Below are 60,948 nucleotides of genomic sequence, written 5' to 3' on the forward strand. Positions count from 1 at the left end.
TATTTATACGTTTACTGTAGTCAGACCATTTTATTTATAGTCAAATATATGTACCTGTCGAAATGCGTTCAATTGAATATATATATTTATACCAAACAACATTACAACCAAATGGATATAACCGAGCATATATGTATGTTATGTACATATCATATCCGACTGTGTATGTATACTCATAATAAACTTATAACCAAATAAAAATCTAATATATGTGATCGGATGCATTCATCTCCAACAAATAATTATAAACAGAGGTATATACATTTCAAATGCATATGTAGATACTTATCAAATACATATACCAAATATTTATACGTGTACATTTATCAACTGCATAAATCGAAAGCATGTATGTATATTTTACAAATGCATAGACCGAATATGTACATATTCATTAAACACACTTAGTCGAAGGTATATATGCTCCTCAATTAAAGATAACCAAAATCATATAACTGTACACTTAATCACATACTTTAAACAAATTCACTGGCACTTAGCCTGCTAGGCTTAAAGCCTGATTCAGTACACCAGCACTTAGCCTGCTAGACATATAGTCTGAAATATTTCACCAGCATTAAGCCTGCTAGACGTAAAGTCTGATATTGTTTAACCGGCATTAAGCCTGCTAGACATGAAGTCTGAAATTATTTTGCCGGCATTAAGCCTACTAGACGTAAAGTCTGATATTGTTTCACTGGAAATAAGCCTTCTAGGCTTAAAGTCTTAAATCTCAATTTCACATACACAAAATAATTCCTCGAAAAATTCTTAATAGCAAACACATGTTTGTTGTAGTCCATGTTCAATCATAAAAGAGTTTACAAATCATACTTTCAATTCAATTCAAGTATTTATAAATTTATAAACATATATATAATCGAACCTCACATATAAAAATATAAGATTTTATATCTTTAATTCAATCCAAGAACCTATATACGAATATACATATAGATATATTCGAACTCCCATGTACGTATTTAACATTTATACCTTTAGCTAAAATCATAAACTCATACATGTATATACATTTATATTTGAATCTATATGTATATATATACACATTCTTGTCTTTATCTAAGTTCATAATTTATTCATGTATATATATACATATATAATTACTTAACTAAATTCAATACAAGAAATTTACATGTATATTCATACATATTCAAAAATCCACATGTATACTTAACATTCATACCTTAAAATATATTCAAGATTTATTCAAGTATTTTCATATACATTCCAACCGATATATACATACTTATTCGAAATTACCTATACAATTACAATATACATACCTTTAATTAAACCAAGAATTTATACATGTATATACATATATGTATTCAAACCTTGTGTATACATATATAACCCTCACACAATCAACTAAATTCAAGAACATATACATATAGATACATATATAAATATTCGAACAATATATATATCTATATACCATTCATATTCGAACATTGTATATACATATATACCATTTATACTTCAATTTATTCAATCAAATTACTTTTATTTATAGCTCAACAAAAGCATAATAGATATACATACATACATATTGATTTAATAACATTAAATAGCTAATAGACTTAACTCGGACAGTGTAAAATCGAAACCGGACGATTAGTCGACGACTTTAGCTTTTCCCCGATCCAACTCCAATTTCTTTGGTCCTTGATCTAAATATATTCAAAATGAACTAGTTTAATTATTATTTCATTCAATTTAGTCCAAAATCACATAAATGGGTAAATTACCATTTTACCCCTGACATTTACACTTTTTACAATTTAGACCCTATTGCATAAAACACCAAATACACAAAATTTGTCCACACTATACAAGGGCCGAATGTTCCTAGTACTCATACAAGTCCACACATTTCATTTATTTCACACTTTAGTCCCTCAAAAATTAAATTTCACAATTTAGCCCTAATTACTCAATTTCACCAACAATTCAAAGACAAAACATGTTAATCTTTCACATATCTTTCATATTTCATCATTAACTAACAAAAAGCTCAAGAATTCATCAATGGCATAACACAAAATCAACACCAAATTCTAAAATTAAAGCATGGGTCTTGTAGTACACAAAGCAACAATCTGAAAAACGTAAAAATTTTCAAAAACCGAACAAAAATGAACCTTAAATCAAGCTTCCTAATGGCCGAACCCTAGCTTGGATGTTTCTTTCTTTTCTTTTCTTTTCTCAATTTCAGCTTGGAGAAGATGATAGCTAGCTTAATTTTATGTATTTTAATTAACATATAATATAATAAAATATAAGGTTATTTACTTAATTAACCTTACTTAATATATAATATATAAACATTAAGGTTAGTCTTGTCCATAACCATCCACTATCTATATAGTGGTTTAATTTCACTTTTAAGCCTCCTAATTAAAAATACAACAACAAATAGATGCATTTAAATTAAATCCCTAACTTTTCATTTTACGCGATTAAACCCTTTTTATCAAATTGAGCACTCAAACGATCAAATTTTTATACGAAATTTTCACACATAGTAATTCACATACTGCAAATATCATAAATAATTTTAAAATATTATTCTGACTCAGATTTGTGGTCCCAAAACTACTTTGTCCAATTAGGGTCAAAATCAGGTTGTTACATTCACATTTGGACATTAAAATACATAATATAGAATATGAAAATAGTAGCCATTATTCACATTTTGGCAACATAAATATGCGCATTAAGGGACATTATGATAGCAGTTGTAAATTACATTTGGATAGCATAAATATTCACATTAAAAGATATTTTGGCAGCAATTGTAAATTACAAGTGCAAATTGTTAACACATTGTGGCAAAATTGGGAAACTTCAATCCTTACTTAGACAATTAGAGTGAATTTAACATTATATACATCTTCAAATCAATTATTTGTTATACATTTGCATCAAACTACACCCGAGTTAAAATGAAAAGCTGAACATAGACATAAGCATAAAAGACTGACAAAGAATAATGTTTGTTTTGCTAGGAAGGCGAAAAAAATTGAGCAATCTCAATTCTTAATATCAATCTGCAAGCCTTAGAAGATTGCAGATTTCAAAAACCTAACTGTCAGCTTAAAGATCTAAAGTCAAATGTTGAGTTGGTTATAATATGTAATTAAGTAATGAAACCTGCATTTATAATTTATTGAAGGAATCAAGCTCCCACAATATATATAAATGATTAAGTTCAAGCTATACAAATTACATTAAAAAATAAGATGATAATTACAAAAGAATAAAAAGGAAGGCCCTTTTCACCAATAGTAACATGCAGAGCAAAGAAATAAAACAGTTTTAGATCCAAATTTAAGTAAAACCAAGTTCTTAGCGGAAATTATGCAAAACCCACATCAAAAATACAATTAATAATGTAGAGTCTCCAAGTACCAAGCAGATAAAACTAATAACATAGAAATATAGTTTAAAGAAAACAAAAGCTACTACCAATTAGCTTTGAACCAAAACTTACCCATGACTAGCAAAAAAAAAAGTTTGCAAAGTAATTCGACACAAAATCAACAGTACATAAGAATAATATGGAATACCCACAAAGGGATTGTGAACATACAATCCGATTCAGATCAGAAAAAATTAGATTGAGAAATCAATTATTCAAGAACCGTGAAAGAACTAGAAAATATAATGATTAGGAACAAGAACCTTGAAAGTGGCAGCCCTTTTCTGAAAAATTTACAATTAGCTTGAATGAAACACATTCATGAAAACATGTTTCTGGTTGCATTTTATGGGATGTCTACTGACACAAAATAAGATACATGTTCACAAACAATTTCAAAAAGTTGAAGAAAATATCAAGAATTTTAATTTAGGGTTTTCATTAAACAAAAAAAGTCCAATCTTTTGTTTTTCCATGTTGAATAAAAGAGATAGATGGATGCAAAGAAGACATACCTAGACCCTCCATTGAATCTATCTTTTGTTTTTCTATGTTAATTAAAAAATCCAATCGATTGATGAAGCCCTTAATTTGATTTCAACTATTTTGATTCAGTAAAGATGATAATAGTTTTTTTTAGTCAAATGAAAAAGAAAACTAAAAAAAGAAGAGACAAAAAAGAAAATTTAAAAAAGAGAGGAGGTGAACTATTTTTTTAGCTAAGATTTAGGGTTTAAAAATTTTAATTAATTAAATTTATTTAATTAAAAATATATTCTCATCCTATTTGGAAATCCAAGTTGGCATTTAAAATCTAGTTGGACTGTCACGTAGGATTACCGTTAAGGAGATAACGATACTTAACTACAGAGTGATCACTTTGTAACAAAATAATAACATAAGTGACTAAAACGTAACATGTCAAATATAAGCGACTAAAATGTAACCTGAAGCAAGCAAAAGTGATTATTTATATATATATATATTACCTATATGTTTTAGCGGGTCTCTGTTATTCACTGCAATAATTGATGGGTTATTGAGAAAATCAGGGAAAGTTGGACCTTTATAAGATTTGTTTATGTATGCCGATAACTGAGTTTGTTTTAGTTTTGTATACTGGGAATGATTCAATGTTGCTTTTAGTCATATATTTTTAATAATTTATTTTTATTTTTTAATATTTTTAATTTTTTAAAGAATTATTGTTAAGAATAATTTTAGAAAGGTAAAAATGATATTGTAGCTATACCTAGGATCAAATTAATAATTAACTATTTAAATTAACGCATTTAACAGATAAAATTTAATGGAAGAATTAATTTTTATGTTTTAAAATGTATAAGACTAATTTACCTATTCTTTTAATAAAATGATTAAAATGCGATCCACCTTTAAATATAGAGACTTTTATGATATTTTGAACCTAAAATATGTAATATATCATTTGAGTTAGGACCATAACCCTAATTAAATCAAAACTTCAATTATGGCCACATCAATTACAATTAAAATGTTATTGGGTTTTTACACATAAAATCATAGCAATCCGATTGATATTTCTACAAGTCATTTAATTTAGTTTAATATACAAGTACAATTATATTAATAAGGAAAAATTGTTTCATATCCTTTCGGTGCATGATAGAATGCAACCTATGTTATGTTGTCATGAGCACTAAAGTTTATGAAAGTCTTTCCGCAGTATGTTCAATGGAATTCAAGTTACAAAAACTTGTCAATTGATGAAGACTGGGAGAGGGTTGAAGAAGTTTGTTCATTCTTAACACTTTTTAATGAAGTTACTAACATTAACTCAAGTAATAGTTCAAATATATTAGGTTTTCTGTAAACTTTTATAGCTTTTATTTATATTATTTAATTTATTAGGGTTTGAATATTCAATGTAAAATTTGTTTTTTTCTTGAACTTTGGAGTATCAAAGAATTGTTGAATGAGAAGTATACGAGTGAGGAATCTTGGATGAGACAAATGGTGGATAAAATTTAAAAAAAAAAAGAAATTGACAAATATTGGGGTGAATGCAATTTGTTGATCCCTATTGTTACTATACTAGATCCCAGAAATAAGAGTAATTATAAATTGCTTCGAAACCACAATGAGTACTAGAAATAATATTATCAAAATACATAATTAGTAGTACACCACATAGTATCAACATTGTTCAAGTGCATAGGACTTCACAATATTTTTAAAAGGCAGCTCAAAGTATATATGCATAGGACTTCATAATAAACAGTATAAACAAATTTCTACGCAAGATGCATATTTGACACTTACAGCAAGACCAACAGTCCCAAGGCCAAAAATAGCAACAATGGCCCCTGGTTCAACTTTGGCTGTGTTCCAAACTGCTCCAAGTCCTATCCAACACCAAAGTATGTATGAAATGAAAGTTTTGTACAAAGGCATCACAAAACCAATAATATATATACAGTCAAATAAAAAAAAATCCAATTGCTATATGATTGTATATGCAATTACAGATTCATAAAATGAAGAGAAAGCTAAACAAGCACTTACCAGTTGGAACACCACAACCAAGAAGGCAGACTTTGTCTAAAGGAGCCTGTGGATCAATCTTTGCAACACTAACATCATGTACAACCGTGTACTGGCTAAATGTTGAGGTGCCCATGAAGTGATAGATAGGTTTCCCATTAATTGAGAAGCGGCTCTTGCGATCATTCATCATGACTCCAGCTCCAGTGGCTGTCCTAACTTTACCGCATAGGTTAGTCTTACCTGATTTGCAGAACTTGCATTCTCTGCACTCTGCCTGGTAACAAGGGATGACATAGTCACCTGGTTGAACTTCAGTTACACCTTCACCAACACTTTCTACAATTCTGCACTCAAAGATTCAAACATTTCTCACTCTTTACCGACCAAGAGGCTCATAAACTGTAAGAACTAAAAGGAAAAAACATACCCAGCAGCTTCATGTCCAAGAAAGCACAGGAATAGACCCTCAGGATCCTTAAAAAGGTAAATCAAGCATGACATCATAATTAAACAGCTAATTAGAAAAATATCAAAGAAGAAAAGAAAAACTAGAACCAGATCAAACTAGGTGTTAGCACTGTCACTGCAAGAGGATACACAAAGAACATCAAATTATATTCTTATCAATAGTATCTCACTCCAATTCGAAGTTAACATCATAAAAGTAATGAAATCAAAAACATTATATACATATATTTCATATTTTAAATCAATAATACAAAATCAGCAAAATACTCCCATTTAGCATGGAATTTCCACTTTTTATTTGTTCCTAGCAATCAAGTTTATATGGCATTTTTTGAACCAAAAAAAAAATCATTATCCTACTGAAAAAGTAGTGTTCGTTAGGATGGAAAAACAAATAAAGCTAAAATAATCCCTTTTTTTCATTCATCTTAAACAGCTCCTTGTTCAAGATAAGCAATTGGCACTGATATATTTTGCAAACCAAAAAAGGAAACATGTAGATATAGAAAATGGAAATGAAAAGAAAACGGAAAAACCTTTCCGCTGCAAGTGTAGGCATCAGTGTGGCAGAGAGCAGTGAAGAGAATCTTGATCCGAACCTCACCGGCTTGTGGAAATGGAAGGAAATGAAGGAATGAAGGTATTAGAAGGCAGGAGAGAAAACAGAAAATGTCTTACCGAAATTAAGGGCCTAAGACATTTTCCCCAAATTTGTAATTGGTTTTCCCGTTTTGCGGAATTGGTTTTACAAAAAGAAAATATTTTCCTCCTATCAAACACTGGAAAATGTGTAAAACTAATTCCGGAAAATATTTTCCCTCTATCAAACACAACCTAAGTATGAAATAGATACATACTTGGAAGGAGTACTGTTCATTTCCAAGAAAAAATACGGTGATTTTGATGCTTTACAGTGGTGGAAGGTGAATAATCTCAAATTCTAGATTTTATCAAAAAATGACTTGTGAAATATTGTCATTTCTTATCACCATAATGGTTTCAAAATCTACTTTTAGTGCTAGTGGTAGAGTCATTGATGCATATAATTCATTTTTAGGAACTAATACAGTGCAAATGCTATTTTATGATAATAATTGATATCAGAATTTTTCAGGATAAAAAATATATATAATGACTTATTTAGCCCTCCAATTTTACAAAAAAAAAAGGTCTTGTTAGCTCATTATTTATTTTTTCACCTCTTTTAGGTTCTAAACTTGCATAGTTTGTTAAATCAACTCAAAATGGATAGAAAAATTAATGTTTGTTAACTTTATTGATGTGACATTCATGTGGCAATCACGTGTATACTATGTTATTAATTATTTTTTAAAAAAATAAAAAGATATGTTTTTATAATTTTTATACTTTTACAAATTATTTTAATAATTTTTTTACTAATTTTTATATATTTTTTGAACTTTTTAAATTTTTAAAAATATTAATTGTTGTTGTAACATTCACGTGGCAATCCACATGTATGACATGACAATAAAGGTAACAGAAGTTAACTTTTTCATTCATTTTTAAGTGATTTGGCAAACGATGCAAGTTTAAGGGCTAAAAGAGACAAAAACTTAAATAGATGGCTAAAATGATTTTTTTTATAAAATTAGAAGGTCAAATAAGTCATTATGCCAAAAGACCCGAAGCGAGTAATTTTCATGTATTTATTTTATTTAGTTTATATTTGAAATATATTTAATTACCATCTTATATTAATTTTATGAATAGAATAAAGAAGAAGTTAAAGATATTTCCCTACTTTGAAGTTAGAACGATTGAAAGGTATGGTTGATATTGCCCATAAAAAAAACGTCAATAAATGTAGGGATAATGATTTATTTGGTCCTTCAACTTTACAAAAAAAAATGATTTTAGATCTTTATTTATTTTTTTTCACCTTTTTTAGTCCTTAAATTTGTAATTTTTTGCCAAATCACCTTAAAATGGATAGAAAAGTTAACATTTTTTAACTTTACTGACATGACATATGTGACACCCCTAAAGTGACCCTAGTCGGAAAGCGGTCTCGGGACCGCTAGACCGAGTCACCAAATTATTTGAATGTGATAATTATTGCCTAAAATATGTGAATATAAATGTGTGAAAGTTTTAAGCTTCGATTTAGTTAATTGCATGTGAATTTAGTTGATAGGACTTATGTGAGAAAATTTAGAAATGTGCTAGGCAAATGCAAGTGGCCTAATAGTGCATGTAATCAAAGGGGTGGACTTGCATGTCAATTTCCCCCCATTTAAGTACTAGTGGCCGGCCATGACAAGGGATGATGGGCAAAACATGTTGTGTTAATGGAAAAATAAAATAAGAAGCATGGGCAAAACATGTCATGAAACATGTTGTGTTAATGGAAGAATAAAATAAGAAGCATGGGCAATAAACTAATAAGAAATTGAAGGAAGAAAACAAAGAGAAAAAAATGTGTTCATCATTCTCATGCATGACAAAAAAAAAGAAGAGAAAGGCTCTCATGTTGTTCTTGGCCGAATAGGAGAAAGAAAAAGAAGGAAAAAGAGCTTTGAGGAAATCGGCTATGGTGGTTTGATAGACTAAGGTATGTTTGATGATGTTCCATGAGATGCATGTATGTTTTAGTAGTTAGCTTGAGTTCTAAATAGCCCATGGTTCAAATCTTTACTATGTCATGGAGATGATATTCGGCCAAGGTGGATTGGTGTTGATATCATTTGCATGCTAAAAGTGAAGCTTTGTAATGGTGCATGTGATGGTGGATTGATGATACTTGAATCTTCTTTTTAGCATTTTTGAATGAGACATTAAGTTCTTTGTTTAACCATGACCAAAAATTGAAATGGTATGGTGTTGTGATGCAATCGGCCCCAACATAGACATGTATGTTCGGCCACATGAATAAGTACATAAGTTATGTGTATATTCGGCCATAAGCTAGCAAAAATGAGACTTTAATGAGTTAAATTTGTTTGAATTAAGCTCAAGAGCAAAGGGGAACTAAATCCGATAAAGGGAAGGAAAAAGTGGTCGAATAGCCGCCGAAATCGTTCGACAACATCCGAGGTAAGTTTTAAGTGTTTAAACGTTGAGTAAATTCAATTATAATAGGACATGATGAGTTGATTTAATAAGATATGATGTGGCCATGATATGTTCTAAGCTCAAATGGTAAGTTCTTAAGTGTTTGAGCTTGGGAATTTAAGGGAAATTTGAAATAGTCTGCTTAGGACAGCAGCAGTAACGTGACTTTAGAAAATCACCATAAATTTATGGATTTGAATTAGAGGCTGAATGAGACATGAAATTAAAGCTTAATGAGTCTAGTTTCTTATAAAAGAAACCGTGTAAGCAAAGGAATTTCTGATAATGAGATACTTAAAGTTTTGTGAGACAGTGCAGAATGACACTGTAATCCTCTGTTCTGTTTTTAGAAAATCATTATAAATTGTACAAAAATGGTTATAAGATAAAATTTATATGCTTAGACTCCTTAATGAGTATAGTTTCAAATGAAATCAAATACAACACATTTTGAATTCTGTAAAATGAGAAATTTGATTCGTAGTGAAGAGTGGTCAGATTAGTCAAACAGTGAAACAGGGGAAACTTTAAGAAAAATCTGGTATTGATTGGCCGAACCTAAAATTCTGGAAATTTTATGGATGGAAGATATACGAGTCTATATTCAGGAAAAATTAACGGAAAGTGATTTGGAGTTTTGTAGCTTCAGTTATAAATAATTTAGTGACTATTGCTCAGGAAAAACAGCTTGTGCTGAATTTGAGATTGTGTTGTAAACCTTGATAAACTTGTTTTAGTTGCTCATAAGCTATTGATTAAACCCATACGTGAATTCTAAATTGTGATATTGGAAAATGATAGATGTAGATTCAGCCAAGACAGTGTGTATACGTGAAAGTGTATATATGTGATAAGGCCTAATGGCCGATGTGATAAATGTGAAAGTGTATATATGTGATAAGGCCTAATAGCCGATGTGATGAATGTGAAAGTGTATATATATGTGATAAGACCTAATGGCCGATGTGATAAATGTGAAAGTATATATATGTGATAAGGCCTAATGGCCGATGTGATAAATGTGAAAGTGTATATATGTGATAAGGCCTAATAGTGTATATATATGTGATAAGGCCTAATGGCCGATGTGATGAATGTGAAAGTGTATATATGTGATAAGGCCTAATGGCAGATGTGATGAATGTGAAAGTGTATATATGTGATAAGGCCTAATGGCCGATGTGATAAATGTGAAAGTGTATATATATGTGATAAGGCCTAATAGCCGATGTGATGAATGTGAAAGTGTATATATATGTGATAAGGCCTAATGGCCGATGTGATGAATGTGAAAGTGTATATATGTGATAAGGCCTAATAGCCGATGTGATAAATGTGAAAGTGTATATATGTGATAAGGCCTAATAGCCGATGTGATGAATGTGAAAGTGTATATATATGTGATAAGGCCTAATGGCCGATGTGATGAATGTGAAAGTGTATATATGTGATAAGGCCTAATGGCCGATGTGATGAATGTGAAAGTGTATATATGTGATAAGGCCTAATGGCCGATGTGATGAATGTGAAAGTGTATATATGTGACAGGGCCGAGTGGCCAACGTGATGGATGTGAAAGTGTATAAATGTGATAAGTCCCGAAGGGCATTTGTGTCAGTACTATATCCGGGTTAAAACCCCGCAGGCTTTATGCGAGAATATTATCACTGATTAATGTCCGTAAGCTTCGTGCTCGTACTATATCCGAGCTCTAAAGACCCGATGACTACGTGTGGGGATTTTGTCCGGGTAAGACCCGATAACTTCGTGTGGAGATTATGTCCGGGTAAGACTTCGTAATAAGAATTGCTTATAAATATATTCAATGCGAAAGGTTAAACAGGTATGTACTCCAAGTTTATATGTGAGCTTGATTTGCACTAAATCATAAGGTAGTTATGTGATGCATACGAGAGCAATCTATGAGACTATTCCTATGATTATGTGACATCGGATCAGTGTGAGAGGTTATGTGAAATCATACGATATATCTATGTCACATGAGCTCACTTTTATGTGAAAGTTTATCTGCCTATTGTATATGATGAGATGTGCATATTCGGTAAAGGGATGGTATGCCCAAAGGAAGAGTGAAATAAAAAATACGAACAACTATGTTATAATTTGATTGTTATCTGTTGACACTGCTTAAAACTTACTAAGCATTAAATGCTTACTCCGTTCTTTGAATCTCTGTTTTATAGATTTTGGTTCGTCAGCTATCGGACTCGGGATTTTTGGAAGTCGAAGTCTCCCACACTATCAAAGCCCCCTTTTGGTACAATTTTGGTTGAACTTTGAAATGGCATGTATAGGACTACCCTTTTGTTGTTGGTCATGTACCCTTCGGTTTTGTGTAAATTTGGATAGCCATGCGAAAATGGCTTAAATATACTTTGATCATAGCATTTTAATCGTTTTGTATGTTGTCCGTCGAGAGGTATGGAAATGTTGGTAACGGTTAGCCATGGGAAGGGTTATTCTTGATCACTTTTGGAATATGTATGACAAACTCTAGTTGATCCATGGAGGATCATGAAATAGGTAAAGTTTACCTTAAAAAAAAACAGATGCTGGCAGCAGCAGTGATGTGGATGTGAAAAATCACTAAAAATAGTAGGAATGGAATTAAATAGTGAATAAATTATGTAAGCGAACCTTGATGAATCTATTTTCATAGGAAAGTAACAAAACGATCATATGGACAGTATGTTAAGAGATATTCAGGTTCTCGTGAGACAGGGCCAGAACGGTTTCTGGATTCCCTGTTCCGACTTTGGAAATTCATTATAAATTAACTAGAGATAATTAGTAGTCATGCCATATATGTATAGATTCCTCTCTTAGTCTAGTTTCTATAGAAACAAACGGCATGAGTATTGAAACTCTGTGCAGGGAGATATCCAAATCGTAATGCATTAAGGTCAGTGTAGTCGCACCCTATAACAGGGGAGAATTTAACGAATAAACTGTACTAATTGGCCCGACCAAAAATTCTAGAAAAAAATATGTAGATGGGCATATGAGTTTAGTTTCATGGAAAAATTACGAAACTGATTTTCGAGTTGTGAAACTCAAGATATGATTTTTAAGGTGACAGTGACGCAGTTAGCCAACTGCCTGGAAATTTTTAAAATGGACTGCGATAGTAAGCGAATCTAGTCTGTGAACCCCTCGTGTCCGACTCCGGTAACGGTCTCGGGTACGGGGTGTTACAACATACACGTGGATTGCCACGTTGATGACACATCAACATCTAATTAATTTTTTTTAAAATTTTAAAAATTCAAAAAAATATAAAATTTATTTTTACAAATTAAAAATCAATAAAATTATTTAATAAGTATAAAAATTAGTAAAAAATAATTTTTAAAATTTAAAAAATTAATAAATTGCTCATGTGGCAATTCACGTGTATATCGCATCAACAAAGTTAATAAATATTAACTTTTTCATCCATTTTGGGATGATTTGATAAAAAATACAAGTTCAATAAAAGCAAAAATTTTAATAGAGTTAAAATGACTTTTTTTCTATAAAGTTAGAGGGCCAAAAAATTCATTACTGTAACACCCCTTACCCTGGTACGATCGTCGAGCCCAAGCTATAGGGAGCTACACAAACGACGAAACAGTTGTATGCAAAATTTTAAAACCCAAATTTAAAATAAAACATTAAATGAACTCACACAACCTTTTAGTAAAATAAAAGCTTTACATATAATATGCGATTTAACTTCGTACATTCAAAATAACAGTTTAACTAATACTACAAGAGTTCTACTCAAAATACAATACGAGAATTTAAACCCAATGGGCACCCTGATATCTATACATGTTACAACAAAAAGTGTCAAGCTCATACTAGGTTTGAAGACTCTGGCTTAGTCCCCCTCAATGTTGCACAAAGATGTTGATTTCCTGAAATCGAAGAAGAGAATCATGGTTTGCTCATAAGGAACTTAGTGAGTTCAAAAATACGTTACTTCCCTTTTTGATGCCTAGCTTAAGAGTTTCCCATAGTTTATCCTCAAATAAAACTTGCGCATATAGGTGGCGCTCATAGAGAATAAACATGCAAAACAATTATCGTAATGACAACTTGAATTTGAATTTCATATCGACATAGTATGCAATGCATGACTATTCCTCCCACTTATGACCATAACATTCATAGTGTATACGTATAGAATTATTGTGAATAAAGTTGACAGATAACCCACAATAAGAATAGATACATTTCAGATTCACTTGGAGAATAGTCTTGTAGTCTCTTACATGCAGATTCGTAAATGTGAATTCATAGATACAGATTCATAAATACAGATTCATATATGCGGATTCATAGATACATATTCATAGATGTGGATTCATAGATATGTACTCATAGATGCAGATTTATATACATGATATATCCTGCAGACTTTCATATGGCGGAGTCTCATGTAAAGCTTTAACAAGAAAGCTTGAAGATAGGTCTAGCGGACTGTCCTAGCTTTTGTATGCCCATAACCATAGGACTTGCATATAAATATATATATATACATACGTAAGGCTTAAAGCCTTACACTCCGCAATGTCTCAAACTTGCAAAGAACCCTCTCAGGGTTATCATATACTTGTGCACATATATCTATGTACAGCTCATCTGAACCTCCACAAAGCCAAATAACATGTAACACTTAAACTCTAATCATCTTTTTCTTTACATAATTCCTTACTTCTTATATAAAACATTAGCATCAATGATTCACCCAATTCATTCTTTTTGCAAAAACACATTGAACATGACCACATTCATCATTGTGCATATTACAACCAAATGAACAATTTGCATAAATCAACCCCATCATTATAATTCAAGTAGCATGCAAGTCATTCATTTCACGTGTGCATGTTTACAACCATAAATTTTTCTAACTGATGATTCTCACTATTGCACTCACGCACTTAACATCACAACACAGTTGAATTCCACAACAAACCTCACAACAAAGCAACATAATGATTGAAAACAACAAGTTTGAGTGTAAAATCTCACTGGCAAAATACCTGGAAGTTGATATTACTCCCACCTGCTTAGTTTTTCCTTTATCGCTTAGGCTTCCTCCTTCTTGGTTAGCTAAACATAGAAACCAATTAATAATCAAAACAAAGGCATTTAAATGTAAGACTACCATAATTCATTAACATATGGAGAAGTTAACTGCGAATTAAATCATCATAGTCCAAAATCAATGAATTATACCAAAATCCACAAGTTTTCCTTCCTTCTTCTTGAATCAAAAGGTGCGAAATAGTTAGACAGATTACCAAATTGCTAAATTTTCGACAACTCAAGCTAATATGTTAATTCCTCCCCATATGCAGACTGCTCATTACTCTCTTTTCTCTCTTTTTTTTTCTCTCAGAACAGTTCAAAGAAGAATATGGAAGAAGAAATTGAATGCAAGAAACAAAGAAGAAAATAGAAGTAGGAAAATGAATGCCAGAATGAGAGGATCCCCAAAGGGAAAGTCAGTTCTCCCTTATATAACCCTCCCACTTATGATTACTAAAGACAATTCAGTCAACATAACATTTAATCTTCATAAGCATAATGTTTCCCACTTAGAAATGCTTAGTTCTAATGCAACGAAACTAACATTGAAATTTAACTATTTACCAACTAGTCCACAAGACTCATATAATCACTCTATAGCCCCGCTAAACTAAATTTTTTCTAATTAGGTACCTAGGATTTTGGTTGGTTTAGATCTAAATTTTATTTAACTCGTAACTTTTCTTCAAGGACCCTGCACAGCTTTTAGCTTTCCAGGTGTGACAATTTCGCTTATAAACATACTAAGATACAACTAAGCTCTCATTTTTAAATTATCTCTCTACCTTTTTATTTATTTATATATATTGTGATTATATTTGTTCTTTTTGACACAATGCTTAGAACAACCCATAGCCCCTCCCTAACCCATAAATAGGAGGATAATGCGATTCAGCGCACTCAAACCCACGTCCTCCTAAATTGACAACAATATCCATGTCAATCGAGCTAAGAGTCAATCGACGACCCATGAGATTTCCTCATGTTCAAAGTTCTTGTTTGTTGTTGAGTTTTTTTGGGCAAAATAAATGCAAGATCCCTAATCTAGATGTATCTAATAATGTTTTCATTTTATGTTTTAGGTTTTATTATCATTAATCATGATCCAATTTTAAAGGAGTGTGCCAACCTGTGGCCTAAACTTGCAAGCACTATCAACACTTTTGTCAAAAATTTTTTTATGTTTTGTTTGTTTACCGTTATAGGTTTGGTGATATCTTGCTAAGATTTCGTTTGAAAGGTCTAAAATCAAACAATGGGATTTTCTAGGATTTTTTTATACAATTACAATAGTTATAGCTCATTAGTTCCACCAAGTGACAGTGGGTTTATAAGACTACTATACTTATTGTCACAACCATTTTTTGAAAAACAAAAAATTGTTTAACCGACTTTTTAAAAAAAAAAGAAAATTGGGAGTTGCCACCGATCTTTTAAAAAGGTGTGATCAGATCACCTTGAAAACAATTTTAGGTATACGAATTTTGAGAAGATAGGTTCGGGAGTCAGTTACGCACGAGGAAGGGTTAGCACCCTCGTAACGCCCAAAATTGGAACCGAATTGATTGTTTAATGTCTTAGTGTCGAGAATTTGAAAAGATTTTAAAATACGATCCTTCCTTTTTTATTAATGTTAATTTTATAAAAGATGCTTGGATAAATTGAGGCAAATGCTAAAGACCTTCTCGTCTCAGAGTAATAAAATGTCACACCCAATACATTAGGACACGACAATTTTAGTCTCGAAAATGAGTTTTTGGTTTATATGTTTTGATTGAAGAAAATTTTCAATTATTTAGATTCAACGAGGAAAGTTGGAACCCAATACGTTAGGGCTCAATTCTCTCGAGGATTCCAATTTTTGAGTATTGCGTTGTTTTATGGATAAATCGATATTAATGCTTAGAAAAGAATATAGTCATTTTAATAAAACGCAATAAGACAATATGTATCGCGAAAGAAAAATTCGTAAGCTATGTGTAAGCTAATGAACAACAAAGAAACCTTAAATATAAATGAGCAACACAATACATACAAGAGCAATAATCTCACATCATATATTATGCTAACATTCAAAGGCTAATGAATCTAAAGTCAATCAAAGCACCAAATTATAAATTAACACACATGAAATTGTACAAGTTTTTTTTTTAAAAAAAATAACCCAATAAATATGAAAGAAAGGAAATTATAGTTAAAATAAATTTGAAATAGATAATATATACATTATATTATATATATAAAAAAACTAAACAATACTAATAATAGTATATCATGGTTTTAAAAAGGTAATAATATATGAAATTTTAGAAGAAACTTAAAAATAATGTATAGAATGAAATATTGTATATATATAAAAAAAGGTAAATATATAAGCAAATATCATAATAATAATACTGCTATTACTAATAATAATAATAATAATAGTAATAATAACATTGATGTCAAATTAGTTAATTTCTTTTTTTTTTAAACACGTATACGAAAAGGATTAAAGCAAGTGTTTGGGGCAAATTTGAAAATAAATAAAATAAAAGAGAATCGATTTGAAGTTTGTTTGAAATTGAAGGGACTAATGCAGCAATTAAATGCACCAGTCTAGGAAACCAGGTAAGATCATTGGAAACAACGTCGTTTTGGACGTATGTCTCCTCAACTGATGAGAGGATGAAATTGAAAACAAAATAGAACTATATAGCCGAAATAAAAAAATGAAAGGGATTACATCAAAACCAATCGAGAAAACAGGAGGATTCATTGTGCAAATAAACCACCAATAAAACACGCGGATCCTCTTTCTCAAATCGGGTCACGCACACGGGTACTGCCCTATACGACACCATTTTGAAACCACTGACCAGGCTCCAAACGGTGTCGTTTTGGGTTGCCTAAGGGTCACAAAAACCCTAAATTAGCAGTTACTTTACCACTCTAAAGCAAACTCTAAAAAATTCTCCTCTAACGCCGCTCAACAAACCGACGCTTGGAGACTCCGATCCCTCGTCCGACTCCAATTGCGACGGAACGAACGATGTCTCGGCTAGCAGGTAAGCTACTCTCCCTAACCTCTCTTTCTCTTTTATTTCATGCCATTAATGAACAGAGCAGTAAAAGAGGGAACAGTGAAGAAGAAAAATAATGAAAAATCACCTTACAAAATTCTCTATTTTGAATCTTTCTTGTTTTTTTTGTATTCAATCCCCTGTAAAAAAAAAACCTTACAATGGCTTCTCTATTCGTTTTTTATATCCCTCTGTGTGAAAAAAAACCAATAAAAATAAAATAAAACCAGAGAAAAACCCCTTTGTCTCTCTGCTATGTTTTTTGTTTTGTTTGCAGGTGTGGCGTACGGGTGGTGGATGTGGCGTGTACGGAGGCCAGCTGGAGGCGCGTGGAGCGCTTGACACGCGCGGAGGTCTTGGCTGCTGCGGCACTGGGAACTGGGTACTGCTAGGGTTTCGGTGGATTTTGGGCCTGGGATAAGTTAGGTTTGGGCCAGTAATTGGTTATTGGGCTAGATTTTGTAATTTGGGTTGCTAGGGTGTATTGGGTTAGTGATTTGGGCCCAAATTTTGTAGTCTGGACTGTTATTAGACCATTTAATTTTAATTTTTTATTTAGTTTATTTTACTAACGGGCCGGGCAAATTAGGTATTACACTTATTTTATCTCATATTGTGAACTACTTGTTAAAATGTTGTTTAAGTTTAGTTTAACATTAATTGACTAGTTTGCTTATTTGTTTGTGTATCTGTGAATATGTTTGACTATTTGTCTGTTTTTTTTTGTGAACACATTCATTTAGTGCATGCGAACAGGATTAATTAGTGTTTCACGAACATGTTTTTTTACTGTTTGTGTGATAGGCCCAATTTGCCCGGCCCATAATATAAAAATCCAATCCAAATTGAAAAAAAGTAATAAAAAAATAAACCAAACAAAAGGTTAATAACAGTCCACAGTCCAAATACAATGGCCCAACGTGGCCCAAATCAGTTAACCTAGCCCAAGCTTATACCCAACTACACCTGGCCCAATCACTAGGTGGCCCGAAAACTAAAAGAAACCCTAGCATCAGCCCTCCTTCCAGAGCCGCAGTCAAACCTAAGGCTTCCCCCCCCCCCCGCGTGCTGCGCCTTTGCGCGCGTGCATCTCCTCTGCACACGCTTTCGGCCTACCCCTGCACACGTGACAGGCCTCCATACACTTGCGCCTCTACCTCCGTACCTCCATGTCGACCTCTGCCCTCGTACACCTGCAAATGGGACTCAAACAACGCAACAAAAAAGCAAAAAACTGTATTTTTTCATATTTCATTTTTGTTCACTTTTTCGGCCTATAAAGGAAAAGGCCGGAACCATTTTGTAGAAGGGTTTTTCTTAGAGGCAAAAATACAAAAAAAAACAACGAAAGCAATCAAAAAGAAAGTTTACTAAAGGTGACTCCTTTTTCTTTTTACTCTTTTCGACTTCTTCGTGTTTTATAAAACAAAAGAAGGGGAGGAAGGCTTACCTGGGTGTTAGTGTCGACTGAAACCTCGCTCACTCCGCCTCAGTAGGAGTTTAGACGAGGGCTGTGAGGCCAGAAATCGGCGGAGCCTTCGGTGTTGTAAAACTAGGATTGAAACCCTAGCGCAGACGTGAGGAGGCGGCGGCCTTCTTTTTTATTTTTTTTTTCTTTCTTTGTTAAGCAACTGAGTTATTTTTTTAGAGGGTTTAAATAGTGAAATCGCACGGCATCGTTTTGAGCTAGGGTTAACAGCCCTCAAAACGGTGCCGTTTAATCTTAACTCGATGACCCGACCCGGAGGCGGCTGAGATCCGCGCATCATGGTCTTGGTAGGGTTATTTGCACATTTGGTCCTCCTTCTTCAATGGCGATTTCAAATCAATTTTTCTTTACTTTGTGAATTTCACGCTACATTTTGCTTTTGTTTCATCTGGGCCCAGGTTATGCACTGCGTTTTGGAAGGACGGGGATTATTTCCCACTTGGTCCCCCAAGTTATCCGCATGTTGCATTTGGCCCCCATCCCCTCTATTTTATTCTATTTTCGTTTATTCCTTTTAATTCCATTTTTATTTTAATTTAATCCATAATTTAATTTATTTATTTTCTAAAAAAATTTATTTCGATTTTTTTGTCTTTAGTATGTATTTACTTATAAACCTAGTATTGTTTTAATATTAAAGTTTAATATAGTTTTAAAGTTCATCATTAGAAATTTTTAATAATATAATATACTATTATTTTAAAATAGTATTAAATAAATTTAGCATACAAATACTGTTATAAAGTTTTCCTCTCATTTTGCATGTACCATTTATTCAAATCAGCATATGTATATATATATATATTGAGTTTCTTTTCATGAAATATTTACTTAAAAATTCATTCTTATATTATTATTTCACATAATATTCATTTCTAACCTTTTGATGTATCCCAATATTCATTTTATTTATTCGAAAAGTTGTCACATTTTATTTATGTTATTTCGCTTAGCTCTTCTTCCAAATTTTGACGATTAACTCATTTAGTTGTTGAATGTTGATATTCATGTTTGTATGATGTGTGTTGGATATTATTGCCCACATATGTATTATATTATTTATTAGTATTTGTTGGTTATTGATGATTATTAGTTTATACTTTAGCTCGTCAATTATTATTTTGTGTTGTATATTAACATCCCATCGTTTCAATCTAAAATATTTAGTTTTATTAAAGCATTATAACTCTTTTTTACGAAAGTTTTCAAAGATAGGGCGGAGTTCGGTATTTGGAATCTTCGAGAGAATGGAGCCTTAGCGTATTGGGTTCCAATTTTCCTCGTCGAATCTGAATAATCGAAAATTCTCTCTAATCAAAATGCGTAAACCAAAACTCATTTTCGGGAATTCGATACGACGTGTCCTAACGTATTGGATGTGGCGTGTCGTTTTCTCGAAATGAAGATTTTAATAATAATAAAGGCTATATTCAATGCTAGGAATTTTGAGAAATTGTGCCCTCACGTATTGGGTTTCATTTTTTCATCTGACTTAAAGCAATCGAATATCCCTTTTTTAACTTCACCGCAAGAGTTTTGAAAATCAAAAGACAAGCTTGTTCTCGAGGACTAAAATGTTGTGTCCTAATGTATTGGGTGTAACATTTTATTACTCTAAGACGAGAAGGTCTTTAACATTCGCTTCGATTTATCCAAGCACCTTTTATAAAATTAACATTAATAAAAAGGAAGGATCGTATTTTTAAAATTTTTTAAAATTCTCTACACTAAGACATTAAATAATCAATTCGGTACCAATTTTGGGCGTTATGAGGGTGCTAACCCTTCCTCGTACTAACTGACTCCTGAACCTATTTTCTCAAAATTCGTAGACCTAAAATCGTTTCCAAGGTGATCCGATCACACCTCTTTAAAAAGATCGGTGGCGACTCCCAAACTTGCGTTTTTAAGTTGACTGCTACGAACTTTTTTTTGTTTTAAAAAAAAAAGGGGGTGTTTTCGACAGTTTGTAAACATGTTTGATTAGTGTTCATGAACGATTAACTCAAATGAGTTTAAACCGAACTTGAACCGAGCTGAAACATCCTTATTTTATACGGACCGAATTCAAACATAATATTAGTACATGAATAATTTAAAAAATAAACAAACGATTTACACCATTGCCAGACCTCAAAACACAACTGAAAAGTTTTCCACTAAAAACAAAAATATAAATGGATTTGAATGCTAGTTAAAATAATAAAGATGTAACAAAACAGTGGTCATGATATCAATTTATAGAAAAAGCAGATCTGTAAAGTTCTACTCACATCAATCCCAGACGATGAAAGAAAACATCCTAAGCAATAGAAATCATCCACATATTTATAATTTACTTCGTAATTTTCTTTTTCTAATACTGGTACCATTTTTTTTTAATTACCATAATAATAAAATCATTTTTTAAATATTTATATATTTTATCAATTTGATCTTAATTTAAAAAATTAATAAATTTAGCTCTCAACTTTATATAACTTGTCAATTTAGTCCTAGTTCTTAAAAAATTAAAAATTGAAATATTTTTTTGATAAAAGAAATGCTTAAAAATTAGAAAAATTTAGACTGGCTTCTTGAAAACATTTTATTTTTTTTATTTTCTATTTTTTAAAAATTGAAAACCACATTTACTAAATAAATATAAAATTTTGTTTTCAATAATAAAAATATGTTTGGTACCTACTTTTTTTTTAATTACATTTTTCTGGATTCGTACCAAAGTACCGAATTTAACTCTTGAAAAAATATATACTTTTGCAAGAAATTTCATGGTTGAGTTTTTTGTCGCTGCTTGCCACTGGAATCGATATTATATTTTGGTTAAATTTTATTAGTACTCTCCGTATTTTGCGAAAGTTACGGATTTACTGTTTATGCTTTAATTTGTTTATTTTTAGTCCCTATATTTTTCAAATTCTAAAATTTCAATCCTCACCAGACAAATATGGTTAATTCATTAAGTTATGTTATTTTCAAAGTCTGATGCAACACACATAGTATCACATGTATAATGTCATGTCAACTTGTTATTTTCATATATTACTAACTAAAAATTGAGTTAATGGATTAACAATTTCCATTTGCGTAAATATTAAAATTTTAAATTTTAAAAAGTATAAAGATTTAGAATGATCCAATTGGAGAACATAGACTAAATCTACAATTGCACGCATGGTATAAGATTAGCAATTGAATTTAACCAAATGGATTTAACTAAGACTATTTGAATTAGGACTAAAACTTCAAATTTTGAAAAGTAATAATAATTAAAATTTATCGACTTGAAAAGTACATAAACTAAAATTGATCGAATTAAAGTATAAAAACTAAAACAAAGTACCAAAATATAACATAACTTTTAGTAGGACAATATAAAGAAAAGACATATTGAAGGTAGACTTCTATGGTAATTGTAAGTTACATAATAATAAAATTGAGTATTTAAAGTTTTTCTTGGAAAGAAAATTAGAAAGATATAAAATTGAATTAGTAAAAAAATTAAAAAAATAAAATAAAATTTCTTACCACAAGTGTATGAAAAACAAATCCACCATGGGTACATTGATGTTAACTTAAACAAGCGACTGGTTTTAGCTCGAAAACAAGCTTTGGGGTTGTTTTTCAATGTCAAAGAACACTATGGGTTCAATGCTTTAACCATGGCTCTTGCTGTGAATTACCATTTCAAGCTTGAAACTTCAACAAGACAACCCATGGATGAGTCAATTAGCTGCTGTTGCTTGTTTATCTTTATCTGCTAAAGTTGAAGAACTCAAGTGCCAACTCCTTTTATACCTTCAAGTATATTACAATTTTCTTTAGTTGAAAAAAATGAGAGGAAAGAAAGAAATAATGCTTAATTTTGAACTAGCATATACTCCTTTTTCATTTTTTCTTCTCTTATCATCCTAATTTGAAAGATTTTTTTTACCCAAATAATATAAAATAAAATAAATAATTACGAAAAAGATATGGAAAACACATTAATTATGAAAATAGGCATTTGCTACGGTGTTATGATGGTGTTGCTTGACAAATTGGTAGCACCAAACTGAAATATGATGATCTAAAATATTCAAGGACCTGATATGTAAATTTCCCGTTTTGGTTGGCAGTGAAAAAAAATAAAGGCTTTAAGGGTGCACCTTGACTACCAAACTTTAAATGGGTAAATTTTTCACAAGCCCACCTTATTTATTATTTTTTTATTCCCCTTTAACACCAAAAATAAATAGAATAATAAAATTTTTCGAGATTGTTCAAGGTCTCCCGGTGATATTCATTGCTTCCATGGAGAAATTGAAGCGAGCAATGTTCATGTCGACCCTCAATAGCTTCTCGATCATAAGTACCGATCGTGATGCCAAACTCAGAGTGCAAATGATTTTGGTTCTAGCGATACAGCCATCATTTGGAAGCTCTTTCAAGATCCCATCAATGTCGATATTCACCATTTCCCTTTTTATTTGCTCAAATCTGTTGCACCCATTATCAATTAAAAAAGATTAAAAGTCACCAATGAAAAAGATTGGAGAAGAAAACCCGGGTAAAGAAACATTGAGATAAATAGAATGGGATTAAAGTAGAATTGGTGAGAGAGGTCAAATGAGGTAAATACATAGATGATTTTATATATATATATATAATCAAATATGAACAAATTACAAGCAAACAAAAATAAAAATAAATTTTTTTATGTTGAGTTAAATTGAGAAATGAGATACTATACCTTATAAACCAAAAAGGAAAAATTTGTGTTAAAAAAGAATAAAATAAAATAATAAATAAGAAGAGTTTATGAAATAATTTACTCATTTAAAGTTTGGTCTCACGGAAGCACTCTTGAAGCCTTAAAACCTCTTTTCAATTGTCAACCAAAACAGGAAATTTACATATCAAGTCTCTAAATATTTTAGGTCTATCACATTTCAGTTTAGTGCCACCAATATGTCAGGTGGCAACATCAAAACACTGTAACAAATGCTTATTTTCGTAATTAATTTATTTTCCATATCCTTTTTGTAATTTATTATTATTTTTATATTATTTGAATAAAAAACTCAAATTAAAATGATCTATGCAATAATATTTTACTTCCTATTAATCACATTCAAAATTTATTTATTTTTTCACTCACCCTGAAAGTTGTATAATAAATGTAGAATATGCTGTTTTTAAGGCTTTATTTAAGAGTGTAAAAAAGAAAATAAATTGTGGCGGAAAAGAGATGTTATGGTTGAGTGAAATGTCTGCGATTCTGAATCATGATGTTCTTTCTTCAATTACAAACTCATGTTCTTGACTTCAAATTTTTTAAATTAAAAAATTAAAGGCTTTTTTTTTAATTAGAATCGAATTAAATATTAAAGAACTAAATTTATTATTATATCAATAAAAAAAGGCATCAATGTTGTGTCAATAATTTAAGGGTAGTTTCTCTTTTGATCACTTAATTTAAAATATTTTAGTCCCTCATCATTAAATATTTAGTAAAGAGTTGACTTGAGCCTTTTGTTCATTGGTCTAATACTAAATTTAGCATTTTAATATTTACACATTTTATCAAATTCATCCTAAATTTAAAAATTCAATAAATTTAGCTCTCATTTAGTTCTAATTCTAAAAATTTATTTAAAGAAACTTTTATTTTAGTTGAAGAATTCATACTGAATGTGTTGTTGATGAAAAGACGGAATGCAGCATATGGGAAAGCTCATTTGTAGTCATTTGGGTGCAAGAATGTACTCAGAAGTCAGAACCAAAACCTCGATTTTTCATATTTTAAATTACTTTAAAATATTTTTCCTTTAATTTAAAAAATTTGTAAATATTAACTGTTAAATTTATTGAAATTTGGCTTAATATTGTAAAAAGTCCTCAAATTTTTTTTTAAAAAAAAGTAATTAAGTCCCTACCTTTTTTTTGCAATTATTTGGGTACTTGAACTTTCAAAATGCATCAAAAAGGCCCTCAAGCCTTTTCAAAAAAAGCAATTAAGCCCCTACTCTTTTTTTTGCACTCAATTGAGTACTTGAACTTTCAAAATGCATCAAAAAGTCCCTCAAATTTTTCAAAAAAACAATTAACCCCTGCTTTTGTTAAAAAATTAGCAAAAAAATTATAAAAAAGTTAAAATCACTAAAAACTATAAATATTATTAAATTTTAATAAAAATTCAAATATTAAAAATTTATTAAAATTAGAAAAAAATAGTAAAAAATATAAAAATTGGAAAATTTTATAAAAATCGTAAAAAAATTATAAACTATATAGAAATATAAAAAATTTATAAAATTTTATAAAGTTGTAAGAAAATTATACAATATGTAAAGAAATATAAATTTTGTAAAAAAATTATAAAAATTATCGTATCAAAAGAAGCATTTTATAATTTTTCTATAACTTTTAGTAATTTTTATTTTTATTTTATCATTTTTTGCCACATGTCACACTGTGCTGTGACATGTGATGACTTTAATTGAAAAAAACTAGGGGTCGTTAATTTTTTTATAAATTTTATAAAATTTTACATTTTTTAAAGATTTTTATAAAAAATTCTAATTTTTAATAATTTTTAAATTTTTTAAAGTTTTATTAAAATTTAATAATTTTTCTAAAATTTTTTATGTTTTATATATTTTTTTCTAATTTTTAATAAGGGCAAGGGCTTAATTGCTTTTTTTGAAAAATTTTAGGGTCTTTTTGATGCTTTTGAAAGTTCAAGTACCCAATTGAGTGAAAAAAAACAGAGGCTTAATTGTTTTTTTTGAAGAAGTTTGAGGGCCTTTTTAATCCACTTTTGAAAGTTCAAGTGCTCAATTGAGTGCAAAAGAAAGGAGGGGCTTAATTTTTTTTTTTTTCTTGAAAAAGTTTGAGGGCTTTTTACACCTATAAGCCTTGAATTTTTTAGAATTAGAACTAAATGAAAACTTTTGTCAATATTAAGGGGTTAAATTGATTGAATTTTTAGATTTAAGATCCAATTGATGAATTAGGCTAATAGAAAAAAGAAAAAAAGTTTCACGTCAACTTTGGGTTAGGTATTTAAAGGTGAGTGATTAAAATTTTAAATTTAAAAAATGCTGATGATAAATTTGAAAGACGAAAATAAAATCTACCAAAAACTTTTATGATTTCTTGCCTGAGATGCAAAATTCATATTTGTTGATAACTGAAGTGTTACTCTGCAAACCTTATAAACCCATTTAATTTATAACTAACACTGTTTCCCTTTCCAAGCTGAGTTTGTAAGGAGAAGAAAAACAAAGGAGCCGCATAGCCATTTTTGCATCTAAATTTGATAGAAGATGAGGTGGTTAGAATAGTTTTAGTCGACTCTATTCAGTAACACCTGTGCTCTCTGAAATATAAAAACTCGTTTTATATTGACCCAAGTTTGGGTCTACTGCTCTGATATTTATTTATTTTTTCAGAGATAATCCCCTTCCCGTCCCCGGTATAATCCCCGTCCCATGTTTCTTGTTCAACTTGAGTTCTTTTTATATAAACTAAACCAATGGTTTTGCACACATCACCGTGAAAGCAATGTCTTATTTGACTTTATAACTCTTTCATCTGCAACTTCTGCCTAATAATCCCCCATCACATACAGCCAAAATGGCAGAAATATTGGAAAGCAAGCTTTATGAAGCAGCAGCAGCAGGGAACGTAACTATTTTCTTAGAATTAATTCGACAGGATCACTTGCTTCTTGATAGAGTGCTGGTTAATTATGCCATTGAGACTCCTTTACATGTTGCAGCAATGCTTGGACATACAGATTTTGTGAAGGAGATTATACAAAGGAAGCCAGAGTTCACTAGAGAACTAGATTCAAGGGGTTCATCACCTCTCCACTTGGCATCAGCCAAAGGGTATGTTGACATAGTTAAAGCATTGCTATTTGTAAACCCTGACATGTGCCTGGCTGTGGATATAGAAGAAAGAAACCCTCTTCATCTTGCAGCCATGAAAGGCCAGGTTCATGTTTTGAATGAGCTAGTCCGTGTTAGACCGCAAGCGGCTCGAGTCACTGTGTCATGGGGAGAGACCATATTGCATTTGTGTGTCAAGTATGGACAATTAGAGTCTTTCAAGGCATTGGTTGAAGTCATGAACAACCAAGAATTTGTGAATGCTAAAGATGATTATGGCATGACAGTTTTGCACCTAGCTGTTGCTTACAAGCAAATTGAGGTATGGATTAGATTGCATCACCATAATATTTCAGCTTTAAGCTTTTTGTTGCTTTTGGTGATGGTATTAATCTTATGTATTCTGATCAAAATTGCGCAGACAATAAAATTTTTGCTTACCAGTACCAGCGTTGAAGTAAATGGTCTAAATGCAAATGGTTTAACTGCAATGGACGTTCTTGCACAAAGTAGGAGAGGATTGAAAGACTTTGACATTGCCGAGTCCCTTCGAGATGCCGGAGCTATAAGAGCCGCAGAAATTTTGCATTGGAAGACTGAAACAACACCTCTAATTGCTCAAAATGTTGCAACTAACCAACCAGACACACAACATCAGTGGGTGCAAAAGACTTACAAGAAGGAAGATTGGCTAACAAGAAAACGAGATTCATTGATGGTGGTGGCATCACTTATGGCAACAATGTCTTTCCAAGCTGGACTAACCCCTCCTGGTGGTTTATGGCAAGATGATTTCACAGGAACAGCCACCGAGAGATCTCACGAATCAGGACATTCAATAATAGCAGATACGAACCAAAGCTATTATACTCAGTACCTTGCTGCCAACACAACAAGTTTCATGGCATCGATGAGCATCATCTTGCTGCTGGTTACAGGATTGCCTTTCCAGCGAAGATTTTTTATGTGGATTTTGACTGTGATTGTGTGGATTGCTATCACATCCATGGCCATTACATACAGAATTTCACTTCTTTTCATTACACCAAAATCACAGGAACTAGACGTCACTCAAGTGCTCGATTATGCTCTCAGGGCATGGCTTGCGGTGATGTCTTTTCTTCTTTTGGCTCATACCATACGCCTGACTCTAAATTTTTTCAAGAAAGTAGAATATGTACTAGGGAAAAAGGAAAGGCCGCCGCCGCCATTACCGTACCCAAATAACATCGACTTCTAAGCAATCAGCTCTACTTTATCATCGCATAATCATCATAGCTAATATGTATATATATGATTCTGTAACCATATGTCAAAGGTTCACTATATGAATGAAAACCCATTTCTGTAAAAAGTTTGGAATAATGGAATTTGAATGCAAAAGTTGGAAGCTTCTTCCTAATTCATCTATATGCGATGACCAGTTTCTCTAAAACATCAAATGAAGATTCATAACACTGGATTCTATAGGCCCTGTAGGAAATTTCTATGAAAATGTAGTATGATCTTCACTTGTGGGAGGTGTTTGAGATGGGATCCTTATTATATTAAAGAAACTTGCTTTCAATAAAACTTAAATTAGCTATATCATAACCTTATCTTGTTGAATCCTCAAAGAATAAAGAAACAAGCACTAAGCAAATAGATTTTTAAATGGTTAATAAGAAAGAGCAGCTTAGCTGACTCAGTAAAAGCTTATCTTTATTTATATTATCAATCCATTTTAGTTTGTTTATTTTGAGCGTGGGCTTATTTTAATGCGAATATGGTGCAGAGCTTTGGGCCTAAGAAATGCAGCATAAACAGCATGCAATTTCATGGGCCCTGGAATTATTATTTATGACCCAAAATAAAGATGGGAAAAGCAAAGAAAATTACAGAACTTTCATTCATCTTCTTCATAGTTCTAGACACAGACAGGTCGACATGACATTACAGTTTATTGTTCTCTAGAACTGTCCACCTACTCATGCTTATCTCCTATATATACGAATCAACTCCAATCCTTGCAAATTACTCTGAAACAAACGTGGATTTTACACATCAAAGCGTCATTTGCATTTCTTTTCCCTTGATCTTTGTCTTCGTCTATATTTTTAGAGCTTGATTCATGGATTTCAGGAACTTTGGGTTCAACTCTCCGCTGATAACAATCCTGGAAGACATGCTGGACATCCCAGAGGAGCAAGAGAAGTCGAAGAACAACCCATCTCGAGCCTACGTTCGAGACGCAAAGGCGATGGCGGCGACACCGGCCGATGTTATGGAGTACCCGACATCCTACGTGTTCATCGCGGACATGCCAGGGATAAGCCCCAGCGAGATCAAGGTGCACGTGGAAGATGAGAACGTGCTGGTGGTGTGTGGGGAACGAAAGCGAGAGAAAGAGAAAGATGAGAAAGAAGGGGTGAAATATGTGAGGATGGAGAGGAGAGTTGGGAAGTTCATGAGAAAGTTCCAGTTGCCTGATAATGCGAACATGGATAAGATTTCAGCTGTATGTCAGGATGGGGTTTTGAGAGTGACTGTGGAGAAACTGCCCCCTCCTGAACCTAAAAAGTCTAAGACCATTGAGGTCAAAGTTGCTTGAGCTTCACATGTGTTTTGAGTGGGTGTCTGTTTCAGTTTGGCTTTGGTTTGTGTGAGTATGACTATTTAAATAAAAAAAATTATAGTTTGTTTCTTGTTTAATCCCTTGTTTCTTGTTTTTTTATCTACGAAAAACATTTTGTGCAGCAAAGACTGTTTAATTCATGAACTGCGGAATAGGAGTTGCATGTTATAAAGAACAAAGGATCAACTTGGTGTTAAAACTGTCAAACTGCTTTCCTTAACTTAGTATAAAGAATTTGTTTGAAGGTCTAAAAAATAAGATCTCATTATGCTTTCCTTAATTCACGAGGAACTTTCCCAAGCTGCATAGTCCTATTCGGACATCCTTTTTCTCTATAGATCTCTAACAATTTCTATCGATCAAATCATTTAGGCAATCCTACTCTCCACTTTTCTAGCAACCCTTTTGTCAATTACACTTGAAATTTTAGAGATATGATGAACCGTGACATACCTTTAGCCAATGATTCTACAACATCTTTAATGGATATTTTTGCTCATGTATCTTAGAAGAAAACACCCTTATGTTGCGTTTAAGGCGCTTCTATCAAATCTCACTATTTTTGCCATTTGGCAGACTTTTTTTGTTTAGCACGCTTATTCGCGCTTTCAATGCACCCCCGATTATTCTGTCAACCTACTCACTGCGCGAGTTATACAAGTATCTCCCTTTTCATGCCTTGATAGACTTCTTATTCACTATCTTGGCAGAGTTTGTGGTTATCATGAGTAGTACTTGCTCGCCACTGGATCATACCATGGCAACAATGGTATTTTGATTTCGAAGAATCGAATAACCCTTTTCGAGGTGCCGCCTCGAAGGATCTATATAACGTTTACACGGTGTTGTCTCGAAAGATCAGTCGATAACCATCATCGCAGTGTCGTTCCATAGAGTCGATAGACCGTCGTCACGGTGTTGCTCTAGCGAGCTAGTAGATACCATTCCACGATGCCGCCTAAACTCCCTTGTATCCTCCTATCAACCCACCCATTCCTCCATTATTCATATTTTCATCTACCTCATCAAGGTAAATTCCCTCCATACTCCACATAATAATATAGACATGCATTTCATACATAACATTCCAAATACTATAGCACTAAGGAGTACACCACATTAGATACAACAATACACCGTCCTCTCATATATAACATACTTGCATACTTTCATGAATTCATGCAGCTATAAACACACATGTCATGCTCATTCACCATACTCATGAATCACCAAAATTTCAAACAGGGTTCATAGCAGACATAAACTTAAATCACAACACAACACTCATCCATCATTCATCCAAAAGTAGAGTATAAAAACTCATCTGAACTCATTTATCCTCGTCAACTTAGCTTGTCCAAACGCTAGAGCCTCCTTCGTCCTAGCAGTTAAGCATGAAAATCATTTATCGGTTAAACCAAAGGTGTTCAAACCTTAAAAAAATTCATAACCCATTATATAGAAACTCATTAAGAATCCTTACTCTTATTTTTCCTCTAATCCACCAGTATATAAAGATGAGAAAGCTTATCAATTTTTCTACTTCCAGACTTTGAATCTCATGACTACTGCTCTATGCAAAACTCTCCTAAATGCTTTTCTTCTTCGAAATAATCGAAGAAGATGATGTAGGTGGAAAGGATGTTGCAAGAAAAATGGAGAAGAATCCTTTTTTTGGGAACATCTCTTCTCGCCTACATATATAACTCCTCTAGACGGTCTCCAAATCTTTGTTAGTCATTCATCGACAATCATTATATCTCCCACTATGGAATCAGTCGGTTCCAGCTTAACCAAACCAAAATTGAAACCCAATTAATTGCCCATCAACCATTAAAATTTCTAGATATTCCAGTAGAGCCCGCCAACTTCTATTTTTATTCAACTAACTCCCAAACTTCTTTTAAATTTAGGTCTTTAATGAAACTCGAGTGTGACAACTCCCCTACCCTTAAAGAAAATTTTATCCTCAGAATTTTTTCTCGTAGTTAAATCTATAAGTAGAGCCCGTGTAATAATTCATTTATTGGGTAACTCCCTTCATAACTTAGAGGTAGGCACTTCTACCTTTCTCTGATGCCTTAGCATTGATCACTTAATTTCAGACTCACCTTAAACCCATCCTATACAAAGGGAGGACTTACCTACACTCCTTACATAACGGGTGGTTGAGTAATGATAACCTTACTGTTATGCAGGTGGAGTCTCTAGCCTACACCTTGTGCCCAAAATAACTCCACTTGGAGGATTCTTGTTGCCAAATATCGAAATGGTTGTTACTCACTAAACATGTGGTTTTGGCGAACACTCCCATTTTGGCATGCTAACAGGTTTATGAAAACCCTTCCTACAGTTGACACCTGTCAACTGTGGATTAGAGAACTCGAGCAGCCTATTCCAATTTTTATCTGAAGCTTTTCTTGGATGTTTGGCTATTTAAATTGAGACGCTGAGAAAGGAAACCCTTTCATCTGATATAATTTCCCTCTAATTTCGTGTTAATTAAGCTTTCTTTTGAAACCCTAAGTTTCTTTTCTTTGCCTCCTCCGATTTCATTGTCTAAGTCTTACTTTTTTTTTGTTCCCTTAACAACTTCTTTACATATTTCCAGGTAATTCTTTGAGTGTCCTCTTTTTCTTTCATCTTTTCCAAAATGGTCAGGATTAAAAACAGTCACATTGAGGGTAGAAGCAATCGCTACGGTAGTAGTAAGAGAGGTCATGGGGGTGGTACAAAGGGTGATGGGGTTGGGCCTAGTGGTCACGAAGTAAGCACCCTAGTGGATACCCTTTTCTTTCAGTGTTCAACGACCTGGGAGAAGATGATCGGACATCTAGGCATCAAGGGAATGCAAGTGCCTAACTTTGCATACGAATTCAACATCGTCCACTGAGAATGTCAGCTAAGTGACAGTTTCGATGGTATCATCCTACCCCTCTACTTGTTCGAGGTTGGGTTTCACCTCCCACTGAATCCTTTTTTCTATACCGTGCTTGTAACAACCCATTTTTCAGTGGTGACGAAACAGTGTTTTGGGACCACGAATTTTCATCATGTCGGCCCATAAATATTATTTATAGAATATTTATTGAGTTATTAGAGTCGTATCAAAATTTGGTTAAGAAATTTTAATGTTTAGATAGCTAATTAAGGAAAAATGACTAAATTGTAAAAGGTGCAAAACTTGTTAATTATTGCATTTGGATGATTTAATGGTTTAATTATTAAATGTGGGGGGCCAATAAGGCAATTAGACCTTATATCAATTAAGCGGACTATCTAGTATGATTTTTAATGAAATTTTAGTTGATTGTAAAGGGTAAAAAAGTAAATAATCATTAAATAAACAAAAAACAAAACATGAAATTATCATCTTCTTCTTTAATTTTCATGTTAAAACCGAATGGCCATGGTTTGTTAAGCTTGGAGAATCAGCCAAGTTCAAAACATTGCATGTGAGTGATTTCTCTATCTATTTCTTGTAATTTTTATATTCTTTAGATCGTTGCAACTAGGTCCAGCTAGCCCGTACCTTCGTTCTTAAATCTGTTAAAAATTTTAAAAGTTGCCATTGATGAATCTTGAATTTTTTTTATGATAATTATGTGTTTGAAGCTTTGATTGTGGTATTTTGTTTTTTTTTTTTTTGTGAAGTGATTTTTATTAGATTTTAATTTAAGGATTAAATTGTTAAATTGTTATATTTATATGGTTTATTGGTGATTAAGAGGTGTTTTGTGTACTTTTTAAGGGCCTAAAATATTCGGCTATAATATAATTTCTAAAAAATGGTCAAATTGATGATTTCCAGGTTAAGGGACTAAATTACATATATTGTAAAAGTTTGGGGAAATTGTGTAAATTTAAAAAATGAAAGGGTATAAAATTTAGAATAAATTGGAATATGAATTGTAAGCTAATAATTGATAAATTCTACATTTTAGATCAATACCCTATTGATTTATGTGGAAAATGAAAAATTACAGAATAACCCCTAAACTTCTGCAACTATTACAACTCAGTCCAGGTAAGTTCGTACAAATTGTAATTTAATATTTATATGAATTGTATGATGACTTGATATGAAATAGTGGATATAAATTATACTATTGATGATGTAAGTTGTTTTGGAAAATGTTATTGATATCAATGATTGGGCCGAATGCACACAAGATAGTGTACAACTGAATGATGGAGTATTATGCGAATTTGGAATGAAGATTGATGGGGAGAGCTTTATACAGTTTCCTAAGTATACCGAGGTTCAACATTTATTGTGAAATCTCGTGTTATACTACCCTAATTTGGCATGTTATAGGGGTGGATGTATAGCCTGCAGGCTAAGCACTTAGTGCCATGGCATGTTATCGGATGGATTAGCTCTTACGAGCATTTGACATGTTTTCGGTTGGATTAGCTCTTATAAGGATTTGGCGTGTTTTTAGTTGGATTGCTTGTGTACTCGTATCTGTAAGTCATTCATCAGGTCGTAAATTATTGTATTACAAATTATTTAATGATTTTGAATGGCAATACATGTATTTGACATCTTGAATTGACTTCGTTATGAATATATAAGTTTTCACAAAAATTACCATTTGAGCTTTGAATTGAATTATGCAATTCACCAAATCGACTTTGTGAATGACAGGAAACACTTGTTGTTGAGATATTTTTTATTGAATTGTTATATTTAATTCGGTAAGATTTATCGTTTCTGTACGTCGAACTTACTAAGCTTCAATAAGCTTACTTGTGTTAATTTTTGTTTCTTGTAAATACTTTTAAAGGTTGGACGATTGGATCAGCATTCAAGTCACACTATCGATCTGATTTTGGTAGATTATGAATGTTTATTTTGGATTATATGGCATGTAATAGGCTTGTTTTGTCATTACTTTTGTTTTGGTATGTATATTTGTAAAGAGTGATCCTAAGAACAAGTTGGTAACATGAGCATCACTATATGATCTTGATGGTTATTTGGAAAATGTTTAGATAATGACTTGCTATGGATTATAAATGATGGAAGATGACTTTGATATAAACTTGTAGTATATGTATGACTAAAATGCCTATTTGAATTGTTCTGGTTTGAGGTGCCTATGATAGGCATATTGGTTAGAAAATAGTTGTGTGAATTGGCATGTTTTGGTTGATGATTTATATTGTTATATAAGTGTGTATACTTGTGGTACCAATGAAGGTACATTGGTTAGGCACCTAAGATGGTTGAAATAACATGATTTGAGCTTGTTTGATGTCATTTTGAATAGGTTTAAAGGTAGGTAAATGTGTTACTTAGTGTCCAAGAAATCTTGAAATGGTAAACTTGACATTTAAGGTTCATTTAGGTGCACACAGCTTGGGACATGCTTGTGCCACTTGGCCGTGTGTGGCACACGGCTTGCGACACAGTCGTATGGCCTAACTTAGTGAGTTACACAAGCAAGGACACGGTCATGTGTCCCTATTTCGAAAGTTACATGGCTTGGGGCATTCCACACGGCCGTGTGTCCCCTGGTTTTGAAATTTTTCATATTTTCTTGAAATTTTTTTGATTTATTTCAAATTAGTCTCGAATTGCTTATAAGCTATTTTTAGGGCCTCGAAGGCTCAATTTAGGGACCAAATGCTTAAGTTTGATATATTATGAATGAGATTAAATTATTGAATGTTATGACGATAAACGTTTTGTGGTTGATTGACCATGTTCCGTAACTCTAATCCGGCGACGAAAACAGGTTAGGGGTGTTACAATGTTGAACGAGTACGATATTGCCTCCGGACAGTTCGTTGGTTCATCCTAGTGGATTATGGTTGCTTATTTCATCGACTATAGTCTAAGAAACGATTTTACCAATTAAAGGTTACCACCCGATGTTCCTTTGTTGGAATGGTGCACTTTAGTATTCGCCAGCTAAGTGGCACTTGATTACCCAACTTTCATAAGTTTTCCTTTTAGACATAAAAAATAAAAAATCACAAATTGAGCATTGCCGTTATCAACCATTTTTATTAGATACTCATTTTAGTCTCTCAACTTTTTTCAATTTGGTCACTCATTTTATTTTTTAAAAAATTAATTTTGGTTTTTCTCCAATAAAAAGGAAATTTTGAGTTTTATATGAAATTATCTAGATTTTTATAGGAAAAACTTGGATTCTTATAGTGAAACATTATTTCTTTTTCTTTTTAATTTCCTTTATTTATTTTTTTAGAATTAATTTTATTTTATTTTCTAATAAAAGTAAAAATATATGATTTTACAAGAGATTTTATAGAAAAACCAATTTATCTTTCTTTTCCCTTTTTAAAATTAAATTTTTTTTCAGTATAATGAAAAACCTGGAGCTTTATAGAAACTACTTAGGTTTTTATATGGAAAACATTTTATCTTTTTAATTTTCTTTGTATTTTTATTTCTCGATAAAAAGGGGAAATGGGTTTCCTTAAAAAAAATTGAGTTTTTAAAGAGAATTGAGTCCACATTTAGATAACTCAATATCTTGTAAATACCCAAGTTTTATTTTTTTTGGAAAATTTTAAATTAAATTTTTAAAAAGATAAAATCAGTAATCAAAATGAAAATTTATTAAAGTTTAGTGACTAAAATGCGTATACAATAGCATTGAATTAATGTGAGTGACCACAATGAAAACTTTTTAAAGTTAGGTGACTAAAATAAAAATAAACATTAACAATAGCCCAATTTGCATTTTTTATTTCGATGCCCAAAATAAAAAATTATAAAAATTGGGTGACCAACCGTATAATTTACCTAATTTTTAATACATATCTCCTTTTAAATGTAATAAAATATGGGATTTTTACTAAAATAATATAAAATAAATAATTATTTTTCAAATGACATGGCCCATGGGTGGGTAAGAGTGTTTTATTTCACCAGTGTCAAATCCTCTCTCAACCCTTTTATGTTTTTATTTTTAATTCATGCGTGCGCATTTTGAAAATCAATTTTTACAAAATACGCTTTTTTATTTATAGGGTTTAAATATGCTAAACGCTTTTGTATTCTTTCAAAATTTAAATTTTAGTCCTTATATTTTAATTTGAGAGATTGAGTTCATGTTTTTTTTTATTTAAAAATCTTGATTATTCCATTTTTCAATTAAAATTAACGATGTCAAAAGTAAAATAATTTTTTAGCCCTTAACATTTATATTTTTTTTCAATTTGATCATTACCCTTTAAAAGTACATAAAAATTTAAAAAAGTCATATTTTAAATAAAAACATAAAAATTATCTTTTTAAAAAATAAAAGAACTATAAAAAATTAAAAATTAAAAATTAAAAATTTTAAAATTATAAACAAAAATTCTAAAATTCAATGCTATCTAAACTAAATTGAACTGCCCAATCGAACAGGGAACTGGTTGGGTATCGATCCGATGAGGGGTAAAAAATTGGTTGTTGAATAGAGCTAAAAAAATTGATCGAACCAATAGTTGAACCAATTTCGAACTAGTCAGACAAATTGATTCCAAGAATGACCAGTTAAAGCAAATAAATTATTAAAAAATCAAAATGTTAAAAAATTATAAGAATTGGTTCAATTGTTAGTTCAACTGACATTTTAGCCCCGATTCAACCAATCTATATTAGTTCGCAGGTCAACTTGTTTTTTAAAAATTTTAAACTTTTTTAGTACTCAATATTTATAGTTTTTTTGTCAATTTATTATTTACCCTTTAAAAGTACGTAAATTTTTAAAAAAATTAAAAAATTCTTATTTTAAACAAAAATTTAAAAATTATAATTTTTTCAATAAAATAAAATAAAACAAAACATATGAAAAATAACAAAAACTCTTTAAAATTCAAAAATAAGAAATAAAAAGATGTTTTAAATATTTATTTTAAAAATATAAAAAGATTCAAAATTCAATGTTATCTAAACGAGATTAGGGTGATTGGATCAAGGACCAATTTGGGCATCAAATAAATTTTAGTATTTTAAAAATATATAAGGAAAAAATATATTAAGATAAATAGTTGATGTTTTAAAAAATAAAATATATTTAACATAATGTTATATTTTGAAAAAATATTTTTTTTCATCATATTATTACATATTTATCATTTTTTAAATAAATAAAAAAATTTATTAATTAAAAACATGAATTAAAAGTAAAAAAATACAAGGAAAATTGTGGCGCCTCAAACCAGATCGGGACAGTCCAACTCGAATTTTAAACGTCACATTAGCCACTAAAATGATTCTCCGTACCGGTCAACCAACACACCGCAGACCAACCATCACACAAATTTAAAACATGCTTAAATAGGTAATCTTAAACAAACAATCCTAAAACTTGTTTCAATCATCATAATTCAACAAAAAAGGACCAGGGGTAAAACATTAAATACATAAATTATAGATTTGGACCAACCTATTTCCTGAGCATTTTATTTTAAAGTATTCATTAAAAATTCGATTCAAAACGATATTTAAAACTTACTTAATTCCAAAGCGAACTTTAAGGACTAAATCATAATTTTTCCAAAATATCCAGAAAAGTTATTTTAAGAAATTTAAGCTACCCTACTAAAATTCAAGTGATAAAATTAAGATATGGAAATTCTAAAACATGCTTTTCTAATCACATAAAAAAAATCAAATTACACTAAGAAAAGGAGCAACCACATAGACACCTGCGAACTTTTACTTAGAAACCTTAGCAGCTCGCGAACCCTAAACCTACAAATCCCTATCACCAGACACATGCGAACCCCTTAATACATTTGACAATTTAATAATCTATCTACCACTGCAACATTTTCAAGCATATTTCAGGGAGTATAAACACACAAACAGTTGTAAAAGTCATTAAACAATCCATAGAAAGTCCAATAACAAATCCAAATCAAAAGTAAAATCTACTCCCTCAAGTTTGCACCCACATTGCCATCTTTATGAACCAAAAACCATCTTACAAGCACAATTAAAGATGACTTTGCCTTTGGATCACCAACTTGCTATAATAATCCACAAACACAAGAGTTAAAATAAGCATGCTAGACACATTTATTACATAACATCACTTATATCATATCACATTGATACATTGACTATTTATGAAAATGAAAATGCATGTTAAAACACTCATTGGATACACGGATCTCCATTACCCCGTACTTGACTCGTAAAGTCTATATCGGACCCATAAAATGTAGCATGTAGCTAGCACTCTCCAATACACAAACATGACCCATGAACTAAGCAATGCTCAACATTCCCTTATCCTCCACATGTCACAACATCAAACACATATACGAGTACTTAAATCCTATGGCATGCCAACCATATCCAATATTTTCAAAGGTTCACAATGCCAATATATTCATTTCACACATTAATTTTCTAGTTTTTGCACACTCACATATCACGTTCATATCACTTGTCACTTTCACATAATGCACCTTATGGCAAAAACTTTGCTCAATGAGCCAAATACACTTTTTATTTCAAATGTGTGTGCATAAAATCAACTATTCACAAGGCATATACAATCATATATTCAACACACATATTCACATCACACATTGGCACATATCACAACACATGTAAGCTTGCAAAATAACAAAGTTCAAGTAAGAACACTTACTCTTAGGACTTAGATTAGATGATTAAACCATCTAAGCCCCCTTTAACTCACTGATTTGCACATCAATTATAGCACACAAGATCACTCACTTTAGCAACTTGCTTGCACAACAAAGCTCAAGTAACCTTTTGCTTACCTTTGTCCTTGCTTGTGGAGGCTCCCAATTGAGTTGACACTTCACATACACATTAAACATAAAAAAAAGGCATTATAAACAACATCAAACACAATTAAGTCCCTCCAAAATCATAGATCACAACCTACTAACTTTTATACCGAAAATTTAGCTAGTTTTATCAAAATAGATATTTAACCACTCAAACCTCGTTTTTAAGCTTAGAGTCACTCAAACCTCGTTTCTAAGCTTAGAGTTCAATTTCATACATCCTAAATATTACCTAATTGCATATCTAAATCATCAATTTTATCTAATTACATGGATCTAATTTTTTTGAAAAAATCAAGCTTATTTGAACATCAAGAAGGGGAAACGTTCAATTTGTTTAAATTACCAAGGAGTTGTTAAATGAATGTTAAAAACCTTTTAATTAGATCAAAATAAATTAGAAATCACTTTAAAAACAAAGCTCAACAACTTAAAATCATTTGATTCATTTAAATCTTGATTAAATCATTTAAATCTCAAATTGAAATAACAAATCACTTAGTTTAGTCATAAAAAGTTAGAATCTCACCTCAATTCGATGAAATGACGAGTTTAAGATCAAATTCGAGCTAGGGCATGTGAAGAACAATAGAGAATTTGAGGATGAAAACATGATTATTCTTTGAAATTCAAAGAGGAATTTGTGTTTAGGAAGCTTAAGATTCAAAAATGATGAATCAATTTTAGGAGAAAAACTCTAATTTGGTGCTTGGAAAAATTTTGAATGATTTGAGAAAATGAGAGGGAAGGGACGGTGGAGGTTGTTAAATAGGCAACCCATTTTTAAAAATTGGGTCATTTCCCATTTAAGCACCTCCAGTTTCTTCACTTTTTCAAATAGGTCCTTTGTTCAATTAAAATTTATTTTCTAAATTATTTTCAAATCCAAACTCGTTTTTAAAATCCGTTTGAATCAAATTAATTCTCGAACACTTAATTTCAATTTCTTAACCCAAAATTTTAATTCTAATTATTTAAATATTTTATTTAATTATCTAACCTAATTATGGTTTTCGATTGACTAACCCCCGATTTTCTATCCTGATTCTACTAGTCCAATTTTTGGCGTGTGATAAAAAATATATCAAAATAATTAGTTGATGTTTTTAAAAAATAAAATATATTTAACATAATGCTATATATTGAAAAATATATTTTCAACATATAATTACATATTTATTATTTTATCTATATAAATAAAAAATTATTAATTAAAAACTTAAATTAAAAGTAGAATAAATACAAAGGAAATATATCAAAATAATTTGTTGGTTTTTAAAAAAAATAAAATATATTAAATCTGTATATAAAAATATTATTAATTAAAACATGAATTAAAATTTAAAAAATAAAATGTTTGAGAGAGAAATTGAACTAACGAAATACCAGTAGCAACAATAAGCGTATTTTGTCCCCAAACATTTTTATGAGTAATTAGTTATTCATTTAAAATCAAAATCCTTCCACAAAATTTTAAAATAAAATTAGAAAGACCCAAGATTCAATGTCACATTCTTGATGTTCAAAAATCATTAAATTGAATAATACAAATTTTAATAATTAAAAGAAATGAAATTTGGGATTAGAAAGGGCTAAGTTTAAATACTTTCAATGCTAATGCATTGAATGATTTTTTTTTATTCTTTTAGAAATATTTAATTTAACAATGAATACCATGAACTTCAATAAGTAAAAATAAATAAATTTACTGCAATAAAAAATTTATACTTTTTGAGTGCTAAATGAAAAGTTTATTTTCCTCTTATCGTGAAAAGGAAAACGTAAAAATTATTAACTCTTATGATGAGAAAAAAAGTTGGAAGTAGACTTAAAATCTTCAAATTAAAATTGATATTTAAGTTATAAATGAAAACAAAAGTGTAAATAAGAAAGGGTTAAGAAAGTTTTATTATATTCCGAGAGATTAAAATGAGGTTGTGCTGATACAAGAGACTTTTGGTTCTGTTTATTTATAGTTCTGCTGGTTTTAATTAGAGATTTGTTGGTTAAAAATCGTAATGGATCTAGATTCTTTTAATTTATGAATTGATTATTGTAATAGCCTAATATTGTCTCTTTTCTACCAAAAAAATATAATAAAAAAAAAGAGATTTTGAAATGAAATTCAATAAAAATAGATAAAAGGTTTTGGAATGAGATTAAGTATTGGAGATTTCATAATTTATTGAGAGTATATAAGAAATTAATAGATTAATTGAAAATATTAATTAGAAACAATTATTTAAATTTGATATACTTATTTTTTATTTTATTTTTTTGAAGTAAAATACCGAGGCAGAAATTGCATTCAAGGAAAAAGCAAAACCAACAACCCCCATAGATACGTGTTTGTCTTTTCGGTCATTTGGGGAACAAACAAACAGCTGTAACGTAACAAACAATAAACAGCAAGGATAAGAAAACAAAAGCCGAAGAAAAGAAGAAAAACTGCCTCGGTGCAGAGGAAACTTCTCCTCCAAATAGAAATCATCCAAACCCGAAACTCTGATCGTCTTCTAGTCTAGAGGTCGCAAGCAATCGTCGATCAAGTCCCTTCAGGAAGCTGCAATGACCATCGATCTTTGTCAACCATCTCAGCAGCTTTATGAGGTACTTCAACCCAGAATTGAGAGTTGCCCAGCTTAAAACCATTTTTAGCAATTGTATGAGCAACAATATTTGAATCTCGATCAACATGTTGAAAGAAAATAGCAATAAAGTTAAAGGCCATCGTTCTAATATCTTCAATAAAAATTCCAATCACAGATCTATCCGTGACCCCTCTACGAGCCTTCATTATAGTCATTCTAGAGTCCCCCTCAACCACCACCTGTGAGAACCCCATTTCCTTAACAAAGGTTAAGGATTGAAGACATGCCAAAGCCTCAACCGAGAAAGCATCTGCAACGTTACTATTCAGAATCGACCCATTTCCCATAACCAACCCTAAATTATTTCTGATGACGAAACCTGAGCAAGACTGATGTAGATTTTGTTTAAACGCTGCATCAAAATTAATCTTTACAACTGCTCTTTCAGGGGGCAACCACTTGACAACATTGATCTCTACTTTTCAGGTAATCTCTCTTTAATCACTGAACTCTCCATTATAAAGCTTTCAATTTTTGTTCTTATCTCCTGAATTTATTGTTGTTTACCCTTCATCACAAATTGATTGCGAGCATGCCACAACAACCACATCATAATCAAAATTTTACTACAACCAGTAGCATCATTTGACTGAAAACTATAAGCTATCCAATCCCTCAAACTATCACAATAAGGATCTGTTACCCAGTATGAACCCAATTGACTCCATACTTCATTTGCAGGTCCACACTTCAGAATGGCATGCATGGCTGATTCTGGAAACAAGCCACACCTTGGACATAAAGGATAAAGCGCAATTCACCTATTGTATAGGATATATGCAGTAGGGATCATATTATGTATTAGTCTTCAAATAGTGATTTTAATTTTAGAAGGGATGTCTAGGAGCCATAATTTTTTTGTAAACTGCACTATAATCTTAGGAGCTTTCCTCTGTATTTTGATGGTCGATGGTCGATGAGGGTCCTGTAGCCACTACGGATAGAATACTCGCCGGAGCTGTCACCCCTCTATACAATCATGTCTTCTTCAACCGAGTGGGATAAAGGGGTGCACTTGATGGCCTTAGCTTCCTCCAAAGTAAACACACTAGTAATGACTTCCTCTTTCCAGCTTTTTGAGTTGTGATCTGTTAAGTCTGCTACCATAGAAACTGAATTATTAACCACCGTGTTACGAAATTTTTCCTCGCCCATGTAGGAAGCCAACTATCTCTCCATATCGAGATATTTGTACTCGAACCCACTCTCCAACCCATACCATCTTCCAAAACCTTTCTAGCTGCAAAAATACTACGCCATACATACGATGGGTTTGTTCCCAAATGAGCATTCCAAAAGCTTGTATGCGGGAAATATTTAGCTTTAAAAATACTGACAGCTAATGAATCTGGCTTAACTATAAATCTCCAACCCTGCTTTGCCAAAAGGGTAATATTTAATTTACAGAGGTCACGAAAACTCATTCCCCCTTGATCCTTAGGTTTGCTTAATTCAAGCCAACTACACCAATGCATACTCTTACGAGTAGCACTTTTCTGCCACCAAAACCTATTCATAATTCTTTCTAACTCATGACAAAGAGTTTTGGCAAGTAAAAAGCAGGACATAGAATAGGTAGGAAAAGCTTATAATATTTACTTAATATAGAACTCTTTCCCTCGTTAAGATTAGGGGTGTGCATTTGGTTAACCGACCCGAAATAGTTATAACCGAATTAACTGACCTTTCAAAATTTTTAACCGTTAACCGAACCGAATTTTTTCAAAAAAAAATTAACCAAACCGAAATTTTTTCAGTTAATTAGGTCGGTTAACCGAATTAACCGAAAATTGTATGATTTTTATTTTTGGTTAAAAATTAACCGAATTACTCGAATTACCCGAATTGAATCACTACATAATTAAAAATATTACATAAGTCTTTGAATCACTACATAATTAAAAACATTACGTAATTCTTGAAATTAACACATAATTGAAATGTAAGTCTTTAATATTCTCCATTTATATCCATTTATTCTCTCCAAAAAATCTTCATTTGCATTAAACCTAAAAAAAACATGTGTAATTGGGTAGATACTAAGAGTTACACCATGTTTGGTTGGGTGTAATGGATTAACCATTACACCCCTATTTCATGGGCCCCACTTAATCCATGTTTGGTTGAGTGTATTGCCCTAATATGGGCCTATTACGTTACGGACGCAATCCTCATTTTCTCTGCTTCAACGCCGATTTCTAATCCCTAATCCTCATTTTCTCTGCTTCAACGCCTATTTCTAATCCCTTCCAAAAGCAAGGATTAGCTAATCGGTCTCTGTTTTACCCTTCCCAGCAGAAATCGATCTCTACCCCACCCTCTCCCTCTCCCTCTCCCTGTCCCTCCCAACATCAATAGAAGTTGCCACCGAACCAAACCTCCACCCGCTCAGATCTTTCGCAGACTTTCATCTTGGCATCTTTCGCCAACATCAACAGAAGCGGCAAGTGCTTCATATAATGATAAAGTATGATTGAGTTTATAATGTCGTAATTACATGGTGGATTTTAATTTCTAAGCAAGAAGTTCTGTGGCTGAACTTTCTGTTTTGTCGCGGCCAAGCAGGAGTTTTAATTGTGAAATGGTCTCTGAGGATACTGTCCATGCATTAAAAATGAATAGCTGATTAATAATCTTGACAACTGCGAAGAACTTCTGATCTATTGCATTCTCATTTTTTGGAGTTTCTGTTTCATTAGATCAATTCATTTTATACAACTTTTCTTGCTTTTGTTTGAATATTTGTTTTATGTTGTTTCTCTTTTCTTGGATTTTAATTTTGATCTAAAGTCACTTGATTTTTGGATTTTAGTTTTGATCTGAAGTTACTTAAAAAGTAGCATCTATAATCTTCAAGATGTTCGATTTTCAATATTTCTGGTTCTTATTATGGCTTGTTTGTCGAGGAATTCTAATGTGTGGTTTTGGATATAGGTTTAGTTGAGGCAAAAGTACCATGTAACCATTTAGTTGAATGTTTTACATGTGGAGTAGTGTATAATCTATCATATGTAACAATGTAAGGCTCTTTTACGATTCTTTGTGGATTGCAGTCTTGTTTTCGTCTGGATAATTTCTCTGATCAATTTTTGGGAGTCTTAAGTTCTAGGAGTTTTCTTTTTCTGGAAACTTGACATGAATGCATTACTTTGATATTTGGTTACAGGCCAGACACACAGACTCCAATTGAGGAGACTATGAGGGCAATGAATTATGTGATTGATAAGGGTGGGCATTTTATTGGGGGACAAGTGAGTGGTCTGCACAACAGATTACGGAAGCATGGGGAGTAGCTGAGAGGCTGGAGTCCGCTTGCTTCTGGAGTGCTTACTGGAAAATACAACAAAGGAAATATACCACCTAACAGTCGGTTTGCTTTGGAAATTTTCAAAGTAAGAATCACTTCACATTTGATTTGTTACTTTTGATTTTGTATGCTTTATTAATCTTTTTGTCTCAATTTTAAGTGTTGAACATAACCGCTTGTAGTCTTCTAGGTTCCTTTTTCCTCGTAAGGATATATTCTTTTCAATGTGATTGATTTTAGGCTATGGTTCACTATGTTTTGTGCTTCTTACGAATCTAACATCTTGTTTATGCATATGTGCTTGTAATAAATATAATTTCTTGCACGTTTACAGTTGATAAATCTCTGGTGTCTGTATCCGAAAACAAAACAAAAAGATCAAAAACTCAACTGTATAGTGGACTAATCTGATAAATCTCTGGTCTCTGTTGTAGCATATGTTAATTATTTCTATGAGACTAATCTGAAAATCCTTCCCTATATGCCATGAGTAAGCAACTAAGCTATGTTGTTTTCTTGTGTAGAATCTTGCTAATCGATCACTAATTGATGATATGTTGAGGAAATTTAATGGACTGAAGCCAATTGTTGTTGAACTTGGTATACCATTAGCTCAACTTGCAATTGTATGGTGTGCTGCAAATCCTAACGTATCTTCGGTTATTACTGCTGCTACAAAGGAATCTCAGGTTATTATTTTATGTATCTCTAATCTTTTTGTTTCATATTTTGTTTGGACCACTGTATGGATGCAATGAATTTGCTTGGCTATGATATGCTTCATGAAAGCAAATTTACACATTTTTTAGTAGTGCAATATTATAAAACTGGGCTATTTGCTGCATATGCATGTGCTTGAAGTGTCAATATATGTTTGATATAGGGACAAACCAGCTGATGACAATGAAATATGGGTAATTTAATTAAAGGGTTATAAATTAATCTGGGATTATAGTTGTTTGCATACTTGGCAAAAGGTGACATGATTGGCTGTTTTGGTAGTGCGGTAGTATAAAATTTGGCTGATTTCTAATTATGCATGCGTTGAAGTGTCAATATATGTTTGATATAGGCATACTGGATGATGACAATGAAATATGGGTAATTTAATGAAAGAATTATAAATTAATTTGGGATTATAGTTGTTTGCAAGCAATAAAGGTTTCAAGTGTATAAGTTTTTTAAACTTAGCTTTTTAAGGGTTGCATTAGGATTTGAATATTTACACTGCTACTACTCTTAATACTTAAAACTAAACTGCAATTTTTTTCTGCATTCAGATTTAAGAGAACACACTACACCAAAATAGGTCTTTAGCGGCGGTCTTAGCGGCGTTTAAACAAAAAACGCCGTAAAAAATAGAGTTTTAGCGGCATCCAGAGACAAACGTCGCAATAAATGATTATTAGTGGCGCAAGAAATAGGAACACCGTAATTGACCTGCAATAGCGGCGTTTTTACCTCAACGCCACAAAACTTGTTTGCAAAACGGCTCCGTTTTTTGGTTACTTTATGACTTTAGTGGCGCTTCCACAAAAACGCGGCAAACAATTGGAATATAGCGGCGTTTTTTTAGAAACGCCGGTAAAGATAACGAATTTGAGGAAAAAATCTGAGCAAAACAGTACCGTTTTGTTGTTTCATTTTATTTCTTTAGTGGCGCATTGTAAAAAACACCGGAAAAGATTGAATTAGCGGCGTTTTCAGGGAAACGCCGGTAAAGATAACTAATTTGAGGAAAAAATTTGGACAAAACACTACCGTTTTATTGCTTCATTTTATTTCTTTAGTGGCTCATTGTAAAAGACGCCGCAAATATTGGGATATAGTGGTGTTATTGGAGAAACGCCGGTAAAGATATCTAATTTGAGGAAAAATTTTGAGCAAAACAGTACCGTTTTGTTGTTTCCTTTTTATGCTTTAGTGGTGAAATGTTAAAAAATGCCGGAAACGGTTCGGATGTAGCGGCGCATATTAAGAAACGCCAGAACTAGACTAAGTAAAACGGCTTCGTTTTATTTCAGGATATTGATTTAGTGGCGCTTTTAAGTAAACGCCGCAAAGATTTCGGCAATACGGCATCGTCTGCTTTTCTTCTTTGGTGGAATGTTCATTAAAACGACGCCGCTTTTGATTGTCTCTATTGGTAGTAGCGGCGTTTTTGGTCAAAACGCCGCAAAAAATGAAATAAATTTTTAGGTTTTAGGGATTAATATTTAAGTTTTATCGTATACTGTTAGGGGTTTTAGGGTTTGTGGCACAATATTTATTATTTTAAGATTACAGTTTTGTGTTCTAGGCTTAGAGTTGAGGTTTAGGGCTTGGAGATTGAGGTTTAAGGTTTAGAGTTTATATTTCAACGTTATTATCGGGTTAGAGTTTACGGCTTATAAGATAATGAAATTTACTGTGTTAAGGATTGATGTTTATGTTTTACGATTTAGCGTTAATGATTGAAGGGTTACGATGAAGGTTTTAGCATTTCGGATTTATGGTTTATACGAGTTTAATATATATATGTTATATATGATGAAACAGTTTAATATTATATACGAGCATTCATTTGTTTGCTAAAAATAGAGCATAAATTTATAATTGTAAGACATTATTGGAATAGTGTGAATACTTAATAAATTTGAATGTTGATAGTATTTAAAAATCTATTAAAAATAAAAATACTTATAAATAAATACATATAAAATATTATAAAAACTGAATAATTAGTGGCGTTTTAAACTCAAACGCCGCAATAGACAGGATATAGCGGCGCTTAGACGTAAAACGCCGCAAAGAATATATCAAAACGACTTCATTTTCCTTTTAGTATATTTCTTTAGTGGCGTTTTCTGATAAAACGCCGCAAACTTTTCTACAATACGACATCGTCTGCTGTTCTTCTTTAGTGGAAAGTTTGATAAAACGACGCCGCTTTTGGTTGTTTCTAGTGGTAGTAGCGGCGTTTTCGGTAAAAACGCCGCAAAAAAAGAAATAATATATTAGGGTTTAGAGTTTAATATTTATAAATAATCATATACGGTTTGGGGTTTTAAGGTTTGTTACACAATGTTTATTATTTTAGGGTTACAATTTTGACAACATGGGTTTAGAGTTTAGGTTTAGGGCTCGGGGATTGGGGTTTAAGGTTTATAGTTTACATTTCAGTGTTAATATCATGTTAGGGTTTATGGCTTATGATGAGATAATGAAATTTACTGATTTAGGGCTTGATGTTTATGGTTTACTGTTTGCATTAATGATTTAAGGGTTACGATGTATGGTTTTTTTGTGTTTTAGATTTAGAGTTTATAGCATTTAGGGTTTAGGGTTTAGGATTTAGGGTTTCAGTGTTTAATTACTATGTTGATACAAAAGTCAAAAAAATTAAGGTACTTATGTTTTTTACTTCTTATTATGTCATTATTAGGTTTAGAACTGACAGGGGTATAAAAACATATATATATGCATGGCACGATATCACATATATATATATGTCGTTATATATGTTGAAACACTTTACTATTTTATACGAGCGTTATCCATATTTGCTAAAAAGAGAGCATAAAGTTGAAATTGTAAGACATTATTGGAATAGTGTGAATAATTAATAAATTTGAATGTTTATAGTATTTAAAAATCTATTAAAAATAAAAATACTTATAAATAAATACATATAAAATATTATAAAAACTGAATAATTAGTGGCGTTTTAAACTAAAACGCCGCAATAGATAGACTTTCGCGGCGCTTAGACGTAAAATGCCCCAAAGAATATATCAAAACGGCTTCGTTTTCCTTTTCAGTATATTTCTTTAATGACGTTTTCTCATAAAACGCCGCAAAGGTTTCTACAATACGACGTCGTCTGCTGTTCTTCTTTGGTGAAAGTTTGATAAAACAACGCCGCTTTTGTTTGTTTCTAGTGGTAGTAACGGCGTTTGCAGCAAAAACGCCGCAAAAAAAGAAATAATATATTAGGGTTTAGGGATTAATATTTATAAAAAATCGTATACGGTTTGGGGTTTTAGGGTTTGTTACACAATGTTGATAGTGTCAATAATTAATAAATTTGAATGTTGTTAGTACTTAAATAATACATGCTTACATAAAATTTAAAAAAAATTATTAACATTTGTACAATAAAAAATAATATGTTAAATCTATGTCATATTTTTAAACTATTTTAATTGAAATAAAATTAATAATTTCATAATAATGCATCAATTTAAAATAATGTCATAACATTTATACAATTTAAAAATCTATTAAAAATAAAAATACTTTTAAATAAAGACATATTAAATATTATAAAAACTGAATATTTATAAATTTATTAAATATGTATAATTCAAAATAATATATTAAATTTAAAAGAATGTCATAACATTTATGATTTTAAAAATCTATTAAAAATCAAAATACTTATAAATAATGTGAATATTTAGTGGCGTTTGGAACCAAAAAGCCGGAAATTGTAATTTAAAAATTGAAGAAAACTGCGCCGTTTCATTGACGAGTTTAAGGTTCGGTGGTGTTTTTTCTCAAAGCGCCGCAAAAAGCTGTAAGATTAGTGGCGTTTTAGTTTAAGCGCCACAAATATATTAAAATTAAACGGCGTCGTTTTGATGGGATATCGGTTTTGGGGTATATCCCTACACCCAGCCTCAAATCCCATCTTTCAGCCAAATCCCTAACCCTAAGTTCAGCGCAACATCTCCGATTTCCCCTCCTCCATTTTCTTCATCTCTTTCATCTTTCTGTTTGGGCGTTTCGCTTTATTGCAAAATAAACCATTAAAAAGGCTTCATACGACATTATATTTGTTGAAAACATTGAACATTATTTGCGGCAAAGAAGAGGGAGAACGTCGACGAACATCTTAAGGTTCGAATGTCCGATTCTTCGTATTTATAGATTGGGTTTTGTCGTATTTTTAATTTTGATTTTGCTTTCTTATTGGTTTAGGGTTTTCTGTGTGTTCTCTGTGTTTATGGTTTTCGGTGTGTTCGACCGTTTTGTTCATCCTCGTGAAGGTAAATTACTGCTTCTATTGTTCATTACTGTTTTGTGAATGGTTTAATTTGTTAGGAACTGATTTTAACTTATGTTTTTTTCTCCAGTTTTTGGTCAATCCATTTCATTGCTCGTATTTCAGTTTTCTTCATCGTTCTGAAGGTACAGAACACATGCTTTGTTACTGTTTATTTGTTGAACTCATTTGGTACTGTTTTTAAAGTATGGAACTTTGATGTCTAGTTTAGGGTTTAATTTATTAGGTTATAAAACCGTTCTATTAAATGTGGTGCAGCCGATTACATTTCCAGGTAATGAAATGGATTTTTAAGTTGAATTTTATTAAGCCATGTTGTTTTTTAGTATGATTTTTAAGTTCGGTTCGAATGTTCGATTCTTTGTATTTATACATTGGGTTTTTTCGTATTTTTAATTTTGATTTTGCTTTCTTATTGGTTGGTGATATTGGGATTAAAAAATTTTATTCTTTGTGTTTAGGGTTTTTGGTGTGTTCGACTGTTTTGTTCATCCTCGTGAAGGTAAATTACTGCTTCTATTGTTCATTAATGTTTTTGTGAATGGTTTAATTTGTTAGGAACTGATTTTAACTTATGTTTTTTTTCTCCAGTTTTTGGTCAATCCATTTCATTGCTCGTATTTCAGTTTTCTTCATCGTTTTGAAGGTACAGAACACATGCTTTGTTACTGTTTATTTGTTGAACTCATTTGGTACTGTTTTTAAAGTATGGAACTTTGATGTCTAGTTTAGGGTTTAATTTATTAGGTTATAAAACTGTTTTGTTAAATGTGGTGCAGCCGATTACATTTCCAAGTAATGAAATGGATTTTTAAGTTGAATTTTATTAAGCCATGTTGTTTTTTAGTATGATTTCTAAGTTCAAAATATATACTCTTTGTTTGTTTCTTATTGTCTTTGATTTTTTGTATGATTTTACTACTTAACTAGAGTTTGTCTATTTTCATATGTTTTTCTCAATTACAAGTTATCACTATTTTTTAATTTAATATTGTTGTTGAAATATAATGTTGGGTTCTACTTTTATTTTGTGGTTTCTAAAGCAGCAGGCAGAAACAAAAATTCACTCACACAGCCGGGTCGAGAAGTTTTGCATGTGTAGCTGAGGCGGAGGTATTTTTAATTTTTTAATATTGTAAAATATATTTAACTTTCCATTAAATAATATTTTTACTACTATATTGTAGGAACTGTCGTCCGGTCAAAAAGTTGGACGCCTTTAACTTTTTGAAATTACACATAGGAAGAAAGATGGATCTCCCATGACTCCTGAAGCTGGTGAAATAATAGTACGTTTACTTAATACGATTTGACTTGTTTTAGTTATTTATAGTGTTTATTTTCTAATGGTTTAATTCATTGCTTGTAATTCGACTATTGTTATGTTGCATATGTTTTTTTTAATATATATTGCGTTCCTAACTATGTGATTTATTTTTTAGGAAAAACTAAAGGATAAAAAGGCGGAGTACGAAGCGATTGTTTCTAGTGATAGTTCTGTTCATCCTGAAGACATTGATAACCGGATTATTACTGAAGTTTTGGGTCCTGAAAGGTATGGTCGGGTTCGATTTCAAGGATCTTTTGTTAGCCTAACCCAATATTTTGGATCCAGCTCGCAGCAATACATGGCTTCGGGGACTCAGGCTCAAGCTGAAGTTCAGAGGTTAAAAGACCAGATGACTCAGATGCAAGCGACCACAGTTGAGGTTCAAAGGAAATATGAAGAACTCCAGCTACAACTTAAAGCAGATGCGGCAGCGATGGAAGCAGAGGCTGCAGCGAGAGAAGCAAAGGTTCAAAAGAAATATGAAGAACTGCAGCTAAAACTTAAAGCAGAGGCTGCAGCGAGAGAAGCAGAGCAGAGAAGAAAGTACAACGAACTCCAGCAGCAGCTTGAGAGTATGATGAAGATGTTTCAGTCGCATCTTCTACCGTCATAGTGTATTGCATTAATATTTTTATCATTTTAACTTTTAACATTTTTGCAAAAATAGTATGAATTCACTTTTATTTATTGATATTAATATTATTTTATTCGTTTAATTTGAAATATTATATAAATTTATTACTTTTGGCTGGTTTAGATTTATTTTTTAGGAAAAACTAAAGGATAAAAAGGCGGAGTACGAAGCGATTGTTTCTAGTGATAGTTCTGTTCATCCTGAAGACATTGATAACCGAATTATTACTGAAGTTTTGGGTCCTGAAAGGTATGGTCGGGTTCGATTTCAAGGATCTTTTGTTAGCCTAACCCAATATTTTGGATCCAGCTCGCAGCAATACATGGCTTCGGGGACTCAGGCTCAAGCTGAAGTTCAGAGGTTAAAAGACCAGATGACTCAGATGCAAGCGACCACAGTTGAGGTTCAAAGGAAATCTGAAGAACTCCAGCTACAACTTAAAGCAGATGCGGCAGCGAGGGAAACAGAGGCTGCAGCGAGAGAAGCAAAGGTTCAAAAGAAATATGAAGAACTGCAGCTAAAACTTAAAGCAGAGGCTGCAGCGAGAGAAGCAGAGCAGAGCAGAAAGTACAACGAACTCCAGCAGCAGCTTGAGAGTATGATGAAGATGTTTCAGTCGCATCTTCTGCCGTCATAGTGTATTGCATTAATATTTTTATCATTTTAACTTTTAACATTTTTGCAAAAATAGTATGAATTCACTTTTATTTATTGATATTAATATTATTTTAGTCGTTTAATTTGAAATATTATATAAATTTATTACTTTTGGCTGGTTTAGATTTGGTTGTTTTTTATTTTTTGCTACAGGAGGGCAGAAGAAATGAAAAATTTAATATAAAAAAATCCAAAAAATAGTGGCGTTTTTGTAAAAAAGCGCCGCTAAAGAACATGTTCTTTAGAGGCGCTTAAAAAAATGCCGCTAAAGAACATGTTCTTTAGTGGCGCTTAAGGAAAAACGCCGCTAAAGAACATGTTTTTTAGCGACGCTTAAGGAAAAACGCCGCTAAAGATCATGTTCTTTAGCGGCGTTTTTAGTTGTAAACGCTGCAAACGTTAGCGACGTTTTCGTTAGCGGCCTTTTTTGCGGCGCTTAGTGGCGGCAAAAAGCGCCGCTAAAGGCCCAAAAAAACACCGCTAAAAACCTGTTTTGCTGTAGTGACATGAAGACACTTGATGTAATCCCATTACTGACTCCAGATCATCCAACCCAAATGCTAGTTTTTTTTAGTTTACCTTCTGATGTGCGGTTGGAATGGGTTAGAAGATTTCTTGCTGACCATTAAAAATAATGGTTCTGTTGATGATATTTTCGTAACTTTTTCTGTTTGTAATATTTGGGATGGTATGTCACTACAATGTTCAAACTTTTTGATGTTGTAAAACTGTATAACATATGGATTATGATGTAAAATTTCATTTCCATCTAACCTTTTGTTAATATATGAAAATTATGTTTATACAAAATATAATTCTCAAGTTATTTTATTACTGCTAATTTTTTTTATTGTAGAATAATTAAATTATTTGTTTCACTAATAATATTTTAGCACGTTAAATATGTATTGCAGTTTAAAAATAATAAAGTAGATTATAAAAAATATTTAATAATAATTATTTTAAATTATATTTTATAGTATCATATATTATGATTTTAGTAAATTCATATAAGAATATTTATTATTAAGAATTTTATTAAATTATATATTTTAATTAAAATATATTTAATAATAATTATTTCAAATTATATTATATAGTATAATATATTATGATTTTAGTAAATTCATATATTTTATTAAATTATATATTTTTATTAAATTATATTTAATAATAATTATGTTAAAATATGATTAAATTATTTATTATTTATATTAATAATCTTATTAAAATTTAAAACAATAACAATAATCATCTACCTAAAAAAATTCTGCTAAGGGTATTCTAGTCATTTTAGCTTTTTTCCTTATGCTATTGCACCTCTATTACATTCAATCAAACACAAGAATATCATTACGCCTCTATTCCATTCCATTCAACCAAACAAAAGAATTACCTATTACGCCTCTATTCCATTACGCATCTATTCCATTAAGCATCTATTCCATTACACCTCTATTCCAATACAGCGAACCAAACGTGCTGTTAGACTTTAGTTTTATTTTTATTGGGTTGGTAATTGGGTAGACTTTAATTTTAGTTTTATTGAGTTGGGTAATTGGGTAGACTTTAGTTTTAGTTTTATTGGGTTGGGTGTAGTAACTAATTTTGCCCCAAGCCCAATCTAAAACCCAAAATAAATAAACCATCTACATTTTTTAAACCCAATTACAATACAACCCAATAAGGCCCAAAACTAGTAACCCACTAAACCTAGCCCACACAAAAACAAAATAACAGAAACCCTAGGAGCCTATTTGCTTTAGCACCGCCGCAGCTCACCCTTGCACGCCGTCGCGAATCTCGCTCCACGCGCGCCTCGCCTTGTACCTGCAGCAACACACACAAACAGAAGAGCAAAAATCGGGCCAACAAACAACAGAACAGATTTATTTAGATTTTTCTTTTTCTTTTTCTCTTTTCTATTTTGGCTATAAAAGGCCGATTTCAAGTACTGTAAAAGGGGGGATTTTGGAGTGTTAAAAAATATAAAAATAGAGAGAAAATACTGAGATTACAAAGGTTTTTTTTCGAAGGTGAATCGTGTTTATTTTTTTCATTTTTCCATTCTTTTTTATTTTTTATTTATTTTTAATTTAAAATATAAAGAAGGGAGGAAAGACTTACCTCTCTCGTCGGATTCGTCGAGTCCGCACCATCTCCGTCGCAATCGGAGCCTTGGCGCGAGGCTGAGCGGCAGCGTATGAGGGTTGAGGAAACCCTAAAAGGGTCTGGTTTCTCCTCTGGAAAAGGAAACCAAAAGAACAAATAATTGTTCTTTTGTTTAATTTTCTTTTTTTCCTTTAAAACCTAAAAGATGGACAAAGCATGCGCCGTTTGGTTTTTGAGGTGGGGTCCGCGCATATCAACCTTAAATGGGAGATTTCCGCTACTAGTCCCTCCTTTTTGAGACGCGTTTTAATCAAGTTCATTTTTTAATTTGGCCCGAATATTTTGCCCATGTTACGATTTAGTCCAATTCTGCTCAGCGTTTAGGAAGGGCGGGATTAATTCCCTTTTTGACCCTTCAGATTATGCGCCTTTTGCAAATATGTCATTTATTTTAGTTTGCTTTCGATTTTTTTCAATTTTGTTTTGTTCTCAACTTGATCCTTTACATTTGTTTTTCTAATTAAATTTAATATTAGTTTGCTATTATTATTATTTGTTATTATTATTAATCTTGTAATCATTATTTTCATATACATACAAACATTTCATTTTTATAATATATATACTTTTATATTTTTAATTTCAAAATTTTTTTTACTTTTGTAAATATGTACATACGTATACTTCTATATATGTTTTTTTTATATTATTCTTCATAATTTAATTTTTTTCATAAATATAGATATAAATATACATACACATTTTAATTCATATGTACTTCCCATATTGTATTCATTTTCTATAGTATATATATATTTTATATCTTTTAATTATTATAAACATTTTTTATTGTCATATATACTCCGTTATTTATACATGTTGTACATATATATAAGTATTTAAATGTATACATATTTTCATTATTTACCTATGTATATATACTTATACATTTTTTTATTTTGTAAATACATACACATGTACATACTTTTATATTTTTTTTCACGATTTTCAAATACATACATGCATTTTCTATTAGTTTTTGATTGATATATTCCATTCTATCTTTTTATATGTATCCTTGTATATGTGTGTTAAATAAATGTGTACACATATTTACAAATTTACTTGTATATTGTACTTGTATATATATTTTGTAAATATTTATTCACATATGTTTTAAATTAAAGTTTTTGTTTCATATTGTACATTAACTTTTTAACATACCTTTTGGGAAATATATTTTGGTTTTGCCAAAGCATTAAAATCATCATATTTTTACAAATTTCCAAAATATTTGGCATTCATGATTCTCGAGAAAGATCGTGTCCTAACTTACTGGATTGCGATTAATTTTCGATGAATTTAGAAAGCCAAGTATTTGTTTGCAATAAATTCACAAATTTCAAAGAAAAGCTTATTCTCGGGAATTAAAAAATGTTGGGTCCTAACTTACTGGTCATGACATTTTATTATCTCGAAATAAGAATTTCTAAAGCAAAAGGCAATATTCGGTATTTTGAAGATTTAAAAATATTGTGCCCTAACTCACTGGGTGTGGTGTTTTATTTCTTTAAAATAAGAATATTTTATTATTTTAATTCATTCACGAGTTTAAAGTTTTCTTTTAAATTTTTTTCAAATTTTCGACACCAAGACATTAAATAATCAATTTGGTACCGATTTTGAGCGTTACGAGGGTGCTAACCCTTCCTCCTGCGTAACTGACTCCCGAACCTATTTTCTCAAATTTCGTAGACCAAAATTGTTTTTAAGGTGAGCCGATCACACCTCAATTAAGGATCGGTGGCGACTCCAGTTTTGTTTTTAAAGTTGACAACTAAAATTTTGCTTTCAAAAAACAGTTTCGACATTGGGTAATTGGGTTGGGTTGGTAATTGGGTTGGGTTGGATAATTTTATTTATTAATTTTTCGGTTAACCGAAAAAATTCGGTTAACCGACCGGTTTTGAACCGAATTAACCGTTAACTGAAAAATTATAAAAAAATTAACCGACCCCCAACCAAAAAATTTGGTTAACCGTCCGATTAACCGAATTCGGTCGGTTAACCGAATTTTTTCGGTTTTACCTGAATTATGCACACCTCTAATTGGGATAGATAACGATTAGCCCAAATATTAACTTTAGTATGCATCTTGTCACAGAGATAGGATAGAGCTTCTTTTTTACTTCTTCTAACCAGTGTTGGAAGCCCCAAATATCGTTCCACATTAAAAGATCGTCTCATGTCCAACTGATTAATTATTCGATTACAAAGTCCTTCCTCTACATTTGTACAAAAGAAAATGACGGATTTCTCAAAATTTACTTGTTGACCAGAAGCCCTTTTGTATTTCTCGAGAATATTTTTAATCACCTGACTCCCTCTTTCCGTTGCCTCACCAAAAACAATGCTATCGTCTGCGAATAAATGGTGCGTCATCGAAGGGCTACCTCGACAAACCTTTGCACCCGCCAGTATATCATCCCTTTTGGCTAACTTCAATAATGTCGAAAAACCCTCCGTGCAGATAAAAAATAAGTACACTCTAATGGGATCTCCTTAACGTAAACCTCTGTTAAGATAGAGGATCTCACTTATTCCATCATTAACCATAACGGAATAAGACACAGAGGAAATACTGTGCATTATTAGTTCAACCCATCTAGCATCAAATTCCATTCTAAGCATCATACATTCAATAAAGCCCCACTCGACCCTATCGTAGGCTTTGCTCATATCGAGCTTCAATGCAAATGAGCCTTTCTTCCCCAACCTCTTCTTCTTTAGCGTATGCATTAATTCGTATGCCACCAAGACGTTATCAGAAATTAGACGCCTCGGCACAAAAGCTCCTTGAGCTTCATCGATACAGTCCTCCAAAACTATTCTGAGTCGGTTAGCCAAAACCTTCGAAATAACTTTGTACAAGACAGAGCACAAACTAATAGGATGGCATGACGACATTGAGTTCGCCGCACTAGTTTTTGGGATTAAAACTATCTTGGTGAAATTCACCTCTTCCAATGGTAACTCTCTGTTTAGAGCTTTGAGATAGAAATGAGTAACATCTTTACCAATTAAGTACCAGAAACACTGATAAAAAATTACTGGGAAGCCGTCATATCCCAGCGCCTTGGTCGACCCCATTTCCTTCACAGTAGTTTTAATTTATTCTTCTTTAAACTCTGCCAGTAAATAACTATTCATATTCTGATTCAGTAAATAACTATTCATATTCTGATTCATTTTAGAGTCAACCCCTTCATAAATCTCATCAGCACTGATATTCCCTGAACCGGAAAAAATATTCTTAAAATATCGAATCGTGATTTCTACTTTTTCATCCTCTTTCTCCCTTATAATCCCATCATCATATCGCGATACTGTTCACTTTACACCTATAATTAGCATAAGAATGAAAAAATTTAGTGTTACGATCACCATACCTTAACCAATTAGCTCTAGATCATTGCTCCCAGTGTAGCTCCTCCTTGTCAATCTCTAGATTCAATGCCAATTTGGCTTCTACAATTTCCTCAAGAACGTCATCATTCACATCTGTAATATACAACTCTTATAAACGCCTTTTGATACGATTAATAAACTGAGTATTCTCCTTTTTCCAGTTGAAAGCCCATTTCATCAAGCCCTTTCCAATTAGCAACAAACGTTCTGGGATACTTAAATGGTTTGATTCATGCCACAAATTTGAAACCATATCCTCACAAGATTCCTCGAATAGCCACACCGTTTCAAATTTAAAAGTTGAAACTGTAGCAGCCTTTTTATCCTTTCAATCAATAGCAAAAGTATTCAACAGCAGTGGGTAATGATCCGAACAGAAACTATTCAGATGTGAAATAACATAGTTGGGAAAAATGTCATACCAATTGTCATTAGCGACTCCTCTGTCCAACTGCTCATGTATATTATTGAAAGAAAAGTTCCCCCTTTCCCATGTGTACCACTTACCTTTAAAGCCCATATAAGTTAGACCACATGGCTCCAACGCATCTCGAAAATCCCTCATGGGTCATTCCTCTTATGCCTCCCTCCTTGCTTCTCTTGATTGGATACAATCTCATTGAATTCGCCCATAACCACCCAAGGGCTATCAAAATTTTGACAAAGTTACTTCAATAAGTCCCACGATTCAGCTCTCCTTCTTCCTTCCAGGCTCCGTAAAAACCAGTGAAGCTAAGACCGCTTCTAGTTCCAACAGAAGGGACATCAATTCCATTACCATAACCAAACTTACGTCTTATTTTCTCCATTTTCCTAGCATCCAATTTAGTTTCAAAGAGGAAAATAACATGGGGACGATTTTCCTTTAGCCAGTACTGAATTTTACGAACGAACCGTGGATTCCCCAGCCCACAGACGTTCCAACAAAGTAGTTTCATAATATTCGGCTAACCTGCCCTGCAGGTTCAACCGTTGAGAAAGTCAAACCATTCTCGTTTTCCAACCCTGTCGAATTGTTCAAATCAGGACTTCTCATCCCATTTCCCTCATCGAAAAGCCTAGCCCTTTTTTTTTCCATCTAACACGTTCATGGGTCTTTCCTTATTCAGATAGCTCCCATTCATCACATCAACTAATTCCTCATCTATACATGGAAGTTTTAACTTTCCTGTAAGATTTATACCCAGATTTTTTGCTAGCATGTCTCATAAAATCTGCATAATTAGCATTCAAATCTGATTTGCCCTTATCCACATTTGAATCACCAAAATGACCTCCCCAACTTCCTCTTAGTTCCTGTAGCCAGACACTGCCGCCAATCACCGGCTTCCTTGCTACCGCCTTAAGGGAAATATCCTACCCTAGAGGCAACTCCTTCCTTTCACCATGTGAATGGGGCAAAAACTTTCTCCATGACCAAATCTCCCACATAAGAAGCAAATTGCCGTTAGTTTTTCATACTTATAAATGGAAAATATTTCTTTTGTCTTTCCAATGATAAGTTTTTCTTACGCTTCAGAGGATTCCGGATATCCACCATTACCCAGATTCATATGAAATTTCTCAGACCCACAGCCACAGACTTCGCATCATACTCCACAAAATCACCAATAAAATCACCAAATTGTTTTGCCATTGATTCCGAATACATACCACTGGGGAGATTGTAAATTTGCACCCAAAACCCTACTTTCAGTAGTGGAATCTCAAGAGGATCCATACCATTCGATAGAACTGCAAATACTAAAAAGTGATTGTTGAAGGTCCATGGTGACCCCTTCACAATTCTTGTTTTATCGGCTTCACAATAGAAACGGAAGAGAAATCTTTTTTCCCCAAATATCAGTAATAGTAACACCACCAAGAGGGTGCCATAGATTAAACAACATCATCTTCATTGATTGAAAGTTTACTGTAGTAGCCATGAGAAAGCGTCCCACCAAACACAGACGCTTCCATCATTCACTTAGATACTCACAATTGAAAAAAAAATTCTAACACTTGAAGGAAAAGACAAAAAAAATGCTACCGAAGAGAATGCTGTTAAGTTTTAATATACCTATTTTTTATTTTATGTATGCAATAAATCTATTTTTACTTTTATATACATTAAAGGTTTGGAACGAAAAGTCTATTTTAACCTTATTTATTTCAATAACCCTATTTATTTTCATTATACTCCCAAAAGCAAGCTTTACATATTACACTTTATTTTTCTTTTGGCAATAATATTATTTTTGTTATCTATCCAGTAGAGGCTACATTAAAGAAGGTAAACAGGGGTTTTCATCTTC

General features: G+C 31.9%; 4 protein-coding genes and 4 long non-coding RNA genes across 10 annotated transcripts in view; 4 read left to right on the plus strand and 4 right to left on the minus strand.

The window, feature by feature from the left end:
- The window catches only part of LOC107908437 (alcohol dehydrogenase class-3), a 7,705-nt gene extending 392 nt beyond the window's left edge, over nucleotides 1–7,313 (minus strand). The window contains exons 1-6 of the mRNA XM_016835608.2: nucleotides 7,307–7,313; nucleotides 6,973–7,109; nucleotides 6,396–6,442; nucleotides 5,987–6,312; nucleotides 5,744–5,826; nucleotides 1,607–1,691 (exon numbers count right to left, since the gene is read on the minus strand). Coding sequence (XP_016691097.2) covers nucleotides 1,607–1,691; nucleotides 5,744–5,826; nucleotides 5,987–6,312; nucleotides 6,396–6,442; nucleotides 6,973–7,109; nucleotides 7,307–7,313 — 685 coding nt within the window. The remainder of the gene's footprint in view (nucleotides 1–1,606; nucleotides 1,692–5,743; nucleotides 5,827–5,986; nucleotides 6,313–6,395; nucleotides 6,443–6,972; nucleotides 7,110–7,306) is intronic.
- An 11,205-nt stretch (nucleotides 7,314–18,518) lies between these two features.
- Nucleotides 18,519–19,513, minus strand: LOC107915970 (uncharacterized). Its single transcript, XR_001689341.2, has 2 exons — nucleotides 19,124–19,513; nucleotides 18,519–18,866 (listed from the first exon to the last, which is right to left on the minus strand). It is a non-coding gene; the product is annotated as an uncharacterized lncRNA (long non-coding RNA).
- Nucleotides 19,514–26,428: 6,915 nt separating this feature from the next.
- On the plus strand, nucleotides 26,429–28,531 carry LOC107915885 (ankyrin repeat-containing protein BDA1). Its single transcript, XM_016845079.2, has 2 exons — nucleotides 26,429–27,361; nucleotides 27,461–28,531. Exons 1-2 carry the CDS (start codon nucleotides 26,783–26,785, stop codon nucleotides 28,277–28,279), a joined length of 1,398 nt encoding a protein of 465 aa, XP_016700568.2. The 5' UTR covers nucleotides 26,429–26,782; the 3' UTR covers nucleotides 28,280–28,531.
- A 275-nt stretch (nucleotides 28,532–28,806) lies between these two features.
- On the plus strand, nucleotides 28,807–29,730 carry LOC107915862 (17.6 kDa class II heat shock protein). Its single transcript, XM_016845063.2, has one exon. It carries the CDS (start codon nucleotides 29,150–29,152, stop codon nucleotides 29,627–29,629), a length of 480 nt encoding a protein of 159 aa, XP_016700552.1. The 5' UTR covers nucleotides 28,807–29,149; the 3' UTR covers nucleotides 29,630–29,730.
- Nucleotides 29,731–41,794: 12,064 nt separating this feature from the next.
- On the plus strand, nucleotides 41,795–49,454 carry LOC121218497 (uncharacterized). Of its 3 annotated transcripts, XR_005914771.1 has the most exons (5): nucleotides 41,826–42,525; nucleotides 42,781–43,138; nucleotides 45,266–45,491; nucleotides 45,931–46,095; nucleotides 46,687–49,452. It is a non-coding gene; the product is annotated as an uncharacterized lncRNA (long non-coding RNA). The 3 variants fall into 3 exon arrangements; XR_005914770.1 differs by having other exon boundaries at nucleotides 41,829–42,525; nucleotides 45,931–49,454; XR_005914769.1 differs by lacking the exons at nucleotides 45,266–45,491; nucleotides 45,931–46,095; nucleotides 46,687–49,452 and having other exon boundaries at nucleotides 41,795–42,525; nucleotides 42,781–43,239.
- Nucleotides 49,455–49,798: 344 nt separating this feature from the next.
- LOC121218487 (uncharacterized) lies at nucleotides 49,799–51,099 on the plus strand. Its single transcript, XR_005914754.1, has 5 exons — nucleotides 49,799–50,287; nucleotides 50,369–50,436; nucleotides 50,524–50,578; nucleotides 50,915–50,955; nucleotides 51,045–51,099. It is a non-coding gene; the product is annotated as an uncharacterized lncRNA (long non-coding RNA).
- Nucleotides 51,100–54,600: 3,501 nt separating this feature from the next.
- LOC107915983 (uncharacterized) lies at nucleotides 54,601–55,383 on the minus strand. The gene is made up of 2 exons (XR_001689346.2): nucleotides 55,202–55,383; nucleotides 54,601–54,904 (listed from the first exon to the last, which is right to left on the minus strand). It is a non-coding gene; the product is annotated as an uncharacterized lncRNA (long non-coding RNA).
- A 2,365-nt stretch (nucleotides 55,384–57,748) lies between these two features.
- On the minus strand, nucleotides 57,749–58,336 carry LOC107915498 (uncharacterized). The gene has a single exon (XM_016844651.1). It carries the CDS (start codon nucleotides 58,334–58,336, stop codon nucleotides 57,749–57,751), a length of 588 nt encoding a protein of 195 aa, XP_016700140.1.
- Between the last annotated feature and the right edge of the window lie 2,612 nt (nucleotides 58,337–60,948).

Source organism: Gossypium hirsutum, chromosome D06 (assembly GCF_007990345.1).
Source record: "Gossypium hirsutum isolate 1008001.06 chromosome D06, Gossypium_hirsutum_v2.1, whole genome shotgun sequence".
Taxonomy (NCBI): domain Eukaryota; kingdom Viridiplantae; phylum Streptophyta; class Magnoliopsida; order Malvales; family Malvaceae; genus Gossypium; species Gossypium hirsutum.

Coding starts and splice junctions, on each gene's coding strand:
- LOC107915862 (XM_016845063.2), top strand. CDS start 29,150: ATGGATTTCAGGAACTTTGGGTTCAACTCTCCGCTGATAACAATCCTG.
- LOC107915885 (XM_016845079.2), top strand. CDS start 26,783: ATGGCAGAAATATTGGAAAGCAAGCTTTATGAAGCAGCAGCAGCAGGG. Junction 27,362..27,460: donor TTGCTTACAAGCAAATTGAG/GTATGGATTAGA, acceptor AAAATTGCGCAG/ACAATAAAATTTTTGCTTAC.
- LOC107915498 (XM_016844651.1), bottom strand. CDS start 58,336: ATGGGGTCGACCAAGGCGCTGGGATATGACGGCTTCCCAGTAATTTTT.